This window comes from Porites lutea, chromosome 9 (genome assembly GCF_958299795.1).
Source record: "Porites lutea chromosome 9, jaPorLute2.1, whole genome shotgun sequence".
In the NCBI taxonomy this organism is placed as follows: domain Eukaryota; kingdom Metazoa; phylum Cnidaria; class Anthozoa; order Scleractinia; family Poritidae; genus Porites; species Porites lutea.
In genome coordinates, this window is record NC_133209.1 from 25,218,900 (window position 1) to 25,290,988 (window position 72,089).

At 37.8% G+C, this 72,089-nt stretch overlaps 3 protein-coding genes and 1 pseudogene across 3 annotated transcripts; all 4 read left to right on the forward strand.

Moving 5' to 3' along the window:
- The first annotated feature begins 15,816 nt into the window (after positions 1–15,816).
- On the forward strand, positions 15,817–26,922 carry LOC140948040 (plasminogen-like). Its single transcript, XM_073397257.1, has 4 exons — positions 15,817–16,037; positions 17,376–17,582; positions 18,391–18,528; positions 26,455–26,922. The coding sequence occupies exons 1-4, from the start codon at positions 15,983–15,985 to the stop codon at positions 26,904–26,906; spliced, it is 852 nt and encodes a 283-aa protein (XP_073253358.1). The 5' UTR covers positions 15,817–15,982; the 3' UTR covers positions 26,907–26,922.
- Positions 26,923–31,181: 4,259 nt separating this feature from the next.
- On the forward strand, positions 31,182–32,997 carry LOC140948613 (substance-K receptor-like; annotated as a pseudogene).
- A 16,203-nt stretch (positions 32,998–49,200) lies between these two features.
- LOC140948610 (substance-K receptor-like) lies at positions 49,201–50,626 on the forward strand. The gene has a single exon (XM_073397876.1). It carries the CDS (start codon positions 49,276–49,278, stop codon positions 50,296–50,298), a length of 1,023 nt encoding a protein of 340 aa, XP_073253977.1. The 5' UTR covers positions 49,201–49,275; the 3' UTR covers positions 50,299–50,626.
- An 11,015-nt stretch (positions 50,627–61,641) lies between these two features.
- Positions 61,642–68,361, forward strand: LOC140948329 (substance-K receptor-like). Its single transcript, XM_073397557.1, has 2 exons — positions 61,642–61,795; positions 67,074–68,361. Exon 2 carries the CDS (start codon positions 67,153–67,155, stop codon positions 68,188–68,190), a length of 1,038 nt encoding a protein of 345 aa, XP_073253658.1. The 5' UTR covers positions 61,642–61,795; positions 67,074–67,152; the 3' UTR covers positions 68,191–68,361.
- The last annotated feature ends 3,728 nt before the right edge of the window (positions 68,362–72,089 follow it).

The following is a 72,089-nucleotide window of genomic DNA, read 5'->3' on the forward strand; positions in this document are numbered from 1 at the left end:
ACCGCAAAATGACAACGAAAACGAAGTATCGGCTTTTTAGTAAAAAGGTTTGTTAAAAACATAAATGACGGTGAGGATATGAGGTAATCCAAGAATCACAAGTAATCTTAACTGTTTTTTCTGAATGAACAATTGAAAATGAGTGAATTTAAGGTGGCTCGACTGGATTTTTTGGGGTTGATACCTCCCAATCTTGAGCATTAACTACGTCGGAATGAGTAAAGATATGGAAAAAAGATTACCACAACTGTATTATATAAAGATGAAAATTTCTTATGATCTGGGTTTTATTCCAATCGGAGTCGCCATGGCAACGTAATGACGCCATTACGTTTTTCATTTATCTTTGTGTTTCTCTGTTCCAGGAGTTTTTTGAAGAAATCGCTTAAGGGAGTATGTACCTGCTATAATTGCCTCCATTATGGCAAAGTTTGAACAAATTCTATGTGAGCGTCTTCGAAATATTTTGAAATGTAGTTTTAAGAATATTAAAATAGTGCAATAGCATGCTACCTACACAATTCGCTAATATTTTAAGAAAATGATAAGCTTTGGGAACGAGGTTTCATCTCACAGTGGTTTGATTCCATTGAAAACTGCATACGAAAAAAGAGGGGAATTGCTCTAGGCGATCGCGAGTAAGAAGAATTTTATTAACTTGCATTTAGCCGCTTTTGATACAGTTTTTGGACGTAATTTGGTCCATGCCTAAAAATTTCGCATTTTTCCAAAAACCGCTCGATAAATTTTTTTATAAATTCGACAATCCCGAGATCAATTGTCAAGAAATATTCCCTGCAAGTTTTAAGAACATTGAAAATAGGGAAGGCTCTTAAATAGGGCCTCAAATATAGCCAATTTTCCCCCCGGATTTTGTATTGACAAGTGAGCGTCCTCATTATTCACTGGCATTGTTTTCAAGTTTCATATACACGTGCACATTTAGCAAAAAGATAGAATTTGCATCAAAAAGGACCCTCGGTTAAATCTCCGGGATATGCTAATTACCGGGTAAAGAGATAAATGATACATTATAACGTCAGAGCAACTCTTTGTGAGAGATTCTGTGATGTTATTAGCCGAATAAGATAATTAAGTATTCCATCCTACACGATGAGCCGTGACGTTCACCGTTTCGGCTCTCACTGCTATCTGTGACGACAAGCCAATTATAAGCATATTCCGCATATTTCTTCGGAAAGTAATCGAGATTTCTTTTTGATGCAAATTTATATCTTTTGCCAGTTGTGCACGTGCATATGAAACTTGAAAACAATGAGGACAATGAGGACGCTAGCTTGTAAACACAAAATCTGGGGGGGAAATTGGTTATATTTGAGGCCCTATTTAAAAGCCTTCCCTACTTTCAATGTTCTTGAAACTTGCAGGGAATATTTCTTGACAATTGATCTCGGGATTATCGAATTTATAAAAAAAGTTATCGAGCGGTTTTTGGAAAAATGCGAAATTTTTAGGCATGGACCAAATTACGTCCAAAAACTGTATCAAAAGCAGCTAAATGCAAGTTAATAAAATTCTTCTTACTCGCAATCGCCCAGAGCAATTCCCCTCTTTTTTAGTATGCAGTTTTCAATGGAATCAAACCACTGTGAGATGAAGCCTCGTTCCCAAAGCTTATCATTTTCTTACAATATAAGCGAACTGTGTAGGTAGCATGCTATTTCACTGTTTTTATTATTCTTAAAACTACATTTCAAAATATTTCGAAAACGCTCTCATAGAATTTGTTCAAACTATGCCATAATGGAGGCAATTATAGCAGGTACATACTCCCTTAAGCGATTTCTTCAAAAAACTCCTGGAACAGAGAAACACGAAGATAAATGAAAAACGTAGTGGCGCCATTACGTTGCCATGGCGACTCCGATTGCAATAAAACTCAAATCATAAGAATTTTTCATCTTTATATAATACAGTTGTGGTATTTTTTTTCCATATCTATACTCATGCCGACGTAGTTAATGCTCAAAGTTGGTAGGTATCAACCCAAAAAAATCCAGTCGAGCCACCTGAAGTAAAATGGCCGGTTTCAATATAAGCTTAAGCTTAAATGAAAAGCAAAGTAGCTCCGACAAAAAGCACAACAAAAGCTGACGTCTCGTTCTGTTTATCCCTTTCCGCTGTTGTTTCGCTGGCTCTCTACCGTTTTCTTTATCGACAGAACAAACAAACTATTCCCCTCCATTTCCGAAATGTTTTTCACTTTTTTAGCGAGAAAAACTCTTTGAGTAAAACCTTTCTCGTTGAAAGTGTGCGGAGCGGCGCTGCAAGCTGCAATAAAAGGCGGCAATTTTAGCACGAAACTCGCCCACCTCTGTGGCTTCTGATTGGACGAATCATTTTTCTCACACATGAAAAAACATCGTTCGCGATTCTGATTGGACGTATCATTTTTTTCACGTGTGAAAACCATCGTTCGCTCCTCTGATTGGCTAGAACTAATTTGCGTACGAAAATTTGCGATATAGCTTTTTGGTGAGTATTTCTCAGTATGTATATAATAAAGCGCGGTTTTGTATATTATGTACAAGAATGAGAAACATGCAACAGAACAAAACTGTTAAGAAAGGGTTTGTATGGATTCACGGTGAGTGCCCTTTGCATCTGTTGGACGCCACTTTGCCTACAAATTGTACTCCAAAAGTTATTTACATCTTCGCGTTTTACTTAAGATTCATTCATGGTTTTTGTTAGTTTGTTTTTCTACGTTTTCCCCTCCTTGACTCAAGGAGGGGAAAAAGATTCAAAAGCTTATCAGAAGCTTGAAAGACGTTTGAAACTCAAGGTGATTAGAAGATTCAGAAGCTTATCAGTGATAAGCTTCTGAATCTTCTAATCACCTTGAGTTTCAAACGTCCCTCAACCGGATGACAGAAGCATTTGATTCAACAAGGAAAAGAAAGTAGAAACTATTGATACCTGATACGTGGAGGGATTAAAGTAGTTGCTTGTACATTATTTCAGCGCGGTATTGTACATTATCACATGAAGCCGCATAAATCCAGCATTGTTTTATTTCCCTCCAAGTATCAGGTATCAAGAGTTGTTACCTTTTTTTCCTTGTTGAATCAAATACTTCCGTCATGAAACACGTTTTAAACTCAAGGTGATTAGAAGATTCAAAAGCTCATCAAGCACCTTCTTCGTTTACAGGTCGATCGTTTCATACAAACTTAAGAGGGACGTCATCCTGATCAGTAGCCAGAAGACGGTGATAAACAGAAAGGAAGCATGAATAACTCCAGTTCTTATGGTTTTGAGCACCTTTCGGAATGTTCTTCCTCAGATTCCACCATACTTACATCCACTATCTCAATTGTTAGTATTGTGGCATTCGTTGGCAACACCCTGGTGATAGTAACTTTTCTACTAAGCCCAACCCTAAAGACAAGCACGAACTATTTCATCGTCAACATGGCGATTTCTGATCTTCTGTCATCCTCCACAAATTGGCCCCTCTATGCAACTGAAGGAGTCCGTTACAGCAAACCTACGATAGACGGCTCAACGGCTGTCTTTGTTTGTAAACTGGGCTCTTATTTCAGAACTGTGTCTCAGGCTGTCTCAATTCAAAGCCTGTTACTAATCGTTGTAGACAGATACATAGCAATCGCGCTTCCGTTTAAGTCTATTTTAGTCACAGCTCGACTCAGAGCTGCTCTCCAGCTATTCACTTGGGTGTTTGCGCTATCAATAGCTTCACCATGGGCATCGTCAAGTCAAATTATTAAAGAAAATCATCAAACGTTTTGTCGGAGTTTCGCTTTTTGGGGCAAGAAGGAGCAATTTATCCTTTACGTAGGATTATTTGCAATATTCTACTGTGCTCCACTTATTTCGACAATTATCCTCTATTCACGAATCATGAAATGCTTGAGAAGAACAAGACCAGTAGAGGGTGAAGAAGAGGAACGCACAAGAATGAGAAACATGCAACACAACAAAAATGTCCTGAAAGTGTTTGTATGGATTGTGAGTGCCTTTTTCATCTGTTGGACTCCGCTTTCCCTATATGTTGTACTCCAAAAGCTACTTACATCGCGTTTCACCAAGGATTCATGCATGATTTTTGTCAGTTTGTTTTTCTACATTTTTCCCTCCTTCATCTCAATAGTTAATCCCATAATACTGTTTGCTTCTAGTTCACGATTCTCGAGTGCTCTGCGAAACCTGTTCGCCTGTTTAACTTGTGGACCTTGCCTATGTTGCAGAGACAGACATGTTGTACCAAACAGCAATTTGTGAGGATGCAAGCAATGTTATAGTATTTGACATGAGGATATTCGTCCACGTCCCTTGAGCGAAAATAAGTTGTCTCTTTAGTTGTAAATAATTTTAATTACCTCTCATCGTTTCAGGCCTTTATGTCAAAAAAGGCCGCAGGACATGTTTGCTTCATCACAAATCCGTAGAAGACTTTTGACACAGAATCCTCCCTTTTCAATTTTCTTTTTCACATTTTCTTGTTTATTTTATTTTAACTTACGTTTATCATCATTATTATTATTATTATTATTATTATTATTATTATTATTACTACTTTTCATTTTATTATCGTTTTTCTGCGAAAAGTAGGATAGTAAAGCTAGACAAATCATGCAATGGATTGAAACGAATAAGTAACAACAAACCTTATTCTTCGTTCCTTATTGCCAGCTTTAACAACGTTTTGTAAAGTTAAACTTCGTAATTTTAGGCGACTTAAGGCGATTTAAGGCGACTTTAGGAAAATTTGGTCAAAATGTTGCGCGACTTAAGGCGATTTAAGGCAACTTTAGGCGATTTAAGGCGACTTTAGGCGACTTAAGGAGAAAAAGGTGACATTTAGGTGAGTTACATGTTAGTGTCAATATGTTGCAGTTAATTTTTAATTTCAGTTAATTTTTGGTTTCCCTTTGTTTTAAATTCATTAGCATACATAACCATACCCAGAAACGATAGAAAAATAAAAATTAACTGAAATAAAAATGAACTACAATATATGCAAAATCAAAATCTGATAACACTACCTCTCTAGGGACACAATGTTGTAGCATAAGTTAATTCAGTCTTGAAGACATCTACATTAGTCTTCCAAATTTTCAACAATCTCAGCTACCTAATATTTTGAACATTAAATAAAGGTAGCTTGTGTTGCAGGTGTATTCTAACCGTGGTTAGTAACATTCGTGAAACAGCTCTAATATCCTTGTTCTGGGCCCTGATGCACTAAATGAATTACCAGCATTTTGAGTTCCCCTTCAACATGATTGGCAAATGGACAATGGCATTTTTAACAGTCCAGTCCTGGTATGTTCTCTAATCCTGATACACACACAGGGGGCCCAGAACTAGGATTTTGCCACTGTTTTGCAGATGGACTTAACCCAGAGTTTAGTTCCATCTGTGGCACAGGCTAATATCAAGGGTGTTGGTTTAGTATTACATTAGCAGAGACAAAATCTGAGTTAGAAGCAACCAAAAGGGTACATTTTCTCTTGGTCTTTAAATGCATTATTTCATAATATAAGGGACAAAAAATCAATGGTTCCTGCATTTCTTTTTCCAAAAAATAAAACCATAAAAGTAGAGTATTTCAATACATCTCTGTAACATACTGTGAGCTGGTTTGTAGCAAAAACTTTATATTGAAGTGTCTTTTTTTCATAATTTGACAACAAACATTTAAGTAATTAATTTCAAACATCTAAAATCACTTATCGATATCGCACATTATGGAAATGACGATCCCCATTGTATGTCTTGGCAGTTGCTCTGCCAATGTTTGTCCCCACACGCTTGGCTAAGAGGATGTTTTTCCAATTGAATTCAAAACAAAAAGTTTGTAGTTCTCGCCGTATATATATTGCTCCTTTCCTGTCTCAGTCAAACAAAACACTTCCAAATACTTGCTTCGCTAGTGAACCGTACTCTCTTATCCATGGTCTCTCTGGAAACTTTCCAGTCGGGTTGATTTCATGAGTGCATTTATGCACCAGCAGAAACGTAAACAACTAAGCTTAGCTTCAACCAACTTCTCTCGGTCTGTTCCACGCGGCAGCGTTTACGCTCTCAGCACAAAAGGAAGCATTATGCGTCATGTTTAAACCGATGGCAGTACCAAGTGTAAACGTTTCCATTATTATGTCAGAAATTTCCATTTAAAAGGAGATCTTTATACGAAAACGCGAGGTACAACATTCTATCCGCCATTTTGCTTCTCCCAGAATTCCACTGCAGTCGCAAGCTAAGGTCGGCATTATATTCTACCCACCAAAACCACATCGATCGAGAGGGACTGAGATTGAATTTTGAATAACTTAAAAGTCGTAACCGAAGATTCTCGTAAAATGTACGGATGATATGCACGAACAACCGAACATCCGAATACTAGATCGGACGTTCTAACCACTCAACCACCAGGGCTCTAGCGTTAGCGAAGTCGGAATTCTACTACTACTACTACTATACCAGCAGAGTGTACTACACTTCTGTACTGGGAGCTGAAAGAAAGAGAAAGGCTCGAGAAAGGCTGCGTCCATTTTACAGTTGTGGGGGTGCAGAAAATATATCAGGGGGGGTACAGTTTCATGCATAATGACTGAGATGTTAGTAAGGTGTTGGAAACGAGCAAAGCGGCGAGAACGAATCGCGAAGCTCGCTGGTAAGTGCTCGTTCTTTCTCACGCGGAGAAAAATCAAGAACAACCTCTGGAACCAGGGTAGCTAGGTGTCAATTACAGCGAGTTTTATATCCCCCCCCCCCCCCTCCCCCACTGCAAGAAGAGGATTCTTTCCGGCATGGATTTTATCGACTATATTGACTTCCAAAATTCTAAATTTGTAAGACCTCTGAATGTACATTCACAATTGCGTTTTTCGCTGCCGTTTCATAATTACGATCACAAGCAACGAACCTTGAAACACACAAACACACAAAACGGATCGAAATCCACCAATCAGAAATCACAAACCTTGACCTCTTGAACCCGTTAAAGTAAAGTTTTGTTTTCTAAGAGGTCCGTTAAGAGACTTAAGATGATTGACGGCAGCGAAAAACGCAATCGTCAGTTGGCTTTTGAACTTCAGAATTCGCATGTTTGTGAAAAGCGCTGTAATAGATTAGGGCGCGATCCATTCAACCAAAATTCCAATTGGTCCGACCGGGAAAAGTGGTCCGCCTTAAAAGGGGGACCCGTTTTTTCGAAACTTTTCCGGTTGGACCGAACCGATCCATTGAGTTTTGGACCGAAATTTCCGGAAATTTTGGTTGAATGGATCGCGCCCAAGGATACACACCAAAGTTCCCAAAATCTTTGTCCACTTTGAAGCAGGAAAACTTGGTCGTCGATCTCGTTTCAAACTCTGCGATGAGTTCTCAGCAATTTTCCTATCGAACGCGGGTTTGTAACTTAAAATTCCCGCTGATGATCTTCTTGTTTGTTTCCGGGGATAAAAGTAAAAAAATAAAATATTTTGTATGTGTAAACAATAACAACTTATAAAAACCATGATTAAAATTTTCATTGTGTCAATAATTATTATGCTTTATGAGTATGGTCTTAAAAAGTCCGTCAGCACTTTGCAGAAGTGTAACTATGCGCCTAAAAAAATTAAAACCCTTGCCTCTTTGGAGATTTAACAATGGTTATAGGTAAGGGCTCATATGTGCGGTCTGGACAGGTCGAGTGGTTTTGGTGGATGTAGACTTCGACATCCACCAAAACCACCAACAACCACCAACAGTGTTCGGGGCTAGATGTGTATCACGTAGCCCCATGAAATATCTGAAACATGTTTTAAAACTTCATGTACAATATTTGCCGAAATACAGTTATACTCGTTATATTCATCCTTTGTTGGCGAGAACGCGATCTCCCAAATATAATAAAGCTCAAAGCAAAAGAAAGGCGAATCCCCGAGAGGCGAATACATCAACATTGTAGGCATCTTTCGTTGGTATAACATGTCACAAGGTGTCCAAAATTCAATCTCAGTCCCTCTCGATCGATGTGGTTTTGGTGGGTAGAATATAATGCCGACCGCAAGCTAATTTCCATGGTTTTTCGGTCCCGCCCTCTCCCCGCCTCCAGACCAGTTAGTCACGTGATCAAAGCACACTACTTTCTGGGCGGCCATAACGTAGAGGAAAGAACAGTATTATTTCCCTTTTCTACGTTCTTCATCAATAATGATCGATTACATCAAATCGTTTGGCAGGGAGCAATCACGACAACATAAACAAAGAGCAGTATTACGCACCTTCGATGTACAAAGCTTGAATTTCTGTCTGAAAGGGAAGACCTAAAGAGACGACTGTACAAGCTAAGCTAAGTGTTCAAGTTTATAAGAGTGATTGTGTTTCTGTCAATGATAGATGGATATAATTCGACGGTAAATACAGATCAGAGGTTGTGTGCCAGAGAAAAAACTTATCATTAGTTGCTCTTAAAATCTGGGTCGGTAATTTACATGGACACTTTTTTCGATTGACCTTTAGACTTGTATTAACTACCAGAAAATTTAGATTAATGTTGTGGCGGCAATAATTGTTTTTTTCTCTCCCTTCAACCTACCTGTATTGATCTTAGTTACTTGAAATGTCTTTCAATGTTGGACTCTCACAAAGAAGTAGAAAAGAGTTTTAACTATATTTTGTTCAGGGTGCAAAGAAAGTCGGCTTTACAGCTTGCCTAGCATACACTAGCCTGAAAGCCATTTTGACTAACCCCAATTTTTTTTATGAATGGGACTGATTACTGTTCTTCTGTAATCTGAATTCCCTAAAAAACTTTACTTGCCAGCCAGGCAAGTTAAAAACGCAGTTCACTAGCCCAATCATAAAATCCAGTACCCCAGGGCTATTGCCTGGACACTACTCTGTCTACTCTCTTTGCACACTGTTTAATGTAGTTTAGCTAGAACTTGAACCTTTGAATGCCTTTTTAAACAATATTTTTACTGAGAAATATGAGACAAACCTCCCGGATGAAATTAATAAAATACCTGTACAAGTGACTGGATAAAGTTGTGTACTATATGTTGTCATTTTTGCATAAACAATACAGGAATGATTATTCTTGTATTGCTTACGACTAATTATTACGTGTAGTAAATTGTGTAAAGTAATTAAATGTATAAATTAGAGGGCTGGAGAAGAAATTAATGGGTCTTAAGTCACCGTGGGAGTTTTTTTGTGGGGGGTGGGGTGGGTCTGTGGCTAATATTATTGAACACGGGTTATTATACACTTTATGAGAAATCATGCATTCTGGAAATAGAAAACTAAAAAAGTAATAACTACAAGACAATTTGAACCTCGTTAAGATTTGAATGATTTAGTGACTTAAGGAAACTAAAGGCGACTTTAGGCGACTTAAGGCGATTTTAGGCGACTTAAGGCGACTTAAGACGACTTAAGGCGACTTTGGGCGACTTTAGGCGACTTTAGGTCCCAGAGTAGGCCTTATTTCGTGAGACAGGAGCTTGTGTGCCGCATCTCTACCCTCCTTTCTTCAGCAGTTTATTTTTTAATTACTCTAAGTGAAAAAGCAAAACTGGAAACTTTGAAGGAGTAACAACAACTTGAAGCAAAAGCCACATCTCACTCCGTGCAGTGGCAACTGAAGTCATCTGATGACATTACTGTCATCGTTATTACAAACGTTGTAGTCCCCCAAACTGTACCCTGCAAGCAGAGGCTTAATTTTCGCTGTGTGAGCTGGTGTGCAGCAGCCTCTGTCGACAACTGTTCAATTTTCTATCGTGCAGGCAGGAAATTCGTCACGCGATTTGCAAGCAGAATTAATCGTCAGGTCTGTCGTCAAAGGGCGACAACTCTGATCTGCTACGCAAGACTCACGCAATAATACTCTAAACCGAAAAGCCGTTTTTTTAATTTATTCGTCCAGATTTCTGGACGGATTTGAACGGTTGTCAACAGAGCCTACCTTTCGCACGACCGATCAGCCGTTTGTGAAAAAAATAGAACTCGCTCCCAAAAATAGTCCAGAGCACAAACCTCAAATTACGATTCTATGGAGAGAATTTACCCATAAAGTGGATCTATCTCATAGTGGATTAAAATTTAGTTAAGACATGGAAATATATGCCTTTGAATCCAAAATGCGAAAAGAAAGTTACAATAAGACTAGTTAAAACTGTGCCAAGCAAAGTTTTCGGGAATCGTTAGACTGAAAGAGTTACAAAACTTACTTTTTTGTTCGCTGAAGGAATTCAGGCAAGAAGAAAAGGTTGAACGATGCTCGGAAACGGTTGAGCGTAAGCCTGCATTGAATGTTCTGCACGCGTCCTCCACAAGATTGTAGTTACAGGGCTTCTAATGAAGGTGGAGCTCGAAATAACAGTGCTGGAAACAAGGACAAGTCAACTGAATGCTTTCCTGTTCACGTACAACGGAATGGTGTCCCACTCAGCCTTTATTTGGGTTCTCCCTTAAGGCCACACTTTTGACGTACGTCGTGTGACTTCAAAACAAAATGGATAAAAGTTAACAGGATGACAGAACTCTTTACTCCCAACTATCGTATATTTTTCAATTTCCGATTTAAACGGTTTTTGTGGCGGGGATATTGACGTCATAAGATTGACAGCAAAAACTAATTTCGACTTTTTACATCAGCAAGAGATAAAAGAGATAGGCCTACTCTGGGACCTTAACTCGCCTTAACTCGCCCTAACTGGCAACTTGAGATTATGTTCAAATTCCCTTATCTCGCCTTAACTCGCCTAAACTCGCATTATCTCGCACAAACTCGCCCAATCTCGCCACTGCCAAGTGGATACCAATTTTAATATCTCATCCTACTCTCAGTGTAATTTCACAATTAATCCATAAAGGGAAGACGCAAAACAATACAAATTTCAAAAGTTTAAAAGATAGTGATTTTTAAGGAAAACAGGGTTTTTACCTTTAAAAAAATATGTAATTGACCAATCCCATCCTTCTGGAATTTCCAATAGCCTCTGTGGTAAGGGTATTTCACCACTAAAGATTCGATGAGGTTTTTCATACTTAACATTGTCATGCCTTGGAGTCACAACTGGACTGTCAATGGAACTACCAGGAACAGCCTCAACATGCACCAACTCGTTGCCTCACGAAAAGGCTTCATTGCTGAGCATGGTAGAAATTCCAGAGGCATGGGGTCACAGGAACTAACAAATCCCACATTCACTGTTTGTGTTTTGGTCCACAAAGTAAGTGACATTAACTAAAAGCACAAACAGTGAATGCACAAAAAAGTTTAAAAATAGTTTAAGTTTTAGTCTTACACTTCTACGCAATACAAATAAACACTCTAAATTCAAGATTGCTTTGAATCTCTCAATTGAAGAAAAAAATATTCTCCTATGATTTGTTTCTAATTTTTGGCTTAAAATAAGAAATCTCGAATTTAGAGTGAAATACAAAAACATAATACCAAAATATCAATTTTTTAGTTTTAAGCTGGTTAATGACTTACAAAAAAAGTCTACTTGTAATGGAAAGTTTAATTACTTTGCAAATATAATGCATGCAAGCTGTTTATGACATATGAAGCTAAGAGTAGTAGCATACGTATCATCTTATAATCTGATGAAGCTTAATGAGGACTCCAGCTGACAATCATCAATGAAAGGCTAGGATGTAGCCAGAATCGAGAATCCTTTAAATAGTCCACATACTGATTGCAGTCCATATTTCTTATAAATAATTCTTGTAAATATTTACCTCGTACTAGAAGATCTGTACATTGGTTCAACGTGACATCCTGTATGGCCTACATTGTAGTCAGACTGGCAACCATAACCCAGGCATGATTCAGAAGACTTCTTACATTTAGCCCTTAGCTGAATAAAGGATTGCTAAAGGTACAATATTTTGCATTGATAGCCAACTTCGTTCGCCATGTTTGAAATTACCCAGAAGATACTGGTAACTCGTGTCTTCCCAGGGCCCTCACGCTCAGCCTATTGTCCTCGATATGCATTCTGGGTAATTTTCAAGATGGACGGGAAAACTTCTGAAGAAAAGGAGGAGAACTCGTGCAAAACTTTTGATGTTAAATCGAGAAGTTTCAAAATGTATCACATGCAGGTAAGCTAAGCTAAAGCCTTTTACCCTTGCAACGTTAACTCTATAAAAGCCTTGTTGATTCCAGTCCACTGGCAAGTTTTAGGTTGGAAGCTTCAATGTGGCGTACGTGACATGAAAACACGCACAAAACGCCTGAGCCGGTGATCATTTTGTAAAAATGCGAGGCAGGAAAGATTCATCAGTGACAACTCTTAAGAGTTTGGAAGACAAAGCCGATAGTAGAGAGTGTTTTCTTGTTAATCAAGTTAAATAGGGTATAGTCCTCTGCACAACTATGAACACTTTGTGAAATTTTGTAAAAAATAAGTAAGCCTGAACAGAAAATATGGTCATTTATTTTTTGCTGTTTTGCTAGGCTAAGAATGATCAAGAGATTACTATCAAGTTAGCTTGATCCTCCTTTCTTTTGTAGAAATCAAGGTGTCTCTCACAGGATTGTCCAAGGTTTAAGGAGGGAGTTTCTAAAATATGGGAACTGCTGTCTTTGCGAAAAGGCATCAGCCTTCATTTGCAAGAAATTAGAATAGATTATCCGAGGAAACGAAGAGGCAATCATTTCTGGCAGTGAAAACAAACAATTGAGCTGGACTCCAAGGGAAACCATCAGTGAAGTGGAGAGAATGGATCAAATGGAGGACTTAACGATAAGTGGTAGTTTTCAAGGAGAAAGAAATTTCATTTCATTTCAGTAATATTGATTGTGGCATAAAAATTTCCTCAGCTGAGTTGTAATTCGTCAGCTTCCCCGGATTTTTATACTAGTTCTTTGAAGAACATTGACACAGACTGCAATTTTTTTTTTCAATTCTGGAGTTAGTGATAACAATTGATGACATGTCATGTGATACCTATTATGCTCACCTGGCTATTAAAACATAGTGTTATTGATTTACAAAATAAATAAAATAAATAACAATTATTCACCGAAGTGGAGGTGGCTAGTCCTGGATATTTACCGAACTGCGAAGCAGTGAGGTAAATATCCACGACTAGCCACCGACACTGAGGTGAATAATTGTTTTAGTATATACTAAAACAGTGAGATCATTGAGCACAAAAATGATGATTTTTAACTCAAATACTGTTGCCAAAGATTACAATTTTGGCGCGTAATGACCGGGCGGCTGCGGCCGTCGCTTTATTCTTGCCGACAATTAAAACTTTTCAAGGCATTTGTTTAGCTCTTGCGGGGAAATTTCTTCAAAAGGATTTGTGAATTCTTTCTGTATTTAAAATCATTCTATAAAAAAAGATTATTAAATTTAGTTTGAAGCTTATTTATGAACAACTCAACTAAATAAAGTAAGCAAGACTTAAACTTAATTTGCATTTGTAAACAAAAACGTTTTCACCAGTTTTATCGATAAATTAGTGTCAAAAAGACAAAGCTTTACCTGTTAAAACTTCCAATCCGAACTTCGTCACCTTCTTCGTGTATTTCGGAAACAGCTTGCTTGATTAGTTGTGAAATTTGTTTGTTTGTTTACGGCAGAAAACCGGGAAGGCATTTTGCTCGCAACTTACGCGAGTTTGGCGTTGCTCGCTCGGAGGAACTGGAGGTGAATCAGTGAATAGTGCAGGATATTCACTGATTGGGTAGCCAATCAGAGCGCTCGAAAAACACTATCCACTGTTTTAGTATATACTAAAATAAAATATCCTACCTGTGCTTATACTACAGCTACATTTTTTTTATCAATTCATGATTGTTTTGTTTTCATTTTTTTTCCCCACTACTGGTAATTCTGCTAAATAATTATATAGCTTTAATAAATAATATATGATTATGATGACACTGATTATTATTATGATACAGCCACCAAATGGTCTAGTTTGGAGTCTAAATGCTATATAATTAATAAAGAACAGGACTCCATATCACTAGCATATCCATACTTAAGCTTGTCCAATTAGGAAAAATTATTTCAGTTAATAAATTTAAACAAGATTTGGCTTCATTCAACTTTGGAGCTCATCTGAAATTTTTGGTTTAATTTTTTCGTAATTGGACAACATGGAGCCTACTATATATATAAGACATACAAAGATTCCAAGGCATCTTTATATGTATGTTACTAAAGCATATTATAAGATGGATCATTTTCCCTTAACCCGCCTTAACTCACCTTAACTCGCACAAACTCGCAACTGATAGGCGAGCTCAATTTTTCCTTATCCGGCCTTAACTCGCCTTAACTCGCATTAGCTCGCACAATCTCGCGGCGAGTTAAGGTCCCAGAGTAGGCCTAGAGATGAAATAGATTTTAAACAATTTTGAGGATTTGGAGGTAAAGAATATGGCTTATTAGACTTGAAGAAAATTTCAGGCAGCGGTTTTCACGTTTTTGGCAGTGCTAAGCTCGGTTATCATTAGATCCCATCGACCGTAGCCTCTTCGCACACCTCATGAAATTTACACAACGTAGTTTTAGGGTTAAGCACTGCCTTTTACAGATTAGCCATAAGCACTGGTTAGGTTCTTTTTTGGGGGGTTGGGGTTAATGCTCTATGTACTTAAATTATTTCTTCTCCATTTATCAAATCCGCAGTGGTCTGGTGGTTAGCGTGGTATACTAGGTTTTCTGGTTGGTGGGTTCAAATCCTACCGCTCTTCATATCATTTTAATTGTTTTTTCTTTCAAATTGATGAGATTTGCAGTTTCATGAACATTTCCAGCTTGAAATATCATGTAAGTGTGATGTAAAAGCAGAAAACAGTTCGACCTTGTGTAAATTTCATGAGGGGAGAAAGGGGCTACGGCCAATGGGATCTAATACTGACCGCTAACTCTGGCTAAGAGAATCATAAACGTTGGAGCGGCTTCGTTTTGATCATTGTCAAGGTGACATTGCTTGGGAGGAAAGGGGTGGAGAGCGGAGAATTGTTACCAACCGCCAGTTCAAAACTGTTGCGGAGTCCCTGGAAGACCAATGGTCATGGCATACTCACACCATGTGAGTTTATATCCTCTCGTTGTTTTCAGGTTATTTTGTGCGTCAGCACGAGTGCTTGAATATCAGGAGAACATAAAAGGCTCTTGTCCATATTAATTTTAAATCACTGATTAGAAAATTCTCGAGTGATGCCGGAAGTTTTAATGTAGAATTTATATGACTGAGCCCTCTCTCGGCGTGTGCATGAGTTATTGACGTTTCCACCAAATTCCTCGATTTAACGTGTTCTCGGGACGCGTAGTGCTACTGCAAGGGGTTTAAAATCAGTTCTCACCGTACTTAATCTCTTTCTCGAGGTCGAATCGAAAGAGTTCATCACATCAAAATAGAGAACTGAAATGGCAATTTTTTTTTTTGTACTTTAATTCATTTTTGCAATAATTTATAATGATCATCATACTTTTTCGTGATCCGGAAAACATTATGATGATAGTAGTCTTAAAGAAATGACGAGTGTTTAGGAAACTGCCGCAAAAGGGAGCAGATTGTAATTGCCAGATCGCTTTCTTTCATATATGCAAAACGATACTTTCAACGGAAGAAGTAAACAGAAAACCGTCAAGCCTAATGAAAAAGTAGCACTTTCAATTTAAAAACCACTCAGATGTAGCCTGGAAATTAACGAAGCAGTGGCCTTTATGCTTACACACCTAACTGAATGGAAATTAGAAGATCATTCAGCGTCCGTAGCCTTGACTGTTAATTACTTTTCACTCCAAATAAAATAAAAGCTGGCATGGTTATCCCGCCACTTCACAAAACAGCTGCAAACATCGTTTGTAGCTGTTTTGTGTACTGCAGTTTATTAGAAGTTGTCGTAAGTTAACAGCTTCAGTCACAAAGGAAGAACAGATTGCTTTAAGGTGAACAGAGTATCAATGGTAACACAGGGAAAAGTGGTTGGAAGTTGACTTAAAGCTTACACAAGATGGCGCTACTTTTCCTCGTTTTCTTTTATCTCATCTTAGGGAATATTTCATCCGGTAAGTCGTTTACTGAGTAAGGAATATTATAGAGGGATACTCCATATGGTAGTATTCATCAGAAAAATATCCTTACAATAAAGTAGTGATGAACTAGCTAACAGAGACACTTAAAGAACGTTTTCCAGTACAGCCTGAACGTACGAAAAAAATGGAGCATGAACTTGATGACTCAAAAAGTAACCTGGCTCAAATTCTAATTTGTTCTTTGTTCTGATGTTTTATTTTATTTTTTTTTTTCTTTGTAATTTGTTTGCTCACAAGAAACTAAGGAACTGTCAGTGAAGAAATGATATGAAAGTGTTCGTGCGTTCTGGGTCGCGTTAGAATTTCGAGGTATTATTTCGGTGAGGAAAGGGGAAAACCGGAGTGGTGGAGAGAACCAATCACGAATTCAACCAACATATATCATGTCTGCCGAACCTTTGATCCGCACTGGTGACAGGCGAGTGTTCTTACTGCTGCGTCAACCTTGTTCCCGAAAGCCGCAGGGATCCTTAGGGGGCAGTTGAATGGTCTTAGAAGGGGGTTGCAAGAATGGAAATTCAAACTGGTGCAATGACTGTACTTGGGTAAAGTTACTTAGTTTACTATTACATGAATGTAAAGGGTATAAGGAATCAACAAAAGAGAAGTATAGTAGACTAACATTTAAAAAAGGTGGGCTGATGGTTGATGGGTTATTTGGGTAAAATTGCCCTAAAACCATGATTGATTGCTCTGAAGAATGGATTAAGAGGGGAGCTTATCAAAGCAAAAGGGTTTTTGCAGGACTCACGTCAACCTCCTTCTTTAACGATGTCTTGACGTTATCAGATTTGTTTGCTGAGTGGGGTTACTTTTATAGAGACGATTTGATCGAGCATATGGGCCAAACGCTACCCTAGAAGGCAAAAATCCACTTAAAGTTGACGTGCGCCGTTTTTGTTTTAATTTACTCTTTCACTTCTAGACCCCATTTATAATAGCGAGAATCAGATTTGTTATGCTAACTTTTCATGGTGTTACCATTCAAATTAAATCTCTTTGGTACAAAGTTTGCGAGGTACTATTATATTTTCAGGATTATACAAAGAGAACTATATGTTTTACCTTATTTCTTTTTAAAAAGGCAGCGTAAGATTGGCCCAACGGTTTAATTTATGTATGCTTCAGTTTCTCACACATACACTCTAACACTGGATGTCATCACCGATAATAAAATATATATATTTACAATTAATATCACTCCTGCTGACAAATCCGCCTTAGCAATTTACAACTTGAAGAATGAAGAGGATTTATAACCAGGTGTGTGTCAAAACTGATAAATTATTTCTTTTTCTTTATGTTTTCTAGGTAACACATTTTGTGGAGTAGGATTGCAGAATAGGAAGGGAGATAGGCAAAGCGTACAATCCATTTTTCGCCGAATTGTTGGCGGCACTGAAAGTAAAAAGGGATCTTGGCCATGGCAGGTCGCTTTACTTTTTAATGAAACACAGTTCTGGAGAGGATCGCTTATCTCTCCTTTCTGGGTTGTTTCTGCGGGTCATTGTTTTCATGGTAAAATAATAAACTATTACTCTCTTTCTCTCTTTTTTTTTAGTGCGGCTTATTGCGAAGAACTTAAAAACTTCGTAACCTTTAGTGTTTTAGAGAGATCTAAAAGTATCGAGTTTACGTGCTTTTCTAATGTATTTTTTATTAGCTTTGCCAAAAATACTACAAATTAGTCGAAGGAGAGTGGACCACGCAAAAAGAGATCCTAATGTGGAAGACATCGGCACAAGCTAAATTTATAACTCGTCATGAAGAAATAATAATGGACTCGAAGGTTGTGTTAGCTGACACAAACACTGATTATTTCGGATCCAAGTTGTTAGTTAGTTCTCAATTCAATACACTGTGCATGTGGTTTTCCAAAACAAATAAAATTTGAAATGTTTTCCATCTTCGAGATTTAACAGTGAGACGATGCATCATGGCTTATAAACTAAGAGAGCCTGAAGGAAAAGATTAAATTGGGTTTGAAGTTAGATTTTGGGTTTTTCAAGAGAGAATGAGGGTTTTTTAGTGCTTTTAAAAGAATAATTTTGGCAAACACCCAGTTTAAGTCTGATCAAGAGTTTTTCTTGTAATTAGAGCTATTATTTTAATCGGAATATCGGAGCACTGAAGGACGTTATAAAACAAAGCAAAATATAGTGTGTGAAAACACCCTCGATATTGCTTATTAAGTTTCTGTCCAAACCAACTGGGTCCGAAACGAATCTCAGTTTCGGTTTTGGTGATCTTCTTTTATTTCTATTCAATGAGATTGAAATATTTATTTTAGACTTATACACCTCAACAAACCCGTCCGACTGAAGAGTGGTCTTAGGCGAGCATCATCTGGTCGACAAAGAAGCGTTTGAGCAGAGCAGATGGGTATCAGAAATTTATCTCCGTCCAAAATACAAGTCCATGTTCCTTGAGGGAATATTTGATACTCCACCAGACTATGACGTAGGTGAGTAAACGTCCTATAAATCCTTTCTTCTTTCTCGGATATGCTCCTGTAACCGAAGCCGTAATGTTCTCATATATGGGTTGGTTTGAACGATGGAGGCTGCTGGGTGTTTCTGGATACAGTCAGATCAGGTTTAATCAATTCAAAAATAGACCAAGTTAAAAGGAATATAATTTACCAAATCTAACTTTAAATTTGTGAACGAAGTTCTTTGGTACGTGTTACAATTCAAATGAAAACTCTTCAGGAGAACTTTTTATAATAATAATAATAATAATAATAATAATAATAATAATAATAATAATAATAATAATAATAATAAGGATTTCTATAGCGCCATACCCTTAGGCTCGTGGCACTTTAATACTGAATATTTCGAACCGAAAATTTTGTAGATTAAAAAAAAAATTACATCAATAATAAACTGCACAAATATATAAAAATGCAAGTTAAAAATTCTTATTTAAAAATTAAAATTAAAATTAAAGATTAAAAATTACAATTTTTATCCCAATATTTACACTATATACATTATTCTGACAGAACTTTAATTAAAATGTTCTTTGAATAAGAAAGTGTTTATTGAAGTTATTAATTTTGAAACGTCATCATGATTACGTATGGGTTCTGGCAGTGAGTTCCAAATTGTAGGTGCTGTAAATGAGAATGATCTACAGCAAATTATTTCTTTTGCCGATGGTATTGTCAGGAGCCTCATAGAGGCAGATCTTAAGCTTCTTGATGGTCTGTAGGGTTGCAACATCTGAAAGAAGAGTGCCGGATTTCATCGTTTTGTCCATGTTTACTAGTGTTGGCGAATGTAAGGTAAATGAACCGACAACTGGAAGGTAATAATTGAAGTTTTAAATTTGTTACTCGGCGAAAAATCGTGAAATTGGAATTCGTGAAACCCGTGGGTTTTACCTCTGTTACCTAATGTCATGCGATGACTCCTCGCTTTTTCGATGCGTAACACGGATACAAGAGATAAATTTCTTTCGCAAATTGAAGTATAATTTACTTAACGAGACCATTTGACGAATATTTCTGGTTATATGCTTTATTTATATTTGCTTGGCTTATTCAGGCTACATGCCAGGAGTTTGATGACAATGTTTTGTGTGCTATAATTATGCTGATAAATTTTTGCATCTTTATATTGAAACTCATGTAAGCCAAACGTTTCTAACCTCTAGCAAAACACTCTTCTATTGCAGAGGAACTTTTAATGTCTTTCGGGCCCTAATATGGTGTCAAATTTTTAGGGGGAACAAAGGTTGATTTTTGGCCAAACAGACTATAGCTTTTTTGTCTCTGAAGAGAGCGCGAGGCAAACGTCCGTCACAGAGCGCAGTGTAACCCAGTGATTCTTTAGGTAGAGCTAACAAACATAGGCTGCACTTTAGGTGACACACCCATGGGTGCAGTGTAACCCAGTGATTCTTTAGGCAGAGCTAACAAACATAGGCTGTACTTTAGGTGGCACACCCATGGGTGCAGTGTAACCCACTGATTCTTTAGGTAGAGCTAACAAACATAGGCTGCACTTTAGGTGGCACACCCATGGGTGCAGTGTAACCTAGTGATTCTTTAAGCAGAGCTAACAAACATAGGCTGCACTTTAGGTGGCACACCCATGGGTGCAGTGTAACTCAGTGATTCTTTAGGCAGAGCTAACAAACATAGGCTGCACTTTAGGTGGCACACCCATGGGTGCAGTGTAACCCAGTAATTCTTTAGGTAGAGCTAACAAACATAGACTGCACTTTAGGTGGCACACCCATGGGTGCAGTGTAACCTAGTGATTCTTTAAGCAGAGCTAACAAACATAGGCTGCACTTTAGGTGGCACACCCATGGGCGCAGTGTAACCCAGTGATTCTTTAGGTAGAGCTAACAAACATAGGCTGCACTTTAGGTGGCACACCCATGAGTGCAGCGTAACCCAGTGATTCTTTAGGTAGAGCTAACAAACATAGGCTGCACTTTAGGTGGCACACCCATGGGTGCAGTCTAACCCAGTGATTCTTTAGGTAGAGCTAACAAACATAGGCTGCACTTTAGGTGGCACACCCATGAGTGCAGTGTAACCTAGTGATTCTTTAAGCAGAGCTAACAAACATAGGCTGCACTTTAGGTGGCACACCCATGGGTGCAGTGTAACCCAGTGATTCTTTAGGTAGAGCTAACAAACATAGGCTGCACTTTAGGTGGTACACCCATGGGTGCAGTGTAACCCAGTGATTCTTTAGGCAGAGCTAACAAACATAGGCTGCACTTTAGGTGGCACACCCATGGGTGCAGTGTAACCCAGTGATTCTTTACGCAGAGCTAACAAACATAGACTGCACTTTAGGTGGCATACCCATGGGTGCAGTGTAACCCAGTGATTCTTTAGGCAGAGCTAACAAACATAGGCTGCACTTTAGGTGGCACACGCATGGGTGCAGTGTAACCTAGTGATTCTTTAGGCAGAGCTAACAAACATAGGCTGCACTTTAGCTGGCACACCCATGGGCGCAGTGTAACCCAGTGATTCTTTAGGTAGAGCTAACAAACATAGGCTGCACTTTAGGTGGCACACCCATGAGTGCAGCGTAACCCAGTGATTCTTTAGGTAGAGCTAACAAACATAGGCTGCACTTTAGGTGGCACACCCATGGGTGCAGTCTAACCCAGTGATTCTTTAGGTAGAGCTAACAAACATAGGCTGCACTTTAGGTGCCACACTCATGAGTGCAGTGTAACCTAGTGATTCTTTAAGCAGAGCTAACAAACATAGGCTGCACTTTAGGTGGCACACCCATGGGTGCAGTGTAACCCAGTGATTCTTTAGGTAGAGCTAACAAACATAGGCTGCACTTTAGGTGGTACACCCATGGGTGCAGTGTAACCCAGTGATTCTTTAGGCAGAGCTAACAAACATAGACTGCACTTTAGGTGGCACACCCATGGGTGCAGTGTAACCCAGTGATTCTTTACGCAGAGCTAACAAACATAGACTGCACTTTAGGTGGCACACCCATGGGTGCAGTGTAACCCAGTGATTTTTTAGGTAGAGCTAACAAACATAGGCTACACTTTAGGTGGCACACCCATGGGTGCAGTGTAACCCAGTGATTCTTTAGGCAGAGCTAACAAACATAGGCTGCACTTTAGGTGGCACACCCATGGGCGCAGTGTAACCCAGTGATTCTTTAGGTAGAGCTAACAAACATAGGCTGTACTTTAGGTGGCACACCCATGAGTGCAGTGTAACCCAGTGATTCTTTAGGTAGAGCTAACAAACATAGACTGCACTTTAGGTGGCACACGCATGGGTGCAGTGTAACCTAGTGATTCTTTAGGCAGAGCTAACAAACATAGGCTGCACTTTAGGTGGCACACCCATGGGCGCAGTGTAACCCAGTGATTCTTTAGGTAGAGCTAACAAACATAGGCTGCACTTTAGGTGGCACACCCATGAGTGCAGCGTAACCCAGTGATTCTTTAGGTAGAGCTAACAAACATAGGCTGCACTTTAGGTGGCACACCCATGGGTGCAGTCTAACCCAGTGATTCTTTAGGTAGAGCTAACAAACATAGGCTGCACTTTAGGTGGCACACCCATGAGTGCAGTGTAACCTAGTGATTCTTTAAGCAGAGCTAACAAACATAGGCTGCACTTTAGGTGGCACACCCATGGGTGCAGTGTAACCCAGTGATTCTTTAGGTAGAGCTAACAAACATAGGCTGCACTTTAGGTGGTACACCCATGGGTGCAGTGTAACCCAGTGATTCTTTAGGCAGAGCTAACAAACATAGGCTGCACTTTAGGTGGCACACCCATGGGTGCAGTGTAACCCAGTAATTCTTTACGCAGAGCTAACAAACATAGACTGCACTTTAGGTGGCACACCCATGGGTGCAGTGTAACCCAGTGATTTTTTAGGTAGAGCTAACAAACATAGGCTACACTTTAGGTGGCACACCCATGGGTGCAGTGTAACCCAGTGATTCTTTAGGCAGAGCTAACAAACATAGGCTGCACTTTAGGTGGCACACCCATGGGCGCAGTGTAACCCAGTGATTCTTTAGGTAGAGCTAACAAACATAGGCTGTACTTTAGGTGGCACACCCATGAGTGCAGTGTAACCCAGTGATTCTTTAGGTAGAGCTAACAAACATAGACTGCACTTTAGGCGGCACACCCATGGGTGCAGTGTAACCAAGTGATTATTTTAGGTAGAGCTCACAAACATAAACTATACAGGTGTACATCAGATGGCAACAAGTTTTCCAGTTAAAACTTTGTAATAAAGTGCTACACCGTGGCACTTAGACAATTTCTTTATCGCGCGCTTGATACATTGTTTTGACGCATAATTGATAGTCAGGAGAAGTTGTATTGTCTAAAACCATAGCAAAAGACAAATTTACACACATCACAGAGGTAAGGTAAGGTAATACACGGTATTTCCCTTAGGTATATTTACATTCAAGAATAGGAATATAACCAGATAAAAACTAAAATAACAACGATATAACAATAACAAACCTGCTTTACATTTAGGCCTTGTGTGAAAATACATATATCTAAATTAAGGTTTTTAATTTTCCTTTAAAAAAATTATTGCCGCACCTTCAGAGACAAGCTGTTCTACAACACTCTTCCGTTATAAGAAAGACTTCTCTTTTAAAATTCAGTGTGGGGTTGTAGAACAGCGAGCTTGTTTGTATTCGTGCATTTTCTGTTAGGTTACAAGCGATTAAATCGCATGCAGCGACGAACAAAAGGCGAAGCCGTCAGATATTCTAGAACCGTGTTATTTACAGTGCTGTGCATTATTATTGCTTAACTAGCTAACTACGCGCTGATGGAAATAAATTTCGCCCCTTTAAATTTCGAAACAATTCACTGGTACTGTGTAGTCATAATTGGAACGGAAAGTTAGCACGCAAGCAGGGCGATTCTGCTGTAGTTTCTGCAATGTAGAAGATATTATACGGCAATGAGGCTTCCGAGGTCCGTTCCCGAAATCACAACTACATGTAGTATGAAATGTATTCTGCGTGCAGACGTCTCCTTTTCCAGCTTAGGTTAAATAAACCAACGGTTTGTTTGACAAAGCTCCCGCGAGACGGTTTTTTGGGGATTTTATTAATTTTTCCGATCCATTTTTTGTTTCATCTCTTTTTTCGCGGCTTTTGCGATACAAACTAAATTCATTTTTAGTTGTGATGGCATTACACCGCTTAATCATGACGGCTTTGGAAGAAACTGAATATATTGCGCTTCGCGATTTCGCAAAATTGCTGCGAGTAGAGAATTAAAAAATATTTTCTTCCAGAAAAGCGTTTTCACGCTTCTTTCTCTAGTCAATTATCTCGTTTTCTAAAGGTCCTTGAGAACTGAATAAGACGATATTTTATTACCTACAACCTACAAACCTGATTTATTTTGAACACATCGAAACAAAACTGGCCTCTGAAATGGCAGAAGAAAAGCCTTTTATTTTTGCCGGCTTCGGCCTGCCGACGCGATCGTGTCTGGTTTGCTTTCATATGATGATATTTTCCTGACAGAAGGATGTCGGGAAAAACACCTCGCGCTGATCATACGTGACAAAATCTACCGCGCCTAAGCTAATGAAGAAAAGTCTCCTGGAAGGCTCCATACAATTCCTTATAACAAAATTATAAGGAATTGTATGGAGCCTTCCGGGATACTTACAGTGCAAGCCCTTTGTGTCTCCTCATGTGGAAAGCCATAATATTAATGCTATCCACCATTCTCGTTCTCCTTTCCCTTCTCGACAAGAAATGCAACGTAGTGTAGGCGCCATCGATATGCTTTTCTGTGCATAATAAGTAAGATAGATTTATTTTTAAGCAACAGAGACTTTCTAAAACTGTGAAAGGTTTGAACCCTGGAGTCATCATAAATAGGTTGAATATGATTGTCCGGGTAAACGTAGTCCTGAGTAGGACTGTTGTTGTTGATAGTGACTGACGTTTCAACAACGTACCTGTGCGGTAGTCATCTTCAGAGTCAAAGTGAGTCGTTTCACGTCAGTTGATGGTATTTAACTCTCGTTGTATTGACCTGATTGGTCAATTAAGTCGCGATGTTATTGTTCGTCTGTCAGTTAAGCTGTGATGATATTGGCTGTGAAGACTCGTAATGTCATTGGGGGGTTTCGATCCGTGTATTGTCACAATTAAACATTCGCTTATTTTTATTGTCAACTTTCAAATTTCAACTTCAACTTTATTTTATTTAAATTTGAAGTACATTGGAACTGTCCTGCAGTTAGCGAGTCTATTCCAGGCGGCTAGGCTACATAATTTACTACAAACTAGACAAATACAAAGAAATTACACGTTATATAAGTGTATATATTTTACAGTAAATAAATACTATTCTACTTAAATACAAGGACAATATTGGTGTGAAATTTTGAAACTAAAATAAAATGAAAATAAAGGACAAGAGAATTGTTTTTTCATTTTCACAAAAATCGTATCCACATCAATATAGGACCCTTCAGTTTGAAGGATATTAAGTAGCATTGCTTTTAGTGATCTATCTTTTAAAAGCTTTTTTCGGTCTTTCTTTAAGAATTTGAGGTATCCCATTCCAAATTTTGACCCCAACAAGCGAGAAAGCATTTCGTCTGACATTGAGTCGAGATTCTTTAGTATAAAAATGTTCAGAGGTTGAGGCACGTGTATTGTAACTATGAACAATAGAAATTCGAGAGAAGAGTTTCAAAATATTCTTCGGAGAAGCGTTTTTATTTACATCATACACAAGAGTAAAAAACGGATTCATAATATAGAGCCGGTAAAGTTAGAAGTTGTTGCATTCACAAAAAAAGGTATATTATATATTGCGTGGTCGTTTGTTTCAGCAAAATATATTAAACGCAGTGCGCGTTTTTGAAGGAAAAGAATTTGGTCAAGGAAAGTTTTACACGCGTTGCCCCAAGAGATAAGACCGTAGGTTGGATAAGGTATAATTAGTGACTGATAAATATTTAGGAGGGTGCAAGTGGGGACAATATGTCTTAATCTCGCAATTAGCCCAAGTGGTTTACTTATTTTGTTTGCAACAGAGTGAATATGGGTCTTCCAAGATAGATTTTCATCGATTAATAGTCAAAGATATTTAATAAAGTTTTTGCATTCAAGGGTAACCTTTTTATTGCTTTCATTGTCAAAAACATTAACCTAGGATCATAGTTCAGTTTTTTTGGTATCGACGAAAAATTACATAGTTTGACTTTTTTTAAATATTCAGAGAAAGCTTATTTGAAATCAGCCAGTTATACAAGTTGTGTAATTCTGCATTTATTGTTAGTTCCATTGTCTTTAAATCTTTATGAGCATAAAGAACATTAGTGTCGTCACCAAAAAGGAAAAATTGGAGTTTGCTCGAGTTTAAGGAGTATAAGCCATGCGATTTGCTGTTTGGCATAGATAAAATTTGAAATTAAATTTCAGATGGAGTTACAGGTTTGAAGAAAAACGAAAGTTCTGGCGAACTGGAATTTCTTAGGTACTCTGTGAAGGGGCGCTCTGCCGGTAGAATTTCTAGCAGCGACAACGCGGTTAAGCACATATTTGCTGAGAAAAACACGTATCGGGCATTTGTAAATATGTTTGGGGATAGAGTTTTTGTTGTGTCCCACCCCCACCCTAACAATATAATTATTAATATTACTTTATATTATTGTTTTGCTCAAAGAAAATTGTCCGTATTTTTTATCAATGATGTAAAGTACCGATACTTACAACCTGGAAAACCAGGTGCCATTTTTACCAGTCAACATTGAGTCGATTGTTGGATGATTAAATTTCGTTTACTAATTAGGAGATGTTTAGGAATGTACCATGCTTGAAGAAGACGAATAACAAGCACACTAAATGTTTTTATCTATCTCAGCCCTAGTCCGTCTATCTGAGCCCGCAGTCTATGACGAGTTTGTGTCTCCAATTTGCCTTCTTCGACCTGGGGTAAGGTTCCGTTGGGGAAAGGAGTGTTTCGTCACTGGCTGGGGTCACACCCAGTGGAATAGCACTCAACCGGACATTTTGAGAGAAGCCAAAGTACGTCTGGTTCCGACAAGCATTTGCAATCATGCCAAGTCCTATCATGGAAACATTCATTCCAGAGCTCTGTGTGCAGGATACGCGAAGGGAGGCGTTGACGCATGTCAATACGATAGTGGAGGGCCACTGGCGTGCCAGTACCAAGGGCGGTTTTATCTAACCGGCGTGGTATCTTGGGGCCACGAATGCGCAAGGCCACACAAATATGGTGTCTATGCTAGTATGTTTGAGCTCACAAAGTGGGTAGAAAAAGTGCTGGAAACAGAGAGCAATATAGAGATTTAGCTTTTTTGCCCAAATATTAACACTAGTTCGTTCATTAACCCTTTAAGCCCTAAGAGTGATCAGCATCAAATTTCTCCTCGTATTACCAATGCTTTGTGAAACGGAGTGGTCATGAGAATTAAGGTCATGATCACACAAGATGAATTTGCTTGATATTTTATCAACTTCTACCCACTACTTCTATAGGAAATTAATAGGGGCAGCAAAGTAGAATTTAAAGTTTGATCTTAGGGTTTAAAGGGTTAAGAACGTATTATATAGAAGGAGTGTCTCAATGGGGTTAACCGTCAGATGTCAAACGGACCAAAATTTAACCGTCATCAGTCAAAAAGGTTATTTTTTACCGTCAACCGTCAGAAGTGCAGAGAAATATTAACCGTCAAAACGTTTCAAGGTAAATAAAACCTCACCCACTTAGCGCGACAAGCATTTGCTATAATTTCTAATCATGTGGCTATGCCCTCTATCTTGCTAATTGTAAGAGTATAATTTACTTCGGAATCCCTTTTTCCCGGGGTGCTAATAAAGATTGATTGATTGACTGTTGTTGTTATTGTTGTTCACTATTTCACCTGATCTTCACGGACTTTCGGCTCCTGAAGAATCACTTCACTAAATAAGCCACGGACCATGTTATCAAAAACACTCCCTACGAACATCACAAGACCTTGCATCTTTTTTATATCTTAAAACTATCTTCAAATTTTATGTGAAAGGCCAAGGCAACCTCCAGAACACAACAGTTAATATTACGTTATACACAAGTTAATCAAGTTACTTAATATATATTGGACTAAATTTTCACTAAATAACCGTAAACCGTCGAAAGCTCTGAAATTTAGCCGTCAACCGTCAAAATTGGAAAAAAATAACCGTCAACTGTCAAAGCCAGCACCTTATTGAGACCCTCTAGAAGGGGAGGAACTTATAAGCAGGCCTATATATAAGGCCCACTGACCCTATGTAGGCCTGGCTCTTTAAGTGCTAAATTAAATGTTTTTTGGGGGGGGTTGGCTTACTAGAGGCTTTTTTGTTTCGTTGGTTTCGTTTAGTTTTACTTTGTTTCTTAGTTCTGGGTAGCTCTTTAGTGCGAGCTTTAACAAAGTTTAGCGGAGAAAAAAATGTGGAAGTGCGTTAATTAGCGCGAACAGAGTTTCTTATACTATGTTAAGACTGTTAAATAGACTAAAAGACCAACATGCAGAACAAACTGAAAAACAAAATGTGTTAGTTAATAAAAATGGTTTATTTATTTTTAATAGATGTACAGGTTTCATCAATCTTCCGAAATTCGTAATATTTTGCGGTTGACGGACAAGCTCTCTACCTTACCCCGGAACCAAACAACCGGCGTTATAATATAACTGCCAACTGTGGTTTTTGAGGCCTTCAAAACTTTATCATAAGCATATTATGTAATCTCAAAGGACTTTCCTCTATTGTAAATGAATTAAAATCAAAAGTTACTATCCCTTTACACTTTAACTAAGGGTAAAGTGCTGTTCCTAATATCTAAAAGGCGAATTGGAGAAGATTTAAAATATCTTTGTAACTGGACCTAAAACTTGTTCATTTCTAATACAGACCTTACATTTGTCTGCATGCTTCTGCTACTGAAGACACCCTCGACAGCCAACCTTTTCCCCATTTCTTTACAAAACTTGGCGACCAATTTACGTGAAAAACAGAGTCACCCATTTCTTATGGTAAGATCACCCTCCTAGCCGGGCCAACTTTTCCCCATTTATACACGTTGGCTCGCCTAGCCGGTGAATTCAGTCAAGGCGAGACGATCAGAACATGCACGAACGGTCTTTGCTTGGCCAAAGGGGTCAAACTTTTTTCCAATTTAAACACTCCATAAAGTTGACTCGGCTGAAAGAGTGACCTCCTTTCCCGAGAAAACTTTTCTCCAATGAAACGAAGCCTATGCCATTGAGTCCCTTGATTACAAAAACAAGAATCAACACAGTTATGAAGTTTGCATTCGAATGTAAAAATGACACTATTTGTCTATATACAAACAAAGAAATCCACGGTACAAAGGAATACTTTCTTTTAATTATTAGTGGAATATTTCATTTATTAGTTCTTTCACCATTCATTCAGCAAAGCAAAATACTACTAAAGATTTAACTAGCAAACCCATTTCTTCGTCTCTCCCCAAACAAATTTATTTTACAATTTTTAAATTATCTTTTACTTCAAAGTCTACACAGCTGTTTTAATCAAACATTGAACCATGCAATTTACAACGTTTCGGCTTCATGTTGATACATTTACTTAGAAAAAGTATTTCAGATTATCATATTAAATTTGCCACTTTATATTTCAACCGTCTTCTCTTTTTCCTCTTTTTCTTCTTCTTCTTTTTCCAGCACCAACACCGTCAACAATATCTTCATCAATATCTCACTGTTTCCCAAAAGTATTCAACAAGAAAAAAATGAGTTTACCTTATCACTTTTCTGACGAGTCAATATTGAAATCTTAATGTGTTTGTTTTAGGGTCATCCATCAAGGTTCTTGTAAGGCCATACAACTTACACTTTCCGGCTGAAAGAATATAGGAAACAAAAAAAATAAAATATTTAACAATTATTCCACGAGGGCGCGTTGGATATGAGTTGGCTATAATCATCTCATATCCAACAAGCGCGAGTGGAATAATTGTTTTATTAAAAACGCCCACAAAATCTCGTTGAATCTCCCCGACTAGAACAAACCGGAAAAGACAAGGGACTTCCGTTATTCACATGTCACACGTCTATCAAAACTGCCAACGCGCGAACGGACTCGCATGGACTGCATGAATGAAAAATCAAAATATTGTAGCGATGAACATTAGTTTTACAAAAACTCATCGGGATTCTAGGATTTCACAAAGCAGAACAGCTAAAAAACCTGGCAGATAATGTGAAGGAAAAGAATTTTTAAGTGACAGCCGTCGAAATTACTGTGAATTTGGATTTTCGGTGCAGTTATAAAGGTAAGAACAGCAGAGAAAAACTATTACCTCGGTCGCTTGTTATGAAGTTGTTTGAAGCCACAAGCTGGTTTTGCTGAACAAGAAAAGAAGCTATACTGCCGCCTCGATTGCTCTAGTGAATGGCTGCATAGCCTGTATTTGTAGCTGGTTACTTGTGATTTATATTCTTGATTTCGGATAAACAAGCCGCAGTTATCTATCGGCGAGTGACTCGATCGACGAATGGCTTCGCTATCATGAAGAAACAACACTAGTCTTCTTTCGTAGTTGGTCAAGGTACTTGTGTGTTTTCATGTGTTTTTCGGCAAACTTTCAAACAAGCTCCTGTGGCTTTTTTGTTTGTCTTTGTCTTTTTTCTTTCGATGAAATTGCATTTCTAGTGTTCTAAGAAATGAATTAAAACGATTTGCTTCGGGCGCCGTTCTATCGTTCGCGAAAAAAAATCTCAGCTAGCTTCCAATTTTAAACTGACGCGTAGACCGGCCATATATGGAGAGCATGGTATAATAGCTCATATACCATAACGGCTAAGCCAATCAAAATGCTAGAATTGCATTATCCAATGATTCAGTTTTTAATAAATATATATATATCTACCGAAATTGCGCTCCAAAGTCCTGCTTTCTAAAATTAAATAATTGTGCGGCAATTTTTAACTAGAAGATGAGTTGCATCGAGTAGATGTTATATTCTAACTCTTTAGTAAATAACATTGCTTCCTCGCAAATGGATTATTGGTACCACAGGTCTGTGTTTCTGCAGCATATATATAAAGGCAAGGTTTACAATTAAAACAAAACAAAAAAAACACTTTTCGTTGCGCAATGGGCTTGAGAATCGTTAGCTACAGACCAACATTATTATGGGATTAATGATTGTGCGTTTACAGGCTGTAAAAAATGTAGACAACAAACTCTTAAAATATAAGTCACGTATCAGTAGCGTATTAGGGACAGCATTTCGGAAATTCAGACATGCTCTACCAAAAAACTAAAAATCCTATCAGTATGAAAATTTCTAAAGAGATGATTGTTCAGCTGCACTACTAAATCACTAAATTAAAAAGTTAAAAGTATTGACAATTCTTCATTTTGAATTGTAATTACGTCACCCGCAACAAGCAATGAAGTGGCCACCCGCACTCTAAACTCGCCAGCTCCGGTAAGAGTCGCCGGGGATGTTTATTGACTGAACCTTGACGTTGAGGAGGATGAGTGCTGCCTTCAGTTTACAGTGACGTGATCTGCAAACGGTAAATAGACTTGCTAATCTTCTCGAATAAGGAAGATAAACCGTGGGCCCAGCCTCGCTTACGCGTGTATATTGTCGTATATACATTGACGTATATCTTAAAAGCATCTTATTCTATTACCTTGAGTGTGCAAATAGAAAACCGCGGCCCAAAACGCTCAGGTTAAAAGTGTTCAACACTTCCTTTGATACTCATGAAAAAGACAAGCATCATCGTAAGTAACACAACATTCTGTACATTAGTATGCCTCGACAAACATCTTGGGTAGAATCAGAGTGAGGAAAAAGAAATGGCAAGGTTTTTAGATGTTGCTTGTATATTATTTCAGCGCGGTATTGTACATTATGACAGAAGCCACATAAATCCAGCATTTAGTTCCCTCCAAGTATCAGGTATCAAGAGTTTCCATCTTTTTTTCCTTGTTGAATCAAATACTTTCGTCATGAAACACGTTTTAAACTCAAGGTGATTAGAAGATTCAAAAGCGCATCAAGCACCTTCTTCGTTTACAGGTCGATCGTTTCATACAAACTTAAGAGGGACGTCATCCTGATCAGTGGCCAGCGGACGGTCATAAACCAGAAAGGAAGCATGAATAACTCCAGTTCTTATTGTTTTGAGCACCTTTCGGAATGTTCTTCCTCAGATTCCACCATACTTACATCCACTATCTCAATTGTTAGTATTGTGGCATTCGTCGGCAACACCCTGGTGATAGTAACTTTTCTACTAACCCCAACCCTAAAGACAAGCACGAACTATTTCATCGTCAACATAGCGATTTCTGATCTTCTGTCATCCTCCACAAATTGGCCCTTCTATGCAACTGAAGCAGTCCGTTCCAGCAAACCTGCGATAGATGGCTCAACGGCTGTCTTTGTTTGTAAACTGGGCCTTTTTTTCAGAGCTGTGTCTCAGGCTGTCTCAGTTCAAAGCCTGTTACTAATCGTTGTAGACAGATACATAGCTATCGTGCTCCCGTTTAAGTCTATTTTAGTCACAGCGCGACTCAGAACAGCTCTCCAGTGATTCACTTGGGTGTTTGCGCTATCAGTAGCTTCACCATATGCATCGTCTATTCAAATTCAAGAAAATCATCACACGTATTGTCGGAGTTTCGCTTCTTGGGGCAAGAAGAAGCAATTTATCTTTTACGTGGTAGGATTTGCAGTATTCTACTGTGTTCCACTTATTTCCACGATTATCCTCTATTCAAGAATCATGAAATGCTTGAGACATACAAGACCAGTAGAGGCTGAAGAAGAGGAACACACAAGAATACGAATAAGAAACACGCAACAGAACAAAACTGTCATGAAAGTGTTTGTATGGATTGTGAGTGCCTTTTTCATCTGCTGGACTCCACTTTGCGTACATACTGTACTCCAAAAGCTATTTACATCTTCGCGTTTTACTAAAGATTCGTGCATGATTTTTGTTAGTTTGTTTTTCTACATTTTTCCCTCCTTAAGCACAATAGTTAATCCCATAATTCTTTTTGCTTATAGTTCACGATTCTCGAGTGCTTTGCGAAACCTGTTCGCCTGTTTTACTTGTGGACCTTGCCTATGTTGCAGAGACAGGCGTATTGTACCAAACAGCAACTTGTGAGGATAGAAACAATGTATATTAATAGTATTTGACATGGGTTTATTCCTCCGCGTGCCTTGTGCATATTTGGAAATACGTTGCATCTTTAGTTGTAAATAATTTTACCTGACTTATCGTTTTACCTTTATGTCAAAAAAAGCCGCAGGACATGCTTGCTTCATGACATATCCGTACATGAATTTTGACAGAGAATCCTCCCTTTTCAATTTTCTTTTCACATTTTCTTGTTAATATTCTATTTTATCTTACGTTTATTATTATATAATTATCATTATCATCATTATTATTATTCAATATTACTAATATTATGACAGTATGGGTGACATGTAGCAATAACCACCAGGGACGTCGGACGTGACCCTGGCGCACTAAGGAACAGCCTCAGAAAAAATATATGATAATAATAATGACAAGTATACCTGGATTTTTGAAAACCGGGTTAGCAAAAATATCAACTCATTCTACTACTTGGCAATTTAAAACAACAAAACTCATTCAAAGGCCGATTAAAAGCCTTTATCTGACGCCGGGCAGTAAGTTAGTGGTCCCTAGAAGCATTCCAACGAGTCCAAATTTAAAATGACGCAAATTTAGAACACTTCTTCAGTAAACTGACTTCGCGAAGTTTCAAACCGGTGTCATTTCAGTCTAGAAATTTTTAAGTTGAGTGAACTGCAGCGAAAGAGTGCCTGGTTAAGGCTTACATAACAACTTAAATAGTTCGCAAAACACTTCTTTTCTCGCGGTTCGATCAGGATTCCGCATGAAATAGACAACAAACTGAATGAAACGTAGTGCACAAATTATCACTTTCTTATCTGCAAAAATCGGCTTATGGTTCAACTCCATCGGAGCACGCTAAAACTAGACCTAGATCCAATTTTCCTGAGTCGAGAGTCGCTTCTCCAATGTACAATCAGTTAAGCTAAACACCGACGAAACAATATTAATGGCTGGCACAGAATATTTTGGCCAAACCGCAGTTCAACCACGCGATCACATACATACCTGTCAACACTATCCGGAAATCACACAATCACACACTTTCGCAGCACTGATAAGACTATCCACAACCACGCATAATCTTCTCTCGTTTAACATAAGCGAAATATCATCGAATAACTCGGAAAAACTCAGCCTATTGCCAGATAAACACCTCTGGACTTTTCTCTTACGCTCGTCTTATTCAAGTTCCCGGATGTAGAGTCACACGGTCGGCGGATCACCTTAGCCTTGCTTTCACACCAGAAAAAAACTAAGCTTGGCCCGGGTCAGAGTTCACCGGCAATTTTGCTCTCACCTAATTCATTTGACTCTGAAGAGCCTGTTCCCGAGGCCAAAGACTTAGTGGTCACCTTAGAAAAGCGAAGAATATCGTACCTTTCTGTCTCAGCCCGGATCAGGGTGATTGATCCGTTTAGCTGAAATGAAACGAGAATATAATACGATATTGGACGATGCAGACTCTGCGAATCGTAATAACTTTGTCCCATAAATCTCAGAGTTTTACATGATGCTCTCGGGAAACTTTTCTCAAGGTGACCAATATAAAACTAAACTGCTAAACGGCACCGAAACCAGCTTTAGGCGCGCGCTGATTTCAAATAACTGTCACTTGTGTTAAAGAAAGAAATGTGGATAGGGAAAAAATAATCGGGAGAGGCGGGGGGAAGGGGGGGGGGGGTAAGATAGTAATTCTGTCTACATCCACTTCTACACAAATCCCTAGCCACAAAACAAGCAAAAAAACCGTCATAAGCAAACAACACAGTAAACATTTGTCAAGCTATTAGACAGAGGAAGTTGCGAAAAATTACAAAATGTTTGCTAACCCAGTTTTCATAACTCCAGGAAGAAGTATGTATAAATAAATAGACAAAATGGTAAAACGATAAATTTAAGAACAATCTACAACTAGTAATTCTAAATGTCCAAGTCTCTAGATTTCCTTAACCCCCGTTCATAAGATTAAAAAGGTATATACACGTCTTTCATGATTAAAATGAGGTTTGTACTATGTTCCAACAACTTTAAAAGTCCGGGTAATGTTTAAAGAGGGTCTGAATGGGGGGTCCACTTGTCGGTTGTCGGTTAAAATTTAGTTACTTTGTCGGTAGTCGGTTAAAAATTTCGATCTTTGTCGGTTGTCGGTTAATCTCAGTTAATATGTAAAAATGCATGTTAATTAGTAATATTTGTTATGTGTTTCAGTTTCAAGACTTTGATCCCTATAAAACATGTACAACTTGTAAAAATGCATCATTTGATTGAACTTAAACTTCATTATGCAACATGATAGTGTATTTCACCAAAGCGTTTATTGCAAATGCGAACTTGGTTCCCCTGTTGATCACAGAGCACCATAAAAAGTAATGAAGAGAGGTTAACGGGACACAGAGGGAAACGCCCAGTCTAACCTTTTGGATACGTAAATTATTTTTGGTGAAAAACTGCAAGGGTGACAGGTTGCACATCTATACCGGCGTGAACGACCTTTAATATTTTGGCTCTAACAAGCATGTTCTTTGCCATGGTTTTCCTTTCTTTCAGCAAATAAGGGGTAGTTCTTTAAAAAATTAGCAAAGTAGCGGTTGGTTTTCTGCGAGATTCCACTTTTCCATTAAAGCTTCTTTTACGACCAGAAGTGAGTTACAGTGTACTGCGCAAGCGCGACCAGTAAATTTCGTCGTCGTGGTGTCGTCGACGACGCCTAACAAAGTACAATCACGTCGTCCTGCAATCCACAAGCTTCAGCAGGTATAATGCACCTATCAATGTAATGCCGGCGGGGAGGGAGGCAGAGCGTAGGGTGGAGATTCGACTTTTTTCGAAAATTTGCAATCAAATTCCCTGCCCACGGGCAAATCATTCCAGTCAAATGCAACCAAATTTCCCCACCCTAGGCTGCACATTGCTGTCAATCCCAAGGCAGAACCCAAGAAAGGCACAATAAAAATATCTCCAAATAAAACTCTGCAATCTTCTATAAACGTTGCTGCATCACCAAAGATACATGTTCCTGTGACAGCTGCAATTATATACGTTTTAACCATAATCCGTGTTACACTGCGTAAAATACATAAACCTTTAGGAGAAAGTCCACATTTTGTAAGTTTAAATATACCGTTCTTAGTAAAGGGTACAAAAAGAGTCAGTTTCGTAAGTTTACACAGATTACAGCGAATGAGCCATACACTAATCAATTGTACTTGCAAAACAGTTTTTTAACGAAGACTAGTGAGCAGCACAAAGGAAGACTTCTTGTAGTTGTAAGCTTTTTCGTTTATTTCCGACGCGTTTCGTCTCTTACTGAGACTTCTTCAGGGAATGAATACAACTAGCAAAGAACAGCATATATAACACGTTGTGTGCGTAAGTAAAACTTCCGGTGGAAGTGAATAATAACTTAACTATGCTGTAAACGGGCGTTGCAAGAAACGCCTTGATACATATGTTATTGCGTGTTGCTATATTTGTTTGGGGGCCATACGATTAGCGCTAATCGTATGGCCCCCAAACAAATATAGCAACACGCAATAACATATGTATCAAGGCGTTTCTTGCAACGCCCGTTTACAACATAGTTAAGTTATTATTCACTTCCACCGGAAGTTTTACTTACGCACACAACGTGTTATATATGCTGTTCTTTGCTAGTTGTATTCATTCCCTGAAGAAGTCTCAGTAAGAGACGAAACGCGTCGGAAATAAACGAAAAAGCTTACAACTACAAGAAGTCTTCCTTTGTGCTGCTCACTAGTCTTCGTTAAAAAAAAAAAATGAAATTAAAAAAAAAAAATTTAAAAAATTAAAAAATTAAAAAATTAAAAAATTGATTCCACAGTATCTTAAGAGGTTCAATTGATCAAAAACACGCTAAAACAAACGAAATTTGAAGACAAAACAGAGAAATTCACTCAGCCTTCTCTTGTTCTCATTGGCCTCCATGACTTCCTGATCTTTTCAAACCGTACGGCGCATGCGTGAAGCAAGGAAGTGGGAAACAGATGTTTCGTGGCAGTCTTTTTCGCCCAAGTCGGCAGTCAAATATCTCCACGTCGGGCGAAGAAAGATTCAAATATCCCCTCCCCTGGGAGAGCAAGATCAGTCAAATGCCCTACCCTAGGGCCAACAAAGACGAGCAAATCCCCACCCAATACCCTGCCTTCCCCCCCCGCCGGCTTTTACATTGATAGGTGCATAAATCCACTGTTTTAAGCGATTTTTGAAGTCCTTTGTTTTTTTCTTATCCTCGTAAATCCAGGTATCGTTGATTTTTTCTCGTAACAAGCGATGTTGATTGAAAATTCGACTAAAAGTGTACTGTGAAAGGTTTGAACCCAGGAGTCGTTTCAAAAGTAGGTTGAGTTTGATCGTCCGGGTGAACGTGGTCCTGAATAGGACTGTTGTTGTTGACAGTGACTGACGTTTCGACAACCTGTGCGGTAGTCATCTTCAGAGTCAAAGTGAGCTGTATTACGTCAGTTGATATTATTATACTCTGGTTATTGATCTGATTGGTCAATTACGTCGCGACGTTATTGGTCGTCTGTCAGTTAAGCCGTGATGTTATTGGCTATGAAGACTAAAAGTATACTATAATGAATTGTTTTTACTTCGAAGAATGACAACAGCTGTGGAGGCCGAGCGAGCGAACTCGTAAGTGAGAAATTTATTTGTACGTATTTAGGTAAGGCAAATCATATATCTTTAATATAGGGGAAATAAACTTTATATGGAAAACAGCTATCACATCAAAATGTCTCTTTTTCCAAATCTAAACTCTGACAGACACTCGGACTCGGTCATCTCATTCAGGTTGAAAGTTGAATAATCTTTGTGCGGAAAGCAGGTGTTTTACCACTCGAAAAAGTCAGACAACACAAAAAAATTCTCCTTCGTCAATGAAATTAGACGTACGGCTTAAAAATTAGACCTTGCATTGTTTTAAAAGACGCCATTGCGAAAAACTTTGTTGCGAACGAACATCACAGTTTTACATTTGTGTTTACATTCAGTGTCGTCGTCGTCGACCTACCGACCGATTGCATCTTAAGTTTCCTTTTTCCTGCCGAAACTGACGTTCTCGTTCCAGTCTTTTCCCAGTCAACAGACGTCGTCGTCGTGAACTTCGTCGTGGTTCTTAAGTTCCCTATTGTGTCAAGAAAGGCAACATTTCTTTCCCTTCCTTGCTCGGTTTTGTTTCAGGAGCGCGGACTTCGGTTTCTGTGAGTTTCATTTATTTCTGATTGCAATTTGTCTTTCAAATTGGGTTGATAGCCTCTGTACATCATCAACCATGCATCAAGCGTTCTTTTGCATGAATTTTGAAACAGTTTCCTCAAACTCTTTTGACAAATCGGTGGGTGACAAGCCGCAAAATGTGTGCTGGACGGTGTCCGTAGTATTTACATCAAGGATAACTTTTTCGTTTAATCTTGTGCCTTTGTATTCAGGCTGTGTCTAAAAACATTGTCTCAGTGAATTTCGGTGGTGAATTTAGTAGTAGGATCATGCAAGTTTGCTTCTTCGAAGAAAGAAAGTTACGATGCCTGGTTTAAAGACGGTTTAGCTGCTTAGCTTTTGTGTTTCAATATATGACATGAAAATGTTGGCAGAGGAAACTGCTGTCTTTGTGCCCATCGCGGTACGGTGGGTTTGGAGGTAGAGCTTTCCACTGAACGGGAAAGAATTTTCTTTGAGGATTAATTTAAGCATTTGTCGCATATAATGTTTAGGACTAGGCGGGTTGTAGAAATTTTTGGCATATACGCTCTGCAAGCCGATTTCAATATCCTCGATTTGTGGTACTGATTTGTAAAAAGACTTGTGACGTGGTATCTTGGGTTACTTCCTAGAAAGGTAGGAAAAATACAATATACTCTTCTTTTTAAAAAAAATATACATAATGTCGGTCCATGTCGGTAGTCGGTTAATAATTTTCCTGTCGGTAGTCGGTAATTTTTTTCGCGTTTTGTCGGCAGTCGGTAATATTTTTTGCCCTTTGTCGCTAGTCGGTTAACCCCATTCACACCCTCTGTAAACGACTCGAGATGATAGGTCTCTGCATTCTCTTTAACGCCTCTTTGCATTTGGTTCCTAATAATTTGAATTGCTAAGGGACCCCTCCATAGACTAGACCATCCTCCTAAGACACATATTATGATGTTATATTGTGTGATCCTGTATCCTTTGAAAGCTGTAGTTTACGCTCCCAGCGTAGGGGACCATACTTCAACACCTCCTCCTCGTCTTTCTTCTCTCGATTCTGGATCCAAGGGCAGCTCATTTCCAGAGTTGTCACTGTCTTCGCTTGATGATCTTCTATCCTTGTGTCCACTCTTTTGGTCCTAACTTCATTATATTCCGGAGACTGGTGTCGAAGCCGACCATGACGGACGTGTTTCAATCGCTCTGTTAAAACTGCTCCGCCGCCTTGGTCCCGAATATCGCCATTTCTCACAAAATAATTATTCAGTAATGCCTAAAAACAAACCAAAAATATCCTGCGAAGCGCTCAAAGAAAGGAAAATGAAAAGTACACGCGACGGAAGCTCACAAACAGACGAGGATGTCTTCGAGGACGACAGCCATGACTGCCCAAAATGCAAGTCAACAAATACTCGTCTCGTTGAAATTGATGAGAAGCTTGATAGACTATTAAAGTTAACAGACGAATTTGAAACCTACAAGAGCCGAGTTAAAGCCCTCGAAGATGAACAGAAAAAGCAGGCAAGAAAGCCTCGGAAGTTAGATAACATTGCATTGTCAAGTAATAGAAAATTCTAGGCAATATTTGCTTCTCCGAACAGATATTTTACAGAAAACAGTCGTTGGGTGCCCCTGAGAAGACCACTGAAGCTTCACTTCAACGCGTCCAACGTGAACTCGCTAAATTGCAGCGCCGTCATATCAAATTAGAGTCAGGGGCACCCAACGACGATATAGTTCAAAACCACTTAACATAGCATTGTTGAACGTATTTTAGTATTTAAAGGGTAGATATAGGCATATTTTTATCCCCTAAAAACTTTTCATCTGTTTGGATTTCCTAGCTGAAAGTCTAGTGGTCCGAAAATTATAGGGATCAAAACTTACATTTTCGAAAATTTCAGCCAGGAAAAGGCTCAAAAAAAATCCAAGGTGGCCTTTTTTAGGGTAAAAATCCGTTAAAAATGGGTAATTATACCATTTTGAAAATGTTCGAAAACGCTAGGAGAGGCAGGCAAGCAAGAAATTTTACAAGAAATGTTCCGAAAATTCTAGATGTCAAATCGTCTTCCGAACAGATATTTTCCGAAAATTGCCGTTGGGTGCCCCTTTTAGAGTGTCACAGCCGCAGAGGTAATTTGAAATTCTGTGGAATAAAAGAACGCGAGCATGAATCGAACGAAGACACAAAAGATTTATTGAGAAAATTTTTACGTACCGACTTAAAGATCCCTAAAAAGGACGAGGAAAGTATTCAGTTCGATACAGTGCAAAGGGTATCAGCTCGTCGAGTATCTTCTGGCAGTACGAATTCCAAGCCACGACCGATTATTGTCAAGCTTTCCAGCTTCCACGACGAAGAGTTTGTTCAATCATTCATCAAAAACCTAACGAAAGGCTGCAATCTTGGAATTTCCGACGACTTTCCTAAGGAAGTAGAAGAAATGAGGAAAAAGCGGTACCCAGTATTAAAAGCCGCCAAGGGGCCAAGCAAGGGGCCAGTAGTGTGCTTTGCAAACCAAATTAGCTCGATGCGCAGTCAGTCAACGCGGCTCAAATTCAGAGGTAAGTTATGGAGTTTTTGTTCGAATGTTCCTGTTTTTGTTTTCTTTTTTGTTTCGTCTTAATATATGCGCAGTCAATTTTGCTTTCCTTCCCTAAAGGGGAAGCGATCCAGGCCATATAAATTTATACTTTTGTCTATGGATTGTGCCACACATGCAAGGGAAACTATTTCATTTTACAATTGAGCAATAAATATGTCACATAAGCTATTGACACTGAATGTAAGAGGGCTAAACAGTTCTAGAAAAAGACGACAGGTTTTTCGATGGTTGCACCTGCAACGATCGGATATTATTTTCCTCCAAGAAACTTACTCTTCAACGGAAACTATAAAACGATGGGAGGCCGAGTGCATGGGGAGGGAAAGTTGTAGCTAGCCACGGTACAACTCACAGTAAAGGAGTAATGGTCCTGTTTAAACCAATCTCAATGTCTCTATCAACAAAACCTTAGCCGATAAAAGTGTTCCAGTACACTTTATTCACAATATTCTGTGCACTAAGAGCTTATTATTCAAAATGAAGAAAGAAGACTCCCCACGCTGCTTTTTTTTGTCCAGCAGATCATACCATCGTATATCTTTTCACTGAGTGCGCGCAAGCCACTTTGTTCTGGAAGGCGTTTCTGGATTGGGCCTCGCGCATGGTGATCTCAAAATTATCGCTTTCAATGGAAAAGTGAGCGGGGAGGAGAGGGTAGGGGCGGGGAAGAGGTAATAAAATTTTTTGAAGGTGTTGTTGTTATTGCAAGTGTCATTAAAATGCATGAAATTCGAAGTAATTTAATCATATTTACTCATTAGTGGCTTAAGAAGCCAAGCGTTAAACTCGAAAACAGATGATTATGGGCTAAACGAAAACTGGACGCGGTCAGCAACATATATAAAAAGTTAATTTTATCACGAGCTAGGAAAACAAATTCATTAAAGGTGTAAAATTTACCGTTAAGAGGTTTTACGCAAAGAAAAATGGCCAGATACGATCTTTAACTCCACGAAAAGGCGTTAACGACCTAATTTAAATTTTACCCTGCTCTGATCAGATTTAAACATCAACAGGGCCGTAGCTAGGTTTTTTGTAACGGGGCACATTATTTCTAGGGCCGAAGGCACGAACCTTGTAGGGGGTTCTGGGGGTGTCCTCCCCCAGAAAATTTTCAATTTGGAGGCCCCGAAACGCTATTTTCAGCACTTGTCATGAGATATGTCTCCGAAAAATCGACCTCGAATATGAAAATGGCAAACAATTGCAAGTCACTATAATCAAAATAACTGAGTCTAAAGAAAACAAATCCATGCCATCCACAGACTTGATGTGTCTATCTCAACAGGTCCGAGGAGGGCAGCTGCCCCCCTTGCCTCTCCGCCAGCTACGGCTCTGATCACGTAGTGTTTTTCTAAAGAATTCCCTTGGACTATTATTATTGAGCTATTGCTCGGGTTTTGGCAAATGTCCGGGAATATATATTTTTTCAGGGCGTCTGGAGGAGGACAAGACAATTAAAACTAACATTTGCACAGAAATTTGGCTTTTTGATCTATCTTAAGTTTAAAATTATATGATCAAGACATAGTCAAAAGAGGAGACTGCTCATGAAACCCGACAAACATCAAAGGCGGAAATAACAGCTGCTGAAAGCTCCTTGACTCCGCAGCATCTTTTGTTTCTGTTTACACATTTATTTACTCTCACCAGGCTGAATCACCATCTCGATGGCACCTGAGGGTTCTTCATTGGTCATGTAAAATTCAGGTGTGACTGTATACAGTTTTTATGATAAGGAAGAAATTAAAACAGCTTACAAGAACACAAAAAGAGAGAAATCTATCGGGGCTCATGGTTATTGCACATCATAAGTCATGATTTAGATAACCAACAAATAATTACGTAACCATTATGATAATTATAAGTTACGCGAACACAATATGCGTATTGTAAAAAAATACATGCATTGTATGACCGCTTTCGTGATTAAAAAATTCCTTTTCAGAGAGTTCGATTTCATTCACGTCGAACTATCATAAAAAAGTAAAGACAGCACTCTTCTACAAGAGATTATCGGCACGGAGTTTACCAAGTCAATTGTTCTGCTGTGTATCAAGGAAAGCTCTTCGGCGATTAGTTTTACTTCAAACGAAGGTGTGCTGTTGCTTTGCCAAAGACCAACATTGCACTTCAGTGCAACATTTCAAACGGGTCTGAGATATATTCTTATTGCCCCCACAGGGATTTCGCACAGAAGGCGAAATCCCGAGGAGGCACTCCAGTAACTCGCGCGTATATTAAGGAAAGTACTTACAGATGAAATATACAGTCATACAGTTAATATGGAAAAAATCTATAAAAAAAATTGGGCAGTCATACTTCGATACTCTTTTGCGTTACGTGTTATCAATGACATTGTTATGAAAGTTATATATGGACCAAAAGACACTCGTTAAGCGCAGATGAAGTCATAAGGTGCGTAGAACAGTGTATATTTTAACACTAAGTGAGTTTGCCAGACACGAGTTCACAAATCTTTGATTGGAAACCTTCAGCTGAACCTTGCCAGACCCTCTTTCTCTCTATTTGACCGGAACAAGACCCGGCCCAAAACAAGCAAGACGAGTGAACGGATTCAACGGCTAGCTTATCACTAGCAGAACTATGGACGATTACAGAAATTCGACGACCATCAAATTCTGTGCTGACTTATTCCCTGCTCACAGATGTCCTTCCGCTATAAAGAATAAAACAAGACTAGAATGCACGAGTGTGAATTGATCAAACGTCCTTTTAATTTCTAAGGCTTCCTTTCCGGCAAATAAAATGAACTGAATGTAAAAAGTGAAAGAGAAATAGCGAAAACTTCAAAATTCTAATTAAATCTTTTCTTGTGGTTTAGAACAAACTATTCTGGAAACTGAAAATGTTTTGATCAAAGCTGTGTAAATAGACCTGAAACTGTGCATGGAACCTTGCGTTTCTTCTTCCTTGTATTTATCTCACCTATTGTATGGAATATCAGCCGTGTGAAAATCTTCCCATGAATCGGTACATTTCAAAGAGCTACACAACGAGAAAGAATGCTATTGACCGACAATATACAGAGCGGGGGCAGCTGTAGTGTCAACTATTACTAGTACAGTCAATATAGAAAAAATCTCGATTTGCTCGAATAGGGGCCGCGAGGAATCGGTAGGTAATGATGACGTTTCTATTGTTTGCGCCCGCAAGTACGAAGTGTTAGGATGACGTAAAACACAAAAAGCTTACAATAGGTAGATTTTGTGACATTAATTGTGCAGTCATACTTCGATACTCTTCTGCGTTACGTGTTATCAGTGACATTTTGTGGAGCAGTTGTTATGAAAGTTATGTACCAAAAGACACTCGTTAAGCGCAGATGAAGTTATAAGGTGCGTATAACAGTGTATATTTTAACACCAAGTGAGTTTTGCCAGACACGAGTTCAGAAATCTTTGATTGGAAACCTTGCCAGACACTCTCTCTCTTTCTTTGAGTCTTTCTTAGACTCGGCCCCAAACAAGCAAGACGAGTGAATGATTTAACGGCTAGCTTATCACTAGCAGAACGATGGACGATTACAGAAATTTGCCGACCATCAAATTCTGTGCTGACTTATTCCCTGCTCACAGATGTCCCTCCACTATAAAGTTTAAAATAAGACTAGAATGCGCGAGCGTGATTTGATCAAACGTCCTTTTAATTTCTAAGGCTTACTTTCCGGCAAATAAAATGAACTAATTGTAAAAAGTGAAATAGAAATAGAGAAAAATTAAACTTCTCATTAAATCTTTTCTTATGGTTTTATAGAATAAGCTATTCTCGTAACTGAGAATGTGTAAATCGAACCGAAACTGTGCATGGAACTTTGCGTTTCCTGAATTTATCTCACCTATTGTATGGAATAATATGTGTGAACATCTTCATTATGAAATCGGTATATTTCAAAGAGCTACACAACGAGCAAGAATACTATAGCCCGACAATATATAGAGCGGAGGCAGCTGAGTGTCAACTATTACTAGCTGTATATATTGTTATTGTATATTGTTATTGTTAGTGTTATTGTTATTGTTATTGTTATTGTGTTTCTCATAACCTTGAATTGATCTTGGGGCACCCTGCTTTACCCTTAAACAATAATGTACCTCGAAAATCTAGGGTAGCACTTTTATCATCGATGTGAAGGCGTATACGGAATAGAGCGTGAAGTTACTTTCTGGCATACATCATACTCACCTGTGCTAATAAAATCACTACTCTTTAGTTGCTCATGTAGAAACGAGGGATAGAGGCTTGACGCATTTCAAAACTATTATCTGTGTGACGCCCTGAATTATAAGAAAGCAATGAGTGAGAACAATACTTTTTTGAATATTAAGCTAAACTATACGTCACAGTTATAATGTACCATTGAAGCGCCTGAGTCACGTTGTCCATACATGGGAAAACACTCTTTGAGCCGAGTTTTCCCTTCAGAATTCGGACATGATTAATTCCAGTCAGTGGAAAATGTACATATTACATAACATAAATTGTAAAAAATATTTTCTTTTCTTTTCTTTTATGTTCTTATTATTATTAATAATAATATTATTTTATTATTATTACTTATAATGCATTTAATGTATACATATAATAATGCATTTAATGTATATATATAATATATATTTGCATATTATTTTCATGTAGTGGCTGTGTCAGCTCGAAGATGTTAGCTTTGTTAGCTACTCTAAAATTCCAGTATAAATAAAGTTTATGTTATGTTATGTTATAAATGTTTTTCTTAAGCTTCTTATGTTGCTGATTTTACAGAATGTATAATATATTAATATTTTTCCTTTAACCCATTATTATCTGTTCTCGGGCTACTAACGCCTGTCTTGTCAGCCAATAAGAAGTTTTAATGAAATTAAATTGCATACATTTAAAATACGAACTTTAAGGTTATCGTGTCAGTTCGAACTGATTCTATTAAAAAAAAACTATTTCTGATATTATACTCCCTTTGTTATTTTGTAGTTGCCAAAATGTCAATAATTTTTCATTTTCATTACTTTTATACTCCCCGAATGACGAATATTATGCATCTTAAGCAACGTCCAATTGTATCACGTATTACTATTCTACCGGCCTGCTCTTCGCACGTTCCTTTTTCTACATTGTGCTCGGTACACGAGGGTAATTCCAAATAACACAAATCATGTACGTTTAGCCCTGAATTAAAGAGGGTTTCCTAAGGAGTTTTAACAGCACGAAGGTATGTGTGACCTGAAACACCTATTGTATACTTGATTAAGATTAGACGAACCCTATCATTACTCATTTTAAAGACGAAAATATATAGCGAAAACAATCGTTTCAGTCAGTAGCAAGGCCACTTCTTCCACTAATTCTCACGCTGACGTAATTATAATTTTTTAAACTTGGATTCGCGCGCTGTTATGAAAGGAAACAGGCTTTTCAAATATCCAGACTTGCATGTATCTTTAAAGAAAGCACGTGTATGCAAACAATATTCATTAAGACTCTGTAATTTTAGAGCGTAATAGAATTAAAAACACGCAAAGTAACTGAAACTTAGGAGACCTTCCTTACGCCGAGTGCCGGTAAAATAACCTTTCACAATAAGGTGTGATAAAACTTTAAAAACTCACAATATTAAACCAAACGTTAAAAAAAAACAGTCACTCCTCAAAACTCTATTATTCGGTAAAAACTATATTTTAATCAATGTTGAATATTCTTTTGTTATAGTTAAACAACACCAGAGGTTCGTCGAGAAACTGCCTTAACCCTTAGCCAAAAAACCCATTTAAAATGTCTTGAAACTTGTTTGTTGAGAATGATCCTTTAATAATACAGTTGAAAATAATCGAAGTACACTTGGAAATTGAATTTGCGTGCACGCTAATTTCCCTTTTGAAATGCTAGTAAGAGTTGATGTCACTAATACGATATTTCCTTAACAAAGTGCGAAACTTTTTACAGAAATTGAATTTTCTTTACCAGAGCAATTTCAATTCTTGATGGAATTCTTTGTGTTGTTACATCAGGGTCTCCAATAGTTCTATTCAATCCCTTCATCTGATCCGGACCCAAACTTTTGCCCAATCCCGATTATAGTTATTTTCGACATTCCACTTGGATCTCGTGCATGCGTTCAATACAGAATCTGTCCTTCAAATGTGACCCATAATCCTGGCCTTCAAAGAAGATGAATCTCGTAAATCCAGAAAAATCTATTGAGAACCCTATTTTGTCTGCAATACGAAATTGCTCTGAAGGAGTTCAAAACGATCGGAAAGCCGCAAATAGTTCCGAATGCTCTAATGTAATGACGAACTCACCAGAGTAGTGCCACAAATAACATTTAAAGGTGGGACTGCAGTAAAACCTATTAGGTATACATAATCATGACGCTTGCTAAAGGCAACACTTCGCTCCAATTTCATTGATTTTTTGGTCTTGATTGGGAAATTTGCCCTGTGTAATGTGAAAAAATGTAATTTCTCGTGGACGGGGTCGGACCGTTGCACCATTTTTAGTGAGCGAGTATCAAACTGGCAAAAATGGCACATAAAATGTACACGTCACTACACGATTTATTTTCTCTAACTCAAAACTCTTTCATATAAAGCTGTTTTAAAAAAAGGACGTCTATTAATTACCAAGCTTAAAACGTGACTTGAATTTTCTTTATAACTTATCAATTTTAAAACGAGTCAATATTGAAATCATTTGTATTTGTTTTAGGGTCATCCATCAAAGTTCTTTTAAGTTCATTAACAACTTACACTTTCCGGCTAAAAGGATGTAGGAAATAAAAAAATAAAAAAAAAACGTATCTACCGAAATTGAGCGCCAAAGTCCTGCTTTCTAAAATTAAATGCTTGTTCGACTTTTTTTTAACTAGAAGGAGAAGGCTCTCTCCAACATGAGTTGCATCAAGTAGATATTCTATTCTATCGCATTAGTAAATATTGAAGTGCTTTCTCACAAATTGCTTTTTGCTTAACGTCTGTTTCTTCAACAAAGGCATGGTTAACAATTAAAACAACAAACCAAAAGCATTTTTTGTCGCGCAATGGGCTTGAGAATCGTAAGCTAGAGACCAACATTGTCAAGGTTATGGGATTAATGACTGTGCGTTAAAGGCTGTGAAAAATGTAGTCATGTATCAGTATAGCCTAAGGGGACAGCAACTCGAAAATTAAGACATGCTGTATCAAAAACTCAGTAAATACCCTATCAGAATGAAAATTTCTAAAGGGGTAATTGTTCAGCTGCACTACTATTCACATACTTAAAAACTTAGAATAGATAATTCGTCATTTTAAATAAATTATTGTTATTACATCACTTGCAACCAGTAAGGGAGCGGAAAAAAAAGAAATGGCAAGGTTTTTAAATATTGCTTGTATATTATATGGCGCGGTTTTGTATACTATGTATAAGAATGAGAAGCATGCAACAGAACAAAACTGTTAAGAAAGTGTTTGTATGGATTCACGGTGAGTGCCCTTTGCATCTGTTGGACGCCACTTTGCCCACAAATTGTACTCCAAAAGCTTTTTACATCTTCGCGTTTTACTTAAGATTCATGCATGATTTTTGTTAGTTTGTTTTTCTACATTTTCCCCTCCTTGACTTAAGGAGGGGAAAAAGATTCAGAAGCTTAATATCAGAAGCTTGAAGGACGTTTGAAACTCAAGGTGATTAGAAGATTCAGAAGCTTATTGTTGGTTTTCACATGATGTCACTAAAATTCAAACTACAAAACTATTGAGTCTACTGAGATTTTACTTTCATGGTGTATTAGAGCAGCTGAAAACTAATTTTCAAACAAATTTTCGCTTCAAAAGGGTTCTTGGTTTTCTAATAGAGTACGCTTGAATTTCTAAGCTTTTGCGTGACGCAGCATTTACATGACGGCCAAGAGAGCTGTCATTTAGGTTAAAAAAGAGACTTTTTTCAAGGAATTTTGCTATCTAAACAGTTCAAGAAAAAGTATTACTTTAATGTTTATGCGTTCCTCTAGGAGTAAATTCACGCTTTTGTATCAAAACTCGGTAACAGATTTTTCTGTTGGTTTCCGTCCGCCATGTTGGAGCTCATCCGGATGAACTCCAGCATGCATGGCGTCTCCATACAAAGCTCTATAAATTTGCGTAAACCATTTCCTCGGATATCTCGTATACGACTTATTCCTTCGACCCAAATCTTGGCGAAGGTCTTTGTATATTTACCTCCTTTCATTTCCCAGATTCTGGACTTATAATCTGTCGAATGGTTTTGATTTTTATTTTTGATCTATTTTTGGATGGCGTGACACTGAAAATCAGCAATCAGTGACGTCCTTCAACCGGATGACAGAAGCATTTGATTTAACAAGGAAAAGAAAGTAGAAACTATTGATACCTGATACGTGGAGGGATTAAAATAGTGGCTTGTATAATATTTCAGCGCGGTATTGTACATTATCACATGAAGCCGCATAAATCCAGCATTATTTTATTACCCTCCAAGTATCAGGTATCAAGAGTTTCCACCTTTTTTTCCTTGTTGAATCAAATACTTCCATCATGAAACACGTTTTGATTCAAGGTGATTAGAAGATTCAAAAGCTCATCAAGCACCTTCTTCGTTTACAGGTCGATCGTTTCATACAAACTTAAGAGGGACGTCATCCTGATCAGTGGCCAGCGGACGGTCATAAACCAGAAAGGAAGCATGAATAACTCCAGTTCCTATGGTTTTGAGCACCTTTCGGAATGTTCTTCCTTAGATTCCACCATACTTACATCCACTATTTCAGTTGTTAGTATTGTGGCATTCGTCGGCAACACCCTGGTGATACTAACTTTTCTACAAAGCCCCACCTTAAAGACAAGCACGAACTATTTCATAGTCAACATGGAGATTTCTGATCTTCTATCATCCTCCACAAATTGGCCCCTCTATGCAACTGAAGGAGTCCAATACAGCAAACCTGCGATAGACGGCTCAACGGCTGTCTTTATTTGTAAACTGGGCCTTTATTTCAGAGCTGTGTCTCAGGCTGTCTCAGTTCAAAGCCTGTTACTAATCGTTGTAGACAGATACATAGCTATCGTGCTCCCGTTTAAGTCTATTTTAGTCACAGCGAGACTCAGAACAGCTCTCCAATTATTCACTTGGGTGTTTGCACTATCAATAGCTTCACCATATGCATCGTCTATTCAAATTATTCAAGAAAATTATCAAACGTATTGTCGGAGTTTCGCTTCTTGGGGCAAGAAGAAGCAATTTATCTTTTACGTGGTAGGATTTGCAGTATTCTACTGTGTTCCACTTATTTCCACGATTATCCTCTATTCAAGAATCATGAAATGCTTGAGACATACAAGACCAGTAGAGGCTGAAGAAGAGGAACACACAAGAATACGAATAAGAAACACGCAACAGAACAAAACTGTCATGAAAGTGTTTGTATGGATTGTGAGTGCCTTTTTCATCTGCTGGACTCCACTTTGCGTACATATTGTACTCCAAAAGCTATTTACATCTTCGCGTTTTAGTAAAGATTCGTGCATGATTTTTGTTAGTTTGTTTTTCTACATTTTTCCCTCCTTAAGCACAATAGTTAATCCCATAATTCTTTTTGCTTATAGTTCACGATTCTCGAGTGCTTTGCGAAACCTGTTCGCCTGTTTTACTTGTGGACCTTGCCTATGTTGCAGAGACAGGCGTATTGTACCAAACAGCAACTTGTGAGGATAGAAACAATGTATATTAATAGTATTTGACATGGGTTTATTCCTCCGCGTGCCTTGTGCATAATTGGAAATACGTTGCATCTTTAGTTGTAAATAATTTTACCTGACTTATCGTTTTACCTTTATGCCAAAAAAAGCCGCAGGACATGCTTGCTTCATGACATAACCGTACATGAATTTTGACAGAGAATTCTCCCTTTTCAATTTTCTTTTCACATTTTCTTGTTAATATTCTATTTTATCTTACGTTTATTATTATATAATTATTATTATCATCATTATTATTATTCAATATTATTAATATTATGACAGTTTGGGTGTCATATAGCAACAACCACCAGGGACGTCGGACGTGACCCTGGCACAATAAGTAACAGCCTCAGAAAAAATATATAATAATAATAATTACAAGTATACCTGGATTTTTGAAAACCGGGTTAGCAAAAATATCAATTCATTTACTATCTACTACTTGGCAATTCAAAACAACAAAAATCATTCAAAGACCGATTAAAAACCTTTATCTGACGCCGGGCAGTAAGTTAGTGGTCCCTAGAAGCATTCCAACGAGTCCAAATTTAAAATGACGCAAATTTTAGAACATTTCTTCAGTAAACTGGCTTCGCGAAGTTTCAAACCGGTGTCCTTTCAGTCTAGAAATTTTTACGTTGAGTGAACTGCAGCGAAAGAGTGCCCGGTTAAGGCTTACATAACAACTTAAATAGTTCGCAAAACACTTCTTTTCTCGCGGTTCGATAAACAACAGGATTCCGCATGGAATAGACAACAAACTGAGTGAAACGTAGTGCACAAATTATCACTTTCTTATCTGCAAAAATCGGCTTATGGTTCACCTCCATCGGAGTACGCTAAAACTAGACCTAGATCCAATTTTCCTGAGTCGAGAGTCGCTTCTCCAATGTACAATCAGTTAAGCTAAACACCGACGAAACAATATTAGTGGCTGGCACAGAATATTTTGGCCAAACCGCAGTTCAACCACACGATCACATACCTGTCAACACCATGCGGAAATCACACACATCACACACTTTCGCAGCACTGATAAGACTATCCACAACCACGCATTATCTTCTCTCGTTTAACATAGGCGAAAAATCATCGAATAACTCGGAAAAACTCAGCCTATTGCCAGATAAACACCTCTGGACTTTTCTCTTACGCTCGTCTTATTCAAGTTCCCGGATGTAGAGTCACACGGTCGGCGGATCACCTTAGCCTTGCTTTCACACCAGAAAAAAACTAAGCTTGGCCCGGGTCAGAGTTCACCGGCAATTTTGCTCTCACCTAATTCATTTGACTCCGAAGAGCCTGTTCCCGAGGCCAAAGACTTAGTGGTCACCTTAGAAAAGTAAACAATATCGTACCTCTCTGTCTCAGCCCGGATCAGGGTGATTGATCCGTTTAGCTGAAATGAAACGAGAATGCAATACGATATTGGAAGATGCAGACTCTGCGAATCGTAATAACTTTGTCCCATCTCAGAGCTTTACATGATGCTCTCCGGGAAACTTTTCTCAAGGTGACCAATATAAAACTAAACTGCAAGCAAACAACACAGTAAACATATGTCAAGCTATTAGACAGAGGAAGTTGCGAAAAATTACAAAATGTTTGCTAACCCAGTTTTCATAACTCCAGGTAGAAGTATATGTAAATAAATAGACATGGTAAAACGATAAATTTAAGAACATTCTACAACTAGTAATGCTAAATGTCCAAGTCTCTAGATTTCCTTAACCCTCGTTCATAAGATTAAAAAGGTATATACATGTCCTTCATGATTAAAATGAGGTTTGTACTATGTTCCAACAACTTTAAAAGTCCGGGTAATGTTTAAACGACTCGAGATGATAGGTCTTCAACTTCAACTTCAACTTCAACTTTATTCATTCACTTTCAATATACAATTACACGATAGCTTCCACCCGCGTATAGGAGAGCCTAATCGAGGCGGGGGAAGAGACACACAAATTTAAAGAAAGAAGAGAAAAAAAGAACTATTTTACAAACAGTACCAGCTGTCGCAAAATAAAAACTATAGTATGTATTAAGCTAATTTAATTGCATTATGATTTACTCAGAGAATATAAATTTAGTTGTGTTCCTGAGCTAGATAAATTTAAGTTGATGCATGATTTCAGTGATTTCAAGATAGTCATCAGATTTAGATAAAATTTCAAAGAGCTTATTCGGTATAGAAATCATCATTGAGAGAAGATCGGGTAGGATATGAGTGCACCTCAGAAATCCTAGTAAAGGCTCTCTTGATATTTTCAGGTGCAGAATTGTTAGCAACGTCCACATGATACTACAAAGACAATCAAAGTAAATAAAGGATAGGGGAAAGACTTTTGATTTTAAGAAGAATGGTACAGCATGTTGCTTATAATCCGAAAAGTAAATCAGGCGTAGGGCTCGTTTTTGAATTAAGAGTATCTTATTTAAATAAGTTTTAGGTGCAGAGCCCCAAGCACAGATGCCATAATAAAGATAGGGGTTGATAAGGGCTTGATAGATATTTAAGAGGGGACGTAATGGAATACTATGTCTAAGCTTTGCTAGAATTCCCACGGTTCTACTTATCTTTAAACAGATTAGATTAATATGGTTTTTCCAGGAAAGTTCATAATCAATCAGAACACCAAGGTATTTGACAAAATCTTTCTTTTCTAAGGTACTCAATGCATTTATAGCTGGATCATAAACTTTGATGGAGGGATTATATGTTAAACATTTCTGCCGAGGACGGAAAAGCACGTAATTAGATTTTTTGAAATTAAGGGTTAACTTATTGGCTAAAAGCCAGTCACTGACATTACTTAGTTCAGAATTAACTATCTCTTCAAGATTATGGAGGTTCTTGTTTGCATAAATAATGCTTGTATCATCAGCAAATAAATAAAACGAAAGCTGCTTTGAAGAATTTGCATTGTCATTCACATACAATAAGAATAAAAGTGGGCCCAGCACAGAGCCCTGTGGAACACCATACAAAGTTGTTTCACTGTTGGAAATATAAGAGCCATTTGAAGCGGTTTGTTTCCTATAGGTTAGGTAAGATCGGAACCAATCATTAACAATACCTCTGATGCCATAAAAATCAAGTTTTTGAAGAAGAATATAGTGATCAACAGTATCAAAGGCTTTTTTCAGATCTATAAAGAGTCTACAGGTGAATTTACCACTATTCATCTTACTCTGAATTGTATTAACAATATCCAGAATTGCATGTTGAGTATTATGACCACTCCTAAAGCCATATCGGGAGTTAATCAATATATTGTGCTTAATGATAGATTTACTGAGTCTTTGATACATTAGTTTTTCAAATATTCTATTGAATATAGACAAAAGAGAAATAGGCCTGTAATTGCTTGCGCAGGACTCATCATCATCTTTATAAACTGGCACAATCTTGGCAAGTTTTAGTTTGCTGGGATGTTTACCTTGGATGACAGATAAATTGTAAATGTTAGCAAGTGGCTGGCTAATAATGTGTTTGCAGCCTTTTAGGATTTTAACAGGACAAGAGAATATGCCATAAGACTTGTAGAGGGGCAAGGCCTGAATTTGGGCACTGACATCATTGGGAATAATGGGTTCAAAGTTAAAAGAGTTTAGCAAACGGTTGTTAGTGATATATTCATTAAATGAGTGCTTAGAAGGTGGTAGTTTGAAAGCAAGGTTATGTCCAACACTAGCAAAATGCTTATTAAGCACATTTGAGATTTCACTAGGGTCAGTTGAGAGACTACCATCAGGTTTTTTAATAATAGAAATTTGGTTTACTTTCTTGTTGGAGGTAGATATTAGGTTATTAATCCCTTCCCAGGTTGCCTTCATATTATTAAGATTTAGTTCGAAAAAGGAGTTGTAGTAATTCCTTTTACTTAAACGAGTTAACAGTGATAATTTATTACGATACAATTTGTACTCATCCCATAGACCATCGTGGTATAACTTGTTTTTCTTACTTATAGAGGTGAGTAAGCCTTTGGTTATCCAAGGCTTTGCCATCTGCTTAGCTTTACGTCTAGATACTGTTTTAAAAGGTGCATGCTTATCAACTAGTCTGTTAAGTTTGTTGTAAAAGACATTAAATGCACAGTTAGCATCAGAGTTAGGGGGCCAGGTGATTAGCTCGAGATCATTGTTGAAATCAGTTTGGTTAAATGATGAAAGACCCCGATTGCGGATTCTACTATTAGAAAATTATCTTAAGGTTGCTAGACAGGAAGCAAACCTGTGAGTAATGGTCACTGATGTCGGACACAATGTTACCACTCAGAAACTGTCTAACGGTCTCTGCATTCTCTTTAACGCCTCTTTGCATTTGGTTCCTAATAATTGGCTAAGGGACCCCTCCACAGAACTAGACCATCCTCCCAAGACATATATTATGATGTTATATTGTGTGATCCTGTATCCTTTGAAAGCTGTAGCTTACGCTCCCAGCGCAGGGGACCATTGATACTTCAACACCTTCTCCTCGTCTTTCTTCTCTCGATTCTGAATCCAAGGGCAGCTCATTTCCAGAGTTGTCACTGTCTTCGCTTGATGATCTACTATCCTTGTGTCCACTCTTTTGGTCCTAACTTCATTATTTTTCGGAGACTGGTGTCGAAGCCGACCATGACAAAAAAACAAACCAAAAATGTTCTGCGAAGGGCTCAAAGAAAGAAAAATGAAGCGTACACGCGAAGGAAGCTCACAAACAGACGAGGATGTCTTCGAGGACGACAGCCATGACTACCCAAAATGCAAGTCAACAAATACTAGTCTCGCTGAAATTGATGAGAATCTTGAAAGACTATTAAAGTTAACGGACGAATTTGAAACCTACAAGAGCCGAGTTAAATCCCTCGAAGATGAACAGAAAAGCATGCAAGAAAGCCTCGGAAGTTAGATAAGATTGCTGAACAACAGAAGACAAGGAACAGTCATCTAGAAATTTTTAGCCGTCCTCAAATAATAGAAAATTCTACGCAATATTTGCTTCTCCGAACAGATATTTTACAGAAAACAGTCTTTGGGTGCCCCTGAGAAGACCACTGAAGCTTCACTTCAACGCGTCCAACGTGAACTCACCGCCGCAGAGGTAGTTTGAAATTCTGTGGAATAAAAGAACGCGAGCATGAATCGAACGAAGACACAAAAGATTTATTGAGAAAATTTTTACGTACCGACTTAAAGATCCCTAAAAAGGACGAGGTAAGTATTCAGTTCGATACAGTGCACAGGGTATCAGCTCGTCGAGTATCTTTTCGCACTACGAATTCCAAGCCACGACCGATTATTGTCAAGCTTTTCCAGCTTCCACGACGAAGAGTTTGTTCAATCATTCATCAAAAAGCTTACGAAAGGCCTCAATCTTGGAATTTCCGACCACTTTCCACAGGAAGTGGAAGAAATGAGGAAAAAGCGGTACCCAGTATTAAAAGCCGCCAAGCAAGAAAAGCGTACTGCATTTTTCAAGGTAGAAAGGCTAATTATAGATGGGTCGCTTCACCGCGACCCAGAGACAATTTCCCTTTCCCTTTCTACGGACATTTAATGGACGTATAAATTAGCTCAGAGCATTTATCAGGCTGATTAATGTTATTATTCACGGCCATATTTTAGGGGCCAGAAGTGTGCTTTACAAACCAAATTAGCTCGATGCGCAGTCAGTCAACGCCGCTCAAATTCAGAGGTAAGTTATGGAGTTTTTGTTCGAATGTTCGTGTTTTTGTTGTCTTTTTTGTTTCGTCTTAATATTTGCGCAGTCAATTTTGATTCCCTTCCCTTAAGGGGAAAGCGATCCAGGCCATATAAATTTATACTTTTGTCTATGGATTATGCCACACGTGCAAGGGAAACTATTTCATTTTATAATTGAGCAATAAATATGTCACTTAAGCTATTGACACTGAATGTAAGAAGGCAACAGTTCTAGAAAAAGACGACAGGTTTTTCGATGGTTGCACCTGCAGCCATCGGACATTATTTTCCTCCAAGAAACTTATTCTTCAACGGACGCTATAAAACGATGGGAGGCCGAGTGCATGGGGAGGGAAAGTTGTAGCTAGCCACTGTACAACTCACAATATAGGAGTAATGGTCCTGTTTAAACCAATCTCAATGTCTCTATCAACAAAACCTTAGCCGATATAAATGTTCCAGTACACTTTATTCACAATATTCTGTGCACTAAGAGCTTATTATTTAAAATGAAGAAAGAAGACTCCCCACGCTGCTCTTTTTGTCCAGCAGATCATACCATCGTATATCTTTTCACTGAGTGCGCGCAAGCCACTTTGTTCTGGAAGGCGTTTCTGGGTTGGGCCTCGCGCATGGTGAACTCAAAGTTATCGCTTCCAATGGAAAAGTGAGCGGGGAGGAGAGGGTAGGGGCGGGGGAAAAGGTAATAAAATTTTTTGAAAGTTTTGTTTTTGTTGCAAGTGTCATTAAAATGCATGAAATTCGAAGTAATTTAATCGTATTTACTCATTAGTGGCTTAAGGAGCCAAGCGTTAAACTCGAAAACAGATGATTATGGGCTTAACGAAAACAGGAAGCGGTCAGCAACATATATAAGAAGCTAATTTTATCACGAGCTAGGGAAACAAATTTATTAAAGATGTAAAATTTACCGTTAAGAGGTTTTACGCAAAGAAAAATGTCAAGATACGATCTTACTCCACGAAAAGGCGTTAACGACCTAATTTAAATTTTACCCTGCTCTGATCGGATTTTAACATCAACAGGGCCGTAGCTAGGTTTTTTGTAACGGGGCACATTATCGCGAGTGCCGAAGGCACGAACCTTGTGGGGGGTTCTGGGGGTGTCCTCCCCCAGAAAATTTTCAATTTGGAGGCCCCGAAACGCTATTTTCAGCACTTGTCATGAGATATGTCTCCGAAAAATCGACCTCGAATATGAAAATGGCAAACAATTGCAAGTCACTATAATCAAAATAACTGAGTCTAAAGAAAACAAATCCATCCACAGACTTGATGTGTCTATCTCAACAGGTCCGAGGGGGGTAGCTGCCCCCCTTGCCTCTCCGCCAGCTACGGCTCTGATCACGTAGTGTTTTTCTAAAGAATTCCAATGGACTATTATTATTGAGCTATTGCTCGGGTTTTGGCAAATGTCCGGGAATATACATTTTTGCAGGGCCTCTGGAGGAGGACAAGACAATTAAAACTAACATTTGCACAGAAATTTGGCTTTTTGATCTATCTTAAGTTTAAAATTATATGATCAAGACATAGTCAAAAGAGGAGACTGCTCATGAAACCCGACAAACATCAAAGGCGGAAATAACAGCTGTTGAGAACTCCTTGACTCCGCAGCATCTTTTGTTTCTGTTTACACATTTATTTACTCTCACCAGGCTGAATCACCATCTCGATGGCACCTGAGGGTTCTTTATTGGTCATGTAAAATTCAGGTGTGACTGTATACAGTTTTTATGATAAGGAAGAAAATTAAAACAGCTTACAACAACACAAAAAGAGGGAAATCTATCGGGGCTCATGGTCATTGCACATTATAAGTCATGATTTAGATAACCAACAAATAATTACTTTACCATTATGATAATTATAGGTTACACGAACACAATATGCGTATTGTAAAATAATACATGCATTGTATGACCGCCTTCGTGATTAAAAAATTCCTTTTCAGAGAGTTCGATTTCATTCACGTCGAACTATCATAAAAAAGTAAAGACGGCACTCTTCTACAAGAGATTATCGGCACGGAGTTTACCAAGTCAATCGTTCTGCTGTGTATCAAGGAAAGCTCTTCGGCGATTAGTTTTACTTCAAACGAAGGTGTGCTGTCGTTTTGCCAAAGACCAACATTGCACTTCAGTACACTCTAGTAACTCGCGCGTTATATTAAGGAAGTACTTACCGATGAAATATACAGTCGTACAGTCAATATAGAAAAAATCTCGATTTGCTTGAGCAGGGGCCGCGAGGAATCGGTAGGTAATGATGACGTTTCTATTGTTTCCGCCCGCAAGTACGAAATGGTTAGGATGACGTAAAACACAAAAAGCTTACAAAAGGTAGATTTTGTGACATTAATTGTGCAGTCATACTTCGATACTCTTTTGCGTTACGTGTTATCAGTGACATTGTTATGAAAGTTATGGACCAAAAGACACCCGTTAAGCGTAGATGAAGTTATAAGGTGCGTAGAACAGTGTATATTTTAACACTAAGTGAGTTTGCCAGACACGAGTTCACAAATCCTTGATTAGAAACCTTCAGCTGAACCTTGCCAGACACTCTTTCTCTCTCTTTGACCGGAAAAAGACCCGGCCCAAAACAAGCAAGACGAGTGAACGGATTCAACGGCTAGCTTATCACTAGCAGAACTATGGACGATTACAGAAATTCGACGACCATCAAATTCTGTGCTGACTTATTCCCTGCTCACAGATGTCCTTCCGCTATAAAGTTTAAAATAAGACTAGGATGCGCGAGTGTCAATTGATCAAACGTCCTTTTAATTTCTAAGGCTTCCTTTCCGGCAAATAAAATGAACTGAATGTAAAAAGTGAAAGAGAAATAGCGAAAAATTCAAAATTCTTATTAAATCTTTTCTTATGGTTTAGAACAAACTATTCTCGAAACTGAAAATGTTTTGATCAAAGCTGTGTAAATCGAACTGAAGCTGTGCATGGAAACTTGCGTTTCCTGTATTTATCTCACCTATTGTATGGAATATCAGTGTGAAAATCTTCCCATGAATCGGTATATTTCAAAGAGCTACACAACGAGCAAGAATACTATTGACCGCCAATATACAGAGCGGGGGCAGCTGTAGTGTCAACTATTACAAGTACAGTCAATATAGAAAAAAAACTCGATTTGCTTGAACAGGGGCCGCAAGGAGTCGGTAGGTAATGATGACGTTTCTATTGTTTGAGCCCGCAAGTACGAAATGTTAGGATGACATAAAACACAAAAAGCTTACAATAGGTAGATTTTGTGACATTAATTGTGCAGTCATACTTCGATACTCTTCTGCGTTACTTGTTATCAGTGACATTCTGTGGAGCCGTTGTTATGAAAGTTATGGACCAAAAGACACTCGTTAAGCGCAGATGAAGTTATAAGGTGCGTATAACAGTGTATATTTTAACACCAAGTGAGTTTTGCCAGACACGAGTTCACGAATCTTTGATTGGAAACCTTGCCAGACACTCTTTCTCTTTCTTTGAGTCTTTCTTAGACTCGGCCCCAAACAAGCAAGACGAGTGAATGATTTAACGGCTAGCTTATCACTAGCAGAACGATGGACGATTACAGAAATTTGCCGATCATCAAATTCTGTGCTGACTTATTCCCTACTCACAGATGTCCCTCCATTATAAAGTTTAAAATAAGACTAGAATGCGCGAGCGTGATTTTTTAATTTCTAAGGCTTACTTTCTGGCAATTAAAATGAACTAACTGTAAAAAGTGAAATAGAAATAGAGAAAAATTAAACTTCTAATTAAATCTTTTCTTACGGTTTTATAGAATAAACTATTCTCGTAACTGAGAATGGGTAAATCGAACCGAAACTGTGCATGGAACCTTGCGTTTCCTGAATTTATCTCACCTATTGTATGGAATAATATGTGTATATTTCAAAGAGCTACACAACGAGCAAGAATACTATAGCCCGACAATATACAGAGCGGGGGCAGCTGAGTGTCAACTATTACTAGTTGTATATATTGTTATTGTATATTGTTATTGTTATTGTGTTTCTCATAACCTTGAATTGATCTTGGGGCACCCTGCTTTACCCTTAAACAATAATGTACCTCGAAAATCTAGGGTAGCACTTTTATCATCGATGTGAAGGCGTATACGGAATAGAGCGCGAAGTTACTTTCTGGAATACATCATACTCACCTGTCATAATAAAATCACTACTTTTTAGTTGCTCATGTACAAACGAGGGACAGAAGCTTGACGCATTTCAAAACTATTATCTGTGTGACGCCCTGAATTATAAGAAAGCAATGAGTGAGAACAATACTTTTTTGAATATTAAGCTAAAATATACGTCACAGTTATAATGTACCATTGAAGCGCCTGAGTCACGTTGTCCATACATGCGAAAAAACTCTTTGAGCCGCATTTTCCTTTCAGAATTCGGACATGATTAATTCCAGTCAGTGGAAAATGTACATATTACATAACATAAATTGTAAATAATATTTTCTTTTCTTTTCTTTTATGTTCTTCTTATTATTATTAATATTATTTTATTATTATTACTTATAATTGCATTTAATGTATATATATAATATATTTGTATGTTATTTTCATGTAGTGTCAACTCGAAGATATTAGCTTTGTTAGCTACTGTAAAATTCGAGTATAAATAAAGTTTATGCTATGTCATGTTATAAATGTTTTTCTTAATCTTCTTATATTGTTGATTTTACAGAATGTATAATATATTAATATTTTTCGTTTAACCCATGACTATCTGTTCTCGGGCTACTAACGCCTGTCTTGTCCAGCCAATAAGAAGTATTAATGAAATTAAATTGCATACATTTAAAATACGAACTTTAAGGCTTTCGTGTCAGTTCGAACTGATTCTATAAAAAAAAAAACTATTTGTATGTGTAATCAAATGGTGACGAGTGAAATTAGGGAATAATTTCACGCGCGTTTTTTTCAAATCCTACTAATTTCCCGAGCCTTCAGCCGAGGGAAATTATTAGGATTTGGACAAAACGCAAGTGAAATTATTCCCTAATTTCACGAGTATACCATTTGATTACCTATTAATATCATGGGTGACGAATTACGTTAGCAATCTTGGATTTTTGACATGTTCGATCCTGGATCGTATCGATCGAGAACTCCACTCTCTCAAATGTTTAGACCTTAAATTTGGCTTATAAAGTTCAGAATTTTTCAGACTTTTTCGGCAAAATGCTTGTTAGAATCCTTCTTGATGTTCTCTTGTGTGTTCAGGTTTTCTAAAGCGTCTTTTTGTGCCCTGACATCTTCATTCACGGCATATTAAAACTTCGTCGTTATATTGACACTGAGACGTATAGTCTAGTACGGAAGGGTTGCCATGGCAATTTTGTAATTTCACATGTGAAATTACAAATGAACGCTGAAATTTCGGGCCAAAATTAAGGAGTAATTCGTCACCTATGATATTACTGATATTATACTCCCTTTGTTATTTTGTAGTTACCAAAATGTCAATAATGTTTCATTTTAATTACTTGTATACTCCCCGAATGACGAATTTACGCGACGTCCAATTATATCACGTATTACTATTCTACCGGCCTACTCTTCGCACATAAAGGAAATTCGATGACAGCTCTTTTTAAATTGTTCCTTTTTCTACATTGTGCTCGGTACACGAGGATAATTCCAAATAATACAAATCATGTTTAGCCCTGAATTAAAGAGGGTTTCCTAAAGAGTTTTAACAGCACGAAGGTATGTGTGACCTGAAGCACCTACTGTATACTTGATTAAGATTAGACGAAGCCTATCATTACTCATTTTAAAGAGGAAAATATTTAGCGAAAACAATCGTTTCAGTCAATAGGAAGGCCACTTCTTCCACTAATTCTCACGCTGACGTAATTATAATTTTTCAAACTTGGATTCGCGCGCTGTTATGAAAGGAAACAGGCTTTTCAAATATCCAGACTTGCATATATCTTTAAAGAAAGCAGGTGTATGCAAACAATATTTATTAAGACTCTGTAATTTTAGAACGTAATAGAATTAAAAACACGCAATGTAACTGAAACTTAGGAGGCCTTCCTTATGCCAAGTGCCAGTAAAATAACCTTTCACAATAAGGTGTGATAAAACTATAAAAACTCACAATATTGAACCAAACGTAAAAAAAAACGGTCACTCCCCAAAACTCGATTATCCTGTAAAAACTATATTTTAATCAATGTTGAATATTCTTTTGTTAGAGTTAAACAACCCCAGAGTTTCATCGAGAAACTGCCTTAACCCTTAGCCAAAAAATCCATTTAAAATGTCTTTAAACTTGTTTGTTGAGAATGATCCTTTAATAATACAGTTGAAAATAATCGAAGTACACTTGGAAATTGAATTTGCGTGCACGCTAATTTCCCTTTTGAAATGCTAGTAAGAGTTCATGTCGCTAATATGATATTTCCTTAACAAAGTGCGAAACTTTTTACAGAAATTAAATATTTTCTTTAGCTGAGCAATTTCAATTCTTGGTAGAATTCTTTGTGTTGTTACATCAGGGTCTCCAATAGAACATCCCCTCATCTGATCCCGACCCAAATTTTTGACCGATCACGTAATTCCGATGATAGTTATTTACGACATCCCACTCGGATCTCTTGCATGCGTTCAATGCAGAATCTCTCTTTCAAATATGAACCCTAATCCTGGCATTCAAATAAGGTGAATCTTGTAAATCCCGAAAAATCTATTGAGGACCCTGTTATGTCTGCAATACTAAAATGCTCTGAAGGAGTTCAAGTGAGAATACCACTTGAGAATCCTACTAATATCGATCGTAAACCCGAAATAGTTCCGAATGCTCTTATGTAATGACGAACTCACCAGAGTAATGACCCAGATAAGATTTAAAGGTGTGACTACAGTAAAACCTTTTAGGTATACATAATCATGACGCTTGCTAAAGGCAACATTTCGCTCCAATCTCATTGATTTTTTGGTCTTGATTAGGAAATTTGCCCTGTGTAATGTGAGGAAATGTAATTTCTATTGGACGGTTGTCGGACCGTTGCACCATTTTTAGTCAGCGAGTATTAAACTGGCAAAAATGCCACATGAAATGTATCCTTCACTACACGATTTATTTTCTCTAATTCAAAACTCTTTCATATAAAGCTACTTTAAAAAAAAACGTTTATTAATAACCTGGCTTAAAACGTGACTTGAATTTACTTTATAACTTATCAATTTTAAAACAAGTCAATATTGAAACCATTTGTATTTGTTTTAGGGTCATACATCAAAGCTCTTGTAAGTTCATACAACTTACACTTTCCGGCTAAAAGGATGTAGGAAATAACAAAATAAAAAAAAACGTATCTACCGAAATTGAGCGCCAAAGTCCTGCTTTCTAAAATTAATTAGTTGTGCGACCTTTTTTCACTAGAAGGAGAAGGCTCCCTCCAACATGAGTTGCATCAAGTAGATGTATCGCATTAGTAAATATTAAAGTGCTTTCTCACAAATTGCTTTTTGGTTAACGTCTGTTTCTTCAACAAAGGCATGGTTAACGATTAAGGTGGCTCGATACAGTTTTTCAGAGCCAATACCTCCCAAGTTTGAGCATAAGCTACGTCGCCATAAACAAAGTTTTGGAAAAATTGCCCCCGCAGTTGTATTAGATAAAGATGAAAATTTGTTATGATCAGGGTTGCAACGTCATCGGAGTTGTCATAGCAACGAAATGACGCTTTTACCTATTTTACTTGCAGCAGTATATCTCGGCTTTGAGAACTGTCCTTCCAAAATCGTTCACGGGAGCTTTTTCCTCCAATAGGGGCCTCAATGTTCGTGAAGTTTAAGCGAAATCTGTAAGAGCGTTATTGAGATATTTTGGGATGAAGTTTTTATGGTTAGAAACACAGTAAAAAAATGGACAATATTATTGTTTGGCCGTTATCTGTAGAAAATGAAGCGCTTTTGACATGCAATTTCATCTCATACTATTTTCAATCTTTTTAAAAACGTGTGTGAAAGATCATGGAGATAGCTGCAGCTGATTGCTAGAAAGAAGGGTTTTATTAGTATGTATCGAAGCGCTCTTGTTAGCGGTTTTGTAAACATTTTGGTCTTCTCTAACAAATTAGCGAATAATTTTTAAACCGCTCAATAGATTTTTTTTTTAAATTAAGATTCTTGAGATTAACCTTTCTTTTATATGACCTTTTAGTTTCAAGATTATTGATACATTGTAAGGCAGTAAAATAACGGCTACAAATCGTTACTTTTTTTATCGGAAGATTCGTTATTACAAGTGAAAGTATCTCATTATTCAAGGCATTGTCTCCAAGTTTCATTTTCACGTGAGCAACAGTAACTAACAGTGCATTTGACATATGCAAAAATGCTAGCTATTGTTATGCGCGAAACTATGAAACTTGGAGACAATACCCTGAATAATGAGAGGCTCACATTTGTAAACACAAAATTTCTGCCAAAATATTGGCGCATTGCAGCCCTTATTTTACTGCCTTACAATATATCAATAATCTTGAAACTAAAAGGTCATATAAAAGGAACGTTAATCTCAAGAATCTTAATGTTTTAAAAAAATCTATCGAGCGGTTTAAAAAATATTCGCTAATTTGTTAAAGTAGACCAAAATGTTCAAAAACCGCCAACAAAAGCGCCTCGATACATACTAATCAAATCCTTCTTTCTAGCAATCGGCTGGAGCTATCTCCACGGTCTTTCACACACGTTTTTAAAAAGATTGACACTACTATGAGGTGGAATTGCTTGTCAAAAGCGCTCCATTTTCTACAGATAACAGCCGAACATTAAGATTATCCATTTTTTACCGTATTTCTAACAACAAAATCTTTCTCCCAAAATATCTCGATAACGCTCTTACAGATTTCGCTTAAACTTCACGAACATCGAGGCGGCTATTGGAGGAAAAAGCTCCCGTGAATGATTTTGGAAGAACAGTTCCCAGTGCCGAGGAAATACTTCTGTAAGTAAAATAGGTAATAGCGTCATTTCGTTGCTATGACAACTCCGATGTCATTGTAACCCTGGTCATAAAAGATTTTCATCTTTATCTAATACAACTGTGGGGGCAATTTTTCCAAAACTTTGTTTATGGCGACGTAGTTTATGCTCAAACTTGGGAGGTATTGGCTTTGAAAAACTGTATCGAGCCACCTTAAAACAACAAACTAATAGCATTTTTCGTCGCGCAATGGGCTTGAGAATCGTAAGCTAGAGACCAACATTGTCAAGGTTATGGGATTAATGACTGTGCGTTAAAGGCTGTGAAAAATGGAGTCTCGTATCAGTATAGCCTAAGGGGGACAGCAACTCAAAAATTAAGACATGCTGTACCAAAAAACTCAGTAAATACCCTATCAGAATGAAAATTTCTAAAGAGGTAATTGTTCAGCTGGCTTCTAGTCACATACTTAAAAACATAGAAGTATAGATAATTCTTAATTTTAAATAAATTATTGTAATTGCATCACTTGCAACCAGTAAGGAATCGGAAAAAAAGAAATGGCAAGGTTTTTAGATATTGCTTGTATATTATACATAGAGAATACTTCATGGAAAGTACTGGCGTACGGTATTTGCGCACGAGTTGTTGACGTGTCAGAAATCGAACGAGTGAGCGCAGCGAACGAGTAAGATTTCTGATACAAAAACAACGAGTGCGTAAATACCGTACGAAGCACTTTCCATTGGTATTATATATTATATATTTATTGTATATTATACATGCTGAGACGTTCATCATTTTGGCGGCCTTTTTAATTTAAATCTTTCAAAAATGCTAAAATTTGCCGCTATACACCGCAAAATGACAATTAAAACGAAGTATCGGCTTTTTAGTAAAAAGGTTTGTTAAAAACATAAATGACGGTGAGGATATGAGGTAATCCAAGAACCACAAGTAATCTTAACTGTTTGTTCTGAATGTACAATTAAAAATGAGTGAATTTAAGTAAAATGGCCGGTTTCAATATAAGCTTAATCTTAAATGAAAGGCAAAGTAGCTCCGACAAAAAGCCCAACAAAAGCTTACGTCTCGTTCTGTTTATCCCTTTCCGCTGTTGTTTCGCTGGCTCTCTACCGTTTTCTTTATCGACAGTGGAACAAACAAACTATTCCCCTCCATTTCCGAAATGTTTTTCACTTTTTTAGCGAGAAAAACTCTTTGAGTAAAACCTTTCTCGTTGAAAGTGTGCGAAGCGGCGCTGCAAGCTGCAATAAAAGGCGGCAATTTTGGCACGAAACTCGCCCACCTCTTTGGCTTCTGATTGGACGTATCATTTTTCTCACACATGAAAAAACATCGTTCGCGATTCTAATTGGACGTATCATTTTTTTCACGTGTGAAAACCATCGTTCGCTCTTCTGATTGGCTAGAACTAATTTGCGTACGAAAATTTGCGACATAGCTTTTTGGTGAGTATTTCTCAGTATGTATATAATAAAGCGCGGTTTTGTATATTATGTACAAGAATGAGAAACATGCAACAGAACAAAACTGTTAAGAAAGTGTTTGTATGGATTCACGGTGAGTGCCCTTTGCATCCGTTGGACGCCACTTTGCCTACAAATTGTACTCCAAAAGTTATTTACATCTTCGCGTTTTACTGAAGATTCATGCATGGTTTTTGTTAGTTTGTTTTTCTTATCAGTGATAAGCTTCTGAATCTTCTAATCACCTTGAGTTTCAAACGTCCCTCAACCGGATGACAGAAGCATTTGATTCAACAAGGAAAAGAAAGTAGAAACTATTGATACCTGATACGTGGAGGGATTAAAGTAGTTGCGTGTACATTATTTCAGCGCGGTATTGTACATTATCACATGAAGCCGCATAAATCCAGCATTGATTTATTTCCCTCCAAGTATCAGGTATCAAGAGTTGTTACCTTTTTTTCCTTGTTGAATGAATACTTCCATCATGAAACACGTTTTGATTCAAGGTGATTAGAAGATTCAAAAGCTCATCAAGCACCTTCTTCGTTTACAGGTCGATCGTTTCATACAAACTTAAGAGGGACGTCATCCTGATCAGTGGCCAGCGGACGGTCATAAACCAGAAAGGAAGCATGAATAACTCCAGTTCTTATGGTTTTGAGCACCTTTCGGAATGTTCTTCCTTAGATTCCACCATACTTACATCTACTATTTCAATTGTTAGTATTGTGGCATTCGTCGGCAACACCCTGGTAATACTAACTTTTCTACTAAGCCCCGCCCTAAAGACAAGCACGAACTATTTCATAGTCAACATGGCGATTTCTGATCTTCTATCATCCTCCACAAATTGGCCCCTCTATGCAACTGAAGGAGTCCAATACAGCAAACCTGCGATAGACGGCTCAACGGCTGTCTTTGTTTGTAAACTGGGCCTTTATTTCAGAGCTGTGTCTCAGGCCGTCTCAGTTCAAAGCCTGTTACTAATCGTTGTAGACAGATACATAGCTATCGTGCTCCCGTTTAAGTCTATTTTAGTCACAGCCCGACTCAGAGCTGCTCTCCAGTTATTCACTTGGGTGTTTGCGCTATCAATAGCTTCACCATATGCATCATCAAGTCAAATTATTCTAGAAAATCATCAAACGTTTTGTCGGAGTTTCGCTTCTTGGGGCAAGAAGGAGCAATTTATCCTTTACGTAGGAGGATTTGCAATATTCTACTGTGCTCCACTTATTTCGACAATTATCCTCTATTCACGAATCATGAAATGCTTGAGACAAACAAGACCAGTAGAGGGTGAAGGAGAGGAACGCACAAGAATGAGAAACATGCAACAGAACAAAACTGTCATGAAAGTGTTTGTATGGATTGTGAGCGCCTTTTTCATCTGCTGGACGCCACTTTGCGTAGAAATTGTACTCCAAAAGCTATTTCCATCTTCGCGTTTCACTCAAGATTCATGCATGATTTTTGTTAGTTTGTTTTTCTACATTTTTCCCTCCTTAAGCACAATAGTTAATCCCATAATACTTTTTGTTTATAGTTCACGATTCTCGACTGCTCTGCGAAACCTGTTCGCCTGTTTTACTTGTGGACCTTGCCTATGTTGCAGAGACAGACGTAATGTACCAAACGAACAGCAACTTGCGAGGATACAAGCAATGTAATAGTATTTGACATGGGTTTATTCCTCCGCGAGCCTTGTGCATATTTGGAAATAAGTTGTATGTTTAGTTGTAAACGATTTTACCTGAGTCATCGTTTTACCTTTATTTCAAAAAAAGCCGCAGGACATGCTTGCTTCATGACAAATCCGTACATGAATTTTAACACAGAATCCTCCCTTCTCAATTTTCTTTTTCACATTTTCTTGTTTATTCTATTTTATCTTACGTTTATTATTATTATTATTTTTTTTTATTATTGTTATTATTATTATTATTATTATTATTATTATTATTATTATCATCATCATCATTATTATTGTTTAATATTATTAATATTATGACAGTATGGGTGTCATATAGCAACAACCATAAGGGGCGTCGGACGTGACCCTGGGGCACTAAGGAACAGCCTCAGAAAAAATATGTAATAATAATGATAATAATAATAATAATTACAAAAATATATAAATAAACAGACAAAATGGTAAAACGATAAATTTAAGAACATTCTACAACTAGTAATGCTAAATGTCCAAGTCTCTAGATTTCCTTAACCCCCGTTCATAAGATTAAAAAGGTATATACATGTCCTTCATGATTAAAATGAGGTTTGTACTATGTTCCAACAACTTTAAAAGTCCAAGCAATGTTTAAACTACTCGAGATGATAGGTCTCCGCATTCTCTTTAACGCCTCTTTGCACTTGTTTCCTAATAATTGGCTAAGGGACCCCTCCACAGAACTAGACCATCCTCCCAAAATATATATTATGATGTTATATTGTGTCATCTTGTATAGGGGACCATACTTCAACACCTTCTCCTCGTCTTTCTTCTCTCGATTCTGGATCCAAGGGCAGCTCATTTCCAGAGTTGTCACTGTCTTCGCTTGATGATCTACTATCCTTGCGTGCATTCTTTTAGCCCTAACTTTATTATATTCCACAAACACGGGAATATCCCAGTAGGCCTGCACTTCCTCGCTCTCACAGAGTGCTTTTTGACTGCACTGGGGAATACCAAGGTGGAACACTGCCAATTAGCTCTAGATCTCGTAGAAGCTCAAAAAATAACACCTTCAAGGCTGAGTTAAGCCTTTCTAGGTATTTGCTTCCTGTGTACTTCCCTTATAACGAACACATCACATCAACAGGCGAAGTGGTGGTTTTCTTTTTGCTAGTGTAGAGCTTAGTCGGTAGAAACTGCTCGTAGAGTTCATACACTCCTGCTGCCATGTAAGAAGGGCACTCAGACCACTCCCATAACCACGCAAAACACGCCTTTCTATCTAAACTTTGGTCTTCTTCTCTGGCCGTGAGTAGCCTTAATTCCTTACCATTTCTCGTATCGGATCTTATATTGACCCCCTTTTCACCCGAAACATCAATCCCGCCCCTGTCCTTCCACAAGGGCTGGGGATGAGTAAGGTTTTAGGAGATCCTCATCTCATTTGCATAACTTGAGCCCCCTTTACCAACGACTGGTGGCCTTTGATTGAGGGGTGTGCTCTTCAAACTCCCGAACCAGCTGCGTATTATTATTATTATTATTATTATTATTATTATTATTATTATTATTATTATTATTATCTCTATTATCACAGTCATTGCTGGTGTTCTTTTTGCGCATCAGCCGGGCGCAAACCATGCACCTAGAGCGTCAGTCACTCGAGTCAATCATTCTGTTCATACACTATTATTTATTATTATTATTATTTATTATTATTATTATTATTATTATTATTATCATCATACTGTTATTATTATTATTATTATTATTATTATTATTATCTCGCAGTATAAAACTTTGGAATGCTGTCCACATTTTGAGTAGTATAGGGCGCATAACGTAACCTACACCACTTGAGAAGTTATATACTTAGAAGTAAAAAAAGTTCGGTACGAAACCTAGTACAATCCTAATATACATAATGATATGAATCTCTCTACTTAAAAAAGACAATTCAGAATATTATTAAATTCTTATACTCCGTAAAACCTACGCAAAGACATGATGATTATTTTTATTATGATTATTATTGATTATTATGATGATGATTGTTATTATTATTATTATTATTATTATTATTATTATTACTATTTTTATTATTATTATTATTATCATTATTACAAGTGATACTGGTAAAAGTGAATTATAATTATTTTACGCCATATAAAGCTTCGAGTTTAAACCTTAAAATAATTTGATCAAAAAGGGTTAGCTTTTTCGTCTTTCTTCGGTGCCGCATATTTATTCGACGAAGTCACGGTTCGAGATTGTCCGCTATAGTGAGAAGTGATTCCATTTCCTTTTATTGAAATGGATAGATGGAAATTAATCGCTCTTTTTATTTATTTATTTTTTTTTATCTATTTCTTTCGGCAAACAAACACTCAAGTTGAAAAAGTATTTTACAAAAGTCTCAAGAGTAGGTCTCCTTTTCGATTTTAACTTGCAATATCGGTCAAATTTTTAAAACTCAACTTTTAAACTTCTGGTTCAGTTTTCGTTTGGTTCTGCTCTGAAAATCGAATAAAAATTACTCAGAGACAATAGAGTGTGAAGAATTGTTGAGAAAACTTGCCAATTTATGACAAATAAGGTACTTTAAAAGGCACTAAAACATTAAAACGCTTTGATCACGTGACTGATGACTTCATGTCCCTCTTTTAGTCATGAAAAAATTATCAGGTTGTACATTAGTTACCGTGGCTAATGTACACCGCTCATTATCATATTGCGCTGATTACGCACCGATAATCTAGAACAGTCTACCTGATCATATCAAAAACTTCAATCTGTTTCCACTTTTAAGCAACGTTTGAAAACTTTTCTTTTTAGGAATAATTACTATATATAGTTTAATTTAGACTTTATTTACTATTGTAAGGGCATTGAGAATTCTTTAAATGCGCCATAGAAACCTACTATTATTAATATTATTATCTTTACAGAAAGCAGGTGTATGTAAACAATATTCATTGAGCCTCTGTAATTTGAGAGCGTAATAGAATTAAAAACACGCGAAGTAGCTAAAACTTAGAAGGCCTTGCTTATGCCGAGTGCACAATAACCTTTCACAATGTATAGGGTATAATAAACAACCATAAAAACTCTCAACATTAAAAAACAGTCACCCCCCAAACTGGATTATTCTATAAAAACTGAATTACATTTTAATCAATATTGAATATTCGTTTGTTAGAATTAAACAACACCGAAGGCTTATCGAGAAACTGCCTTAAACCTTAGGGAAAGCCCTCTTAAAATGTCTTTAAGCTTGTTTGTTGAGAATAACCCTTTAATAATACAACTGAAAATAATCGAAGCACACTTGGAGATTGAGTTTGCGTGTCAGCGCTCTAATAAATGTTCATTTTCAAATGCCAGATTTCACTAAGTGGCAGGAGCCATATTTTTCGTTACCAAAGTGGGAAACTTTTTACATAAACTGAATTTTTCTTTACCTGAGCAATTTCAATTCTGAAGTTGTTACATCAGGGTCCCCAGTAGGGTCTCTAATCCCGTAATCCCGACCCAAATTCGTCGTCTAAACCCGTAATCCCGATAGTCATTTTCGACATCCCACTCAGATTCCGTGCATGCGTTAAATGCATAATCTCCTCTTCTAATACCAGAGGCACCCAATCACTGTTTTCTGTAAAATATCTGTTCGGAGACGCAAATATTGCCTTGAATTTTCTATTATTTGAGGAGGGCTAAACATTTCTAGATGACCGTTCTATTCATGTAAAATTTCGAGGCTCATCTAATAAATCCCCTATGATTTTCTGAAGTTTCTAATGTTACACATTTCACTCCCTAGGCTAGGTTACGTTTCTTGGAAAAAAGAAAACCTAAAATTTTTCGGATTCAAAAATGTGATGGAAAGAGGAGTTA

What these genes read in the sequence shown, in the direction of transcription:
- LOC140948040 (XM_073397257.1), top strand. Translation starts at nt 15,983, where the DNA reads ATGGCGCTACTTTTCCTCGTTTTCTTTTATCTCATCTTAGGGAATATT. An exon ending in CTTAGGGAATATTTCATCCG is followed by an intron (nt 16,038 to 17,375) that starts GTAAGTCGTTTA and finishes TATGTTTTCTAG; the next exon opens with GTAACACATTTTGTGGAGTA. An exon ending in TGCGGGTCATTGTTTTCATG is followed by an intron (nt 17,583 to 18,390) that starts GTAAAATAATAA and finishes CCGACTGAAGAG; the next exon opens with TGGTCTTAGGCGAGCATCAT.
- LOC140948610 (XM_073397876.1), top strand. Translation starts at nt 49,276, where the DNA reads ATGAATAACTCCAGTTCCTATGGTTTTGAGCACCTTTCGGAATGTTCT.
- LOC140948329 (XM_073397557.1), top strand. Translation starts at nt 67,153, where the DNA reads ATGAATAACTCCAGTTCTTATGGTTTTGAGCACCTTTCGGAATGTTCT.